Source organism: Mixophyes fleayi, chromosome 11 (assembly GCF_038048845.1).
Source record: "Mixophyes fleayi isolate aMixFle1 chromosome 11, aMixFle1.hap1, whole genome shotgun sequence".
Taxonomy (NCBI): domain Eukaryota; kingdom Metazoa; phylum Chordata; class Amphibia; order Anura; family Limnodynastidae; genus Mixophyes; species Mixophyes fleayi.
This window is the reverse complement of record NC_134412.1, coordinates 66,170,436-66,242,524: the sequence shown is the minus strand read 5'-3', so window position 1 is coordinate 66,242,524 and position 72,089 is coordinate 66,170,436. Positions and strand designations below refer to the sequence as shown.

The 72,089-nt window shown below is 37.8% G+C and overlaps 1 protein-coding gene across 1 annotated transcript; it reads right to left on the bottom strand.

Moving 5' to 3' along the window:
- Positions 1-46,104: 46,104 nt before the first annotated feature.
- LOC142107266 (indolethylamine N-methyltransferase-like) lies at positions 46,105-66,001 on the bottom strand. Its single transcript, XM_075190582.1, has 4 exons — positions 65,914-66,001; positions 64,744-64,904; positions 51,277-51,484; positions 46,105-46,763 (listed from the first exon to the last, which is right to left on the bottom strand). Exons 1-4 carry the CDS (start codon positions 65,931-65,933, stop codon positions 46,334-46,336), a joined length of 819 nt encoding a protein of 272 aa, XP_075046683.1. The 5' UTR covers positions 65,934-66,001; the 3' UTR covers positions 46,105-46,333.
- Positions 66,002-72,089: the final 6,088 nt, after the last annotated feature.

Sequence of the window (72,089 nt, the reverse complement as noted above, 5' to 3'; positions counted from 1 at the left end):
AATGCTGCCTTTGTGAATGAAACAAAGGGACTCGTCACTTGTATATATTTGTAAGAACATAAATATGTCATGCATATCAATATGGAATGTACTGTATATAAAAATATTTTTAGATATTTGCAAAGCTTTAAAAGGAAGAAACCGCTAAGCTAGGTAATATATAAACCAGGCAGTTCAGATTGGGCAATAACTGGCCTTCTCACGCAAGTATAACTCGCATTAATGCAAATTTGATTGTCAAACATCTGTCTTGACAAGACAATGCAATTGAATTTGAAAGTCCACATTCTGAGAAATTCAGAGACAGAATTTGGCATATTGGTCATCCAACCAGCAGTCAGTTGGCAGTTGGCAGCACTAGAAACATGCTGAAAACAGTTAGGCATTGCAATGAGTTTCAAAAAGCTCCCCAAAGGCTTCAGAAGAATCTTAGAGAAAAATGGAGGAGCCAAAATCGTACAGGATGACATTGTCCTTGTGGCCACCCACCCACATGTTGAAAACGACATGCACAAAGGTTAACAAACCAAGCAATCTAGAGACAGTTACTGTCCCTTTTGTGACTTAAGTGCTTAGTTTGTTTGGGTCCCCACAAAACTCAACATTTTTGGTTGTTGGTTGTTCAACTGGATATTAGATAGCGATGTTAACAAATGAATCCTGGCCATTTGATAACAGTGGTCTCTTCCTCAATGGTAACCAATCATCACTAACATTGAGATGTCTCATCAATTACATTTTCTTTGAATATAGAAGATACACAGAGTAGATATCCGTTAAGCAGCATGTGCAACACTTTGGAGATGGTCAGCAGCAATACATTGGAGAGGATCAGGAACAATATATTGGAAAGGGTCAGCAGCAAATACATTGGAGAGAGTCAGCACTGCAGCAAATACATTGGAGAGAGTCAGCATTGCAGCAAATACATTGGAGAGAGTCAGCACTGCAGCAAATACATTGGAGATAGTCAGCACTGCAGCAAATACATTGGAGAGGGTCAACACTGTAGCAAATACATTGGAGATAGTCAGCACTGCAGCAAGTACATTGGAGAGAGTCAGCACTGCAGCAAACACATTGGGGAGGGTCAGCAGCAAATACAATGGAGAGAGTCAGCACTGCAGCAAATACATTGGAGAGGATCAGCACTGTAGAAAATGTATCAGAGAGGGTCAGCAGCAATACATTGAAGATGGACAGCATCGGCATCAGTAGACATTATTTAACAGATGATGAGACAACACCCAGGTGTAATATATACATGTGTTCGACAGCTACATATGACATAATATGATTGGTGGGCAGCAGAATAGGCAGGGGTATAAGTCAACAATATAATGACATCCACAGTATTATTAGGATAACAATTGGAATGTAGACAGTATTTATTAGGTTGACACTTTGAATGTAGACAATATTATGCCTAACTCTATCCCTGTCCCTATCCCTTTCCCTATCCCTGTCCCTAGACTTGTCCCTATACTTAACCCTGTCCTTAGACCTGTCCCAAACCATATCCTTAGCTCTATCCATAACCCTATAATAATACTGTCAACATCTGAATTGTCTACCTAATCATACTGTCCACTATGTGAATTGACGACCTAATAATACTGCTGACACCTGAATTGTCGACTGTTACAGAAACTGACAGAACAAGGCCAAAATGTAAAATAGTGCAAGATGGAATTTTCTTTGGGCCCATCCACCCACCTTTATGTTAAAAAGGACATGCACATAGTTTAACAAACCAAGCCCTTCAGTGACAGGGGCTGCCACTTTTATGGTTGAAGTGCTTAATTTGTTTGGGCCCTCACAAAAGAGAACAATTTGGTTGTTGGTTGATGAACTAGACAGAATAGATAGCAGTTTAATTTGTTTCTCTTTTTACAAATTACTAATTACATTTGGCTAATAGTGGTCATCTTTCTATATGTTGATGGCAATGTCATCTTCCTTATCATCATCCCCATCACTATTGTCATGATCATCATTATCAAATAAAATTAAATCATCCCCGTTGGAAAATATTTATTCTGTTCATAATTGTTGTCAAGAACGGTATTCTTCATACAGGATGCTGACTGTCATATTTGTTTCCTCTTGCAAATGCTTGCTTTACAGACAATTGTGTGAAATTATGCTTAGTCATCTTGCTTCCCTTCTGTGTCGATGTATCACCCCCAGCAGCTGTAGTGTTCAAGGATGTTTCTTCGGAACCATGGATTGCATTAGGGGAGTCACTTGGAATTTGAAAATGGGATGCAGGACTACATACCAATAATGAGGAGGTTGATGATGAAGGTGTTGATGCCAGAGAGGATTGCAACTATTAATACATTTGGCTGCTAGCTGATGCTTTGCTGCTTGCTACTATACACAATTTGCCACTTTTGAAACAATGACTTGAATGGACTTGCGGAAAATGACGTATGAGGGAGGAGGTGCATAGATAATCAATATTCCTATGTCTGCTTATTTTGAAATGACAAAGGGTACAGATGGCTTAAGAAATGTTGTCTGGGTTTAGATAAAAATATTTCCAAACAAAAAATGTAGTTTTTCTCGTCTTATGTCCTGGCATTATAATGTACTTATCATGGGCATCTGCAGGAGGTAACACTGGTGGCTGCCTTACTTCAAGACAATCATCATCATACTCCTCATTATCTCATCAATGTACAAAATAAATGGCTTGGTCAACAGCCCAAATAGCTCTAAGAGGAGCAGCCAGCTGAGAGCAAACCCAACTGCAGGTGAGCTATAAGACCGGCTCCAGCCAAATCACAAAGTGTGTACTTGTAGAATATGTGATCAGCTTCGAACGAAGTGGGGAGGAAAAATGCCTGTATATTATATACATGGCACATACAACAAAACTTTGAGCACTATCATATTCTCATGTATCATATGGCTCATCAATTAGGTATGGAACACATTCTCTAAACATGTCTATGGATGAAGCTGAGTACAAAAGACATCTGTACCCAGGGGCATAACATTCATTTTCTGAGCATCATAACAAAAGTTGGGAGAGGGCCAAGCTATTTGCTCTATTGCCCCCCAGATATGCTTATCTGAGCATGTGGAGGGGCAGCACAGGGGCAGTGATGCACTTGGGCTTTCAGTTCTGAAATTGACAGACCTAACAGGGCTTAACTTTGCATCCATCTCTAGACTGGATGGACCAGCATCACCCGGCCCCATAACAGCCCTATGATCTAATCCACTGTCTGGAACTGGTGCAGAAAGTTGTATCTTGTCCCATACTTTACCAACAAAACAAAATGCTCTGTGGTGTCCAAAAAAGATTATTAGGCAGCATATTTCTCTTCTTGCCAGTTGTGCCATCTTTTATAATCTTGTATAATAATTGCATTTTTGCATATTTGTACAATGCCTCATTCTGAACCTGGTCGAGCTAAATCAAAGGCCAGGGTGTAATTTTTACTCCCACAAAACCCATGCTGTAGCTGCCACCACCTCCTCTGTTTAAAATTTGCATAGCATTTTTCTCAGGTCTTGAAACTGCTATCAGCCTTGGTATTATTGGTTGATAGCAGTTCAGTATCCTCTCCTACACAGAACTGTAGCAGTGCAGTTCAATGCAGAACAGGAAACTGAAAGATATTGCCCTCAATTATTGGCTGATAGCTTCTGGGTTTCTGTCCTGCACTGAAATTTGATTGGCTGCCAGAGCTTATTGCAGAAGATGAAATGGAGCTTCTATCAGCTAATACTCCCAAAGACTGGTAGCAGCTCAGTAGCATCACATCTAACTTTATATCCCTATTGACTGTTTTAGGAAAGAAAAAAAGAAGGTCATCTATGGATTTTGGAGTATAATAACAAAGTAAATGGTGAAGTTGTAGAAGCTATTTTAATTAAAAGGCTTTTTTAATGTACATTCTAATCTATAATAGCACCTAATAGAAAAGACACATATCTTAGAAAAAATGAAAACTAACCTAACCATCTTATTTACCTTTTTATTATACTCCTTAGTTTATCACTCTATCTAAGCCACATTGAAGATGGAGAAAAGTGGCTGCGTGCACCAATTGCTTTCTATACTGCATGCTCAGCACCTGCTTTTGCCTAAGTTGTGCTCAATGCCTGGGGCAGTTTAAACGGTCACGGACACCAAGGTTGCAGCCTGGGGGGATTCAGGGCCCAAGATAACTCTTGGCAGCCCAGCTTGTGAGGTAATTCTACCTGTGATATAAGCACTGATTTAGGGGAGCTGGCTCAGGGCTATGTGCAGGGCTGGTTCTGGGAATATTTGTGATCAGTGTAGAGTCTGACTAAGGTAAATTATTAAGTTGGCTGTTGCTATTGTTCAAAGATAGTATGGGCAATTTTATCTTTGTTACTCTTTGCATTGATGAGGAATGTACTGTAAAGATACTTAGTAATTATCAAAATAATATAATATTAGATGACTAGTGATGCTAGATGTCAGATCTTGAGTACGAGAGGGATGGCTTTTACATTTGTTTATACAAGTATTCACACCACTCATGTATTACACAATAATCACGTAAAGATGTCTGAAGATGTGCCATCTGGAATGACTGACAAGATCCAGACTAATAATGTACAGCTGACTCTCTCTGAAATATGTATTTTTGAATAGGAAGCAACAACCGTTATTGCTTGTGACATGTGCATTATTGGCTTGTGAGACTGTCATGATTAATATATCATTACCCTATACTTTGTTACATTCTTCTAACCCAGTCTATGAGAACATTCCATATACATCATTCCTTTCCATTTGTCCATAGCCAGTAAAATAATGTGCCTTATTTTCAGTGTTTAATGCATACACAATTTTAAAGCACTGGGGTTTTACATTCACTAATTGAATCTGAAATGGCTTGAACAGCAGGGGCAGAGATTCAGTGCTTCCATTTAATTAACTTTTCCCTTTTTTAGGTGGGAATGATTGCATTTTAAGTTAGAAATAAATTATCCAAGTTCCTGCCATTGTGATATTCAATTATAGTTGTGTAAATGCTGTATTCAAACTGACCTGGAACCCATCTCTTGCTATAATGAATATTCCGATTTTGGTGTAGAATGCTGTAAAACAAGCTGCTGTACTCAATTTATATTGAGCTCTGTCTTTTTTAATAGTTTGAATGTACAATGATATTGTTTAGCTGGTTATTGTTTTATTAATTTACATTGGTTCGTTATACTCCACAGAATTGGAGTTATTGGATATTAGCTATATATACTTGATGAGCAGACAAGGCAAATAATTATATATCTATGGGTATGTCAGTTACATTAATATATTTATGAAGCTTAAACAAAGTTTTCAGGTAGTAAGAGAACAGAATATTATGAGAGTGTGTTTGTTTCCGTATGCTGTATATAACTTCAGTATGTTTGTGATATATGATCATTAATGCTTTGGACATTATAGTTTTCAAGACAATTTTTTTCTGCAATTTGGAGCATTATGTCTAAATTTTTAAGAGTTGCCCCTGTATTACCACTCACTGCCCCTTGCATTCCATTCCACATTAAATTGTTTAGCAGAGCTCCTCACCCTGCCCAGGCGGGTGTGTTAGGCTTTCTCGGCACTGACAATGCCAACACAGCTTAGAACAACTAAAAAATAGTGATGACTATCAGAGCGACAACCTAAAAAAAATATGGACTTACCATATTACAGAAAGGAACTGTTTACAGCACATTTAATTACCTCCACAGCTACAATACAACTTTTACAAATATCTACAGTAAGAAATGACGTCACAACAGCAATGGCCAGACCCACCGCCTGTACAATGTAATGCAGGCGATGGGTCTGGCCATTGCCACTTTAAAAGCGCCGTTTTCATTAGAGCCATTGCAAGCGACATCATTTCTTACTGTAGATATTTGTAAAAATCTCATTGTAACTGTGGAGGTAATTAAACGTGCCAGAAGAAATGTCTATCTGTGATATGGTAAGTGGATATTTTCAGGTTGTCGCTCTGATAGTCATTGGTATTTTTTAGTTGTTCTAAACTTTGTTTGGCATTGTCAGTGCTGATAAAATTACTACCACCACCTCAGGCTCCCTTTTACTCTCTTCTGAGCATGTGTTGGTGCAGCACACACGTTTGCCATTGCACTGGTCTGGTACAAGCGCAGTGAAGCCTCCAAATGGGGCTTCATTGCACAAGTGCTAAACCCGTGTATGCTCAGAAGAGGCCCTGTGCTCTTCTATGCATGTGTGGGGTCAGAGTATGCTCAGAAGATGTCCTCTGCTCTGCTCTTCAAAAAGCAGATTGGGGGCTTTGGGGGCCAGTATTCCTAAGCCTACCAAAAATATGGGCCATGTAGCTGCCACACCCCCTGCAGTGGCTATAGTTCCACCACTCTGTGTGTATGACACAGCAGCAATTTTTGTTCTGGTCTTTGCAGCTGTATGGATAGCGGGTCTCTCAATAAAATATTTCATACCAGTATGAAATAAACAAATAACATATAAACAATTATTTATTTATAATTAATTATAAACATATAAACATATAAACAACTATTTCTATTATAAATGAGGACTCCAATGGGGACGAATGCTGTTAAGCAATGCACTTGCATTCTCACCAGAGCACTTACCTGCAAGGGTTAAACTTTTCCTCAGGCGTTTGAAGTATCCAAAAGGATCCCAGGGGTGAGGTTTCAGGATGTCTTTATAAGCTTATCTGACATTCACCCTCTTTTCTTTAAGATTTTCTTGAAGAAGCACCTGCAGTCAGATAAAGATTTTTTTTTTATCACTTACTGTTTTTCCCCTTTTTCTGCTTTATTCCTTTACAATTACTTTCCTCTACCTGCTGTATCCCTTTATTTCCACTTTTTCTCTTATTTTTACCCCAAATTTCTATCATTTTCTATTCCCCCTATTTTCCCCTCATTACTTTCACATTTCCTTTCCCCCTTTCAACATGCCCCGTAGTTGTATTATCACCAGACATACCAGTTTGAGGGACCCCAGCCCCTCACCCATAACCCTGGATGTGGTGGCAGAGGGTTGTGGTTTCCCTCTCGCAGCTTTCCTTCCCCCAGTAAACCCACTACCGGGTTCATTTTACAGTTTTCAGGTTTATATTTACAATGGACAGTCATTATTGCCCCATAGCATGCTAGCATTTACATCCCAACCAGGTTTTTGCAGTTACCCTCCTGGTTTCTCACCTTATTCACTAGGGTCTAGTTTGCTGCCATTTGCCCATACACAAAGTACGCAGAACCTGATGCCGGTCCAACCAGCTTCTCAGGCCTCCCTACCGAGACTATGAGATTCACTCTCACAACTCTGGTGTGTCATTACCCCAAGGGTAGAACTCTCAGAACTCAGGCAAATGGGGAAAAACGGGGGACCTATCTGTTAGTTTAGCCCCGGAGGTTTTAAGAGGTAGTCAGGCTGCGTTTGGGGTGCTAGCAGAAACTGTGGTATCTAACGTTTCTTTGTCTTCAGATGTGCAGTTAATTGGTGTGGATTCAGATTCAGAGCTCTCGCAGGGATAAAGAGGGTCATTCCATGGCTATAGAGGCATGTGAAGAGGTGGCCGGGACGTCGAGAGTTCAGGGACATGGTGAGTATGACCATTTGGCATATGTAGATAGGCCAGGATCTGACTCTGAGTTGTTAAGCACTGATGAGGATTCCTCTGACTCTGATCACGAGCACTGCAAATTCATGTGCATTATGCACACATACCTCAGATGGGATAGAAGACGCACTAAGGAATGTAAGAATTGCATATCACATAAAATACCACCCCGGGAGGAGATATGGTTAGGTGTTTTAACACGGCTATTTTAAAAGGTCTTCGCGCAAGCTCACAACACAAAATTGACCAAGGCATTTATGTTGATGTTTTAGTATCACAGAACAGGGGAAGCTGAAGCTTGCTCAATGAAAAGCAAGGAAGGGGTAAGGGAAGGAGGCAATTAGGTCATATGAAAATTAAATGGCACATTTTCTTGTCTTTGCCTCTGCATATTTGCTTACAAGCAAATATGCAGAGGTTGAGCTTGAGGCATCCCTGTTGTGCAAGCTCCACAAATCAAAAACAGATCAATTGAGTAGGGAACTTCGATCAGACAGTTTGCCCAGTGGCCGTGGCCAGGGCTTTTTTCAAAAGTTAGGCCCTCTGGCGGATCAGTGTGGTTCTTCATATTGATGGAACGCCCCTTACAAAATATCAGTTCCAATTTATATGTAAGAAATGTGTGTCTAAACTAGGTTTGTAACACGCCGTTTTTTGTACACATTGTTTTAGAATTGTTGCAGCTACTTATGCGGCAGTAGAAGAGTCCTCAGTGGAGTGTATCAAGAAGCTGGGTGGTTGAAAATCCTCAGCTTAGAAAAAATATATTAGACCCATTAAATTGTAATTCTCTCCCTCCTTGGCAACCCAGGATTCATCGCTCATCACTGTTGGCTGTGGGTATATGAAAGGATTTCCTTAATTTCTCCTCTAATGAAGGACCTCATTGCATGGAGCACCTTCAAGGTTTTTTACGTTTTTTTTCCCTTGTAACACTTTATCCATCATGCTCGGTTTGTCTTACCAGAGCTGACGTTCGTTAACAGGGATGCTTCTCAATCTGTTGAAGATGTCAGTGACTTTTGTTTTTCTATATAAGGTGTGATATTATGTTTATTTACCTGGTATACTATCTTGTTTCACAGATCGCCTCGTGAAGTCCCGTCAAATTTGGGTTGTTGGCCACTCCTTTGTTTATTGGGCGGCCAGACATCCGGAGTCTCAAGACCCGCCTTTACATAATGCCCACATATATGTCCAATGGTTTGGTAGGAGGGGAATGTACTGGCATGACTTTAAAGAAATAGTTTTGCATTTGATAGACAAAAAGCAGGCCCATGAGATCCTCTATATACATTTGGGAGGTAATGATTTAGGTAGGGGTAAGACTATAGATCTCATATGGAGGATTACTGATGATCTAAGGCAGGGTTGTCCAACCCGCGGCCCAGCATGCCTGTAAATGTGGCCCAGAAGGAGTTTTGGTTGTGGCAAGGGGGCAGCACTGTTAATGGAAAAAAAAATCCTGCAAAAAAAAGAAAAGAAAATACTTACCACGTCAGCTGGTACTCCGGCTCCCTCCCTTGTTTCCTCCTCCGTGCGGTGCTCGCAGTGAATGTCAGGCGTGATGTCATCACGCACAACATCCATTGCGGAGCGCAGCACAGAGGAGTCACCCGCGCGAGAAGAACAATCAGCAGCACAGAATTGGAGAAAAGAAGAGAAGAGGACAGGAGAACAAGCCGATTAAAAGGGGAGTTAAGGGGGATTTTTTTTATTATTTCAAGGGATGCTGACCAGTGAATAAAAGTCACCTGGTCCTGGAGCATCATGTACCTTATCTCCCTGCTACATACTTCTACTTGTAATACTAATGGGGCATTATATATTATTCTCTTTGGCCCATTATAAGTTGTTATCCCTTAACTAACATAGTGGTGTAATTAGCAAAACAGGTCACAATTTGGGGTCACAGTGATGTATATGTCAGGTACCGCAGGCCTGGTCAGGGCACCCTTATAGACAATGCCTGGCTTAAATGCTCTTTATTGATATTGCATCGAAACAATACAAAAAGTGATTATAGTATAATAACTAGAGAGGATTTTTTGAACAGGGTGATTGAAAGGTAAGTATAGGGGGGATTTGAAAAAAAAGTGATATATATATATATATATATATATATAATCACTTTTTTTCTCATATATATATATATATATATATATATATATATATATATATACTATGTTTTCTATGTTTTTTTGGATGATCAGCTATCGTTCTTGTTAGTGTATCTTATGTGCGGCCCAAACCAACTCGTCGTCTTCCAATGTGGCCCAGGGAAGCTAAAAGGTTGGACACCCCTGATCTAAGGGTTTTGGCTTTGAGATGGCCTGACATGAAAGTTTGTTGGTCAGACATTATTTCAAGGTTAAATTAGAGAGGAGATCATGGCGGTTTGATCATGGATAAATTAAGAAGGCAGGTCAATCGTTCTGTGAGAAAATTTCTGAAGGCTTCTGGAGGTTTTTGATTCAACATCCTGATATTAAATTTACTTATCCATATCTTTATAGAGCCAATGGGGTACAACTCACGGATTTAGATTTGGATTTGTTTATCGGCAGGATATTTGATTTCTTGGCGGATTTCTAGGGGTCTTATGGTGACGGGCTGTTGGTTCTTTAGAGGTTGCCAGCTTTGGCGGGAAAGCAGTGCAGCCAGCGGATAAATACAAGGGCACAAGTGTATGTTCAGCCGCAGTTGTCTTCCCCTTTTGCTCTAGTCTCTTCAGAGTCACTTGTTTAGGTGTTCGGGGTATCGTTTGTGGAAATGTGCCTCTGAGGCCAGAAGGTGTGGAGTCTTTTTTGCCGCCTTTAAAGTAGCGTTGGGGTTTCAGAGCTGGCTGGCCACCCCAATTTATTGTAGGTATTGACTGGTAGCTGTTTTACTACATCTGCTTTCATTGTCACCATTTTGGTTAATAATTAAAACTGTTCTTTCAGGTTGGTTTATGGTCCTTAAATAAGCTCGGGGGGAAGGATGGTGGTGCTGTGGTGAAGGTGTCAGCCCTTAGCGCTTATATAAAAATATATGTATGCCAAATATATGCAGCATCAATATCACAAACGTGTGAAAATGAAATACTCTACTTGTTTTGTTCAATGATCTCATCATTTTTATAAAGCACGTACATAATGGAGAAACCATCATTGGAGATAAAGTAAGAGATAAATTACACTGTAAAGCTTTATCAATTCACCAGTTCTGTTTAATGATAATGAAAATGAAATTTTTATTGCAGTAGTGTGTTATAAAACCTGGGAAGTGTAAAGCCAGGTTCAAAAGGCGACATCATTTGGAAAATTGGACTTGTTGCTTTATAAACTCTTAGCAATGAAAATATGTATACAATTGGTGTGCATGAGAAGGATTACAGTGAAAGAAGTGTTTTAATTTTCCAACCAATTGAAGCAGTTCAAATAGTTCCTTTTCAAAAAGTTTGACTGTCGTAATAAAAGATCAACAAGCAATGGAGAAATATTACCATCCGACAATATTTTCTTTTGTTCTTTTAAATGGAAAAAATACTTGGTAGTTTTGTTTATTTACTAAAATATATACACATTTTTGGTTTCTTGTATACAATATATATTTGAAAATATACAAGAAATTAGCAAAATTGCAAGTCGCATTAACCGTTCCATTGGACTTGTGCAAAGCAGAAAGCTACTTATAGCATTTTAATATTTATAAAATTTCAGCAGATTATTATTACCATTTATTTATATAGCGCCACTAATTCCGCAGCGCTTTACAGAGAACTCACTCACATCAGTCCCTGCCCCATTGGAGCTTACAGTCTAAATTCCCGAACACACACACTGACAGACAGAGATGGACAGACAGACACGGACAGACTAGAGTCAATTTGTTAGCAGCCAATTAACCTACCAGTATGTTTTTGTGGGAGTGTGGGAGGAAACCGGAACATCCAGATTAAACCCACGCAAACACGGAGAGAACATACAAACTCCACACAGATAAGGCCATGGTCGGGAATTGAACTCATGACCCCAGTGCTGTGAGGCAGAAGTGCTAACTACTTAGCCAGATTAGTGATATCAATTGTTAAGGAATCCAATTTAAGGGGGCTTTTCAAGCGTTTGACACTGCAATGTCTGTCTCCTCACCTAAAAAGGTAATTTAAATGTACGGAACACAGGAAGCCATGGTTGAGTAATAGATAGTAAGCCCCAAACCATTACTCTGGGATGTTGTTAATGTTTAGAATTTAGACTGGCTACATGTTGTTATAGTCACTATAACATCAAATATGCCCACACATGGACACTCAGGAGCTGCATGTACTGGGATACTTTGTTCTGCTGTTAGCATTCTAGTGCTCTAAAAATTTGTTTAAGTTGTTCTAGAAATGCTACTTCATCTACTGCCTGCCTGCATGTATCCAGCTTTGAGGAATAACATGATAAATGCTCAGACCCTAGTCTAAAACACCTAAAAATAAATTGTGCTTTTAAAATAGCGCAAACATTGGAGTGTATCTGAAGAAGTCACATTAATGTTTAGTTTTCATCTTGTTTTTTCGTCAATATTGGTTGGTAGGTTCCTATAAACCAAGTAGATGTTTACAAAACAAACTACTTGACATCTTTTTATATAAGTGAAAAATGGGAAAACAGTATGACCTAAAGCTGCTATTGGATACCAAAACTTAATTTAAGTCAACCCAAATTACAGCAAATTCTTTAAAGGGATATAAACCTCATCTTTTATTACTGTTTTATTGCTGTAATTTATATAATGTGGATGGTTCACTTTAGTCCACTTCACATCAATCTAAATAGTTATTCAAAATATGTAAGGTCCCATTTTTTGCAGTTACCATCTATCATAATAATATGATCGAGTCTCGAAAATATATTTCTTGTTTCAATGTAAAAAATGCAAGTTATTATTGCAGAGGACAATCCTGTCACTGGCATAATATCATACTTGCCTACTTTCAGTAGGTGACGTCCGGGAGAGGGGCGCGACTAGAGCATCGGAGGGGGCGGGATGCCTTGAATTGCGTCATCTTGGCCCCGCCCCCACGAGTAAGATGACAGTTTTACGGGGGGCGGGGCCAAAACGATGCGATTCTTGGAGAATCACGTCATTATATCAAGGGAATTGCGGGATGCAGGAGAAATGCCAGCTTCCCCGGGAGTCCGGGAGACCGACCCGAATTTCGGAGGAGTCTCCCGGACTTTCCGGGAGAGTTGGCAAGTATGCATAATATCCCTTTATTACATGTACTTATTTTTTAAAGAAACATGGAAAATCACTTGAGAAACAGTATACCCAAGTACATTTAGGAGTACCCTGCAATTGTACCCCAAATACAGAAGGCAAAGAAATCTACATTGCATGCAGATTTCACATACATGCACATTTCTTTCGTTCTGCAATTTGAGGAACTTTGGAAAGATGATTTGTAATATTTTCTTCAACACAAAAAGGCTATATTCTATTTTCATTTTCACATAGCAATTCAGTTTGCAAAAGCAGACATGTGAGCTTTACCACCAGGGGTTAAAAAGTATAGCATTACTGCACATCAAATGTGTTTGCATATATAAATCCAGTCTAACAGTTCTTAAAACTTATAAATATGTTTTAAGAAAACTAAATGTTTTCATAAAACAGTTGTATGCATATAAAGCTGAACTGTTTTTAAACATACATCTTTTTTATTGTTTTTCCATAATAAACACATTTACATACATGTTGGCTACGTATAAGAAAAATGACAGCGTTTTTAATCAGATAATTTGACATGCTTTATATTTAGTGTATCATATGTTATAAATGAGAAGGCACAAAACTAGCTATACAATTTGTAATTATTTGAGTAATAAAATCAAGCCTGTTTGGCTGACTGTCTATTAAGTAAGCAGACTGATTGGACTAACTCATTTGCACTGATGGCGCCTTGTAAACAGTCTGTTTTCATACTACTTTTTTTTCTCCTTCAAGTGTATTATGGTGGATCACAAGGAGGCACAATTGAGATATTTATAAATTAAGGGGACACAATTGAATTATTAAGGAATCAAGGGGGCAGCACTTCTGCCTCACAGCACTGGGGTTATGAGTTCGATTCCCAACCATGGCCTTATCCAGGTGGAGTTTGTATGTTCTCCCTGTGTCTGCGTGGGTTTCCTCTGGGTGCTCCGGTTTCTTCCCACACTCCAAAAACATACTGGTAGGTTAATTGGCTGCTATCAAAATTGACCCTCGTCTCTCTCTCTCTCTCTGTCTGTGTATATATGTTAGGGAATTTAGACTGTAAGCGCCAATGGGGCAGGGACTGATGTGAATGTGTTCTCTGTACAGCACTGCGGAATTAGTGGCGCTATATAAATAACTGATGATGATGAAGGGGACACAATTAAATTATTTAGGAATCAAGGTGGCACAGTTTATGTATTTGAAAATAACAGGTGCATAGTTAATTTATATATTATTAATGCAGCAATGTTCATTGTGCAATTAATATAGGGGGCAAATGGACAAAAATAGAAAAATATTAGACTTACATAATTCTTTTTGCTTTAAAAGGTTCAGAGATGATACGCATTTTTTCTATTATTTGTTACATCTAATTCCTGTATAACCATTCATTCCATACGTAGCCTCATAGTAATATTTCTGTTCCTTGGATTAACACATGTACATTATCTGTTCTTTATATATTTTAGTTTATTGTGCACAAAACTGTTATTGTTAAGTATCTATACTCCCAGGTAAGACTGCAATTTGGGCTGAGACACGGATGCACAACCCCTAGAGATGGAGTGACAGCACCATTAACCAATTACCATAAGGGAGAAATTAAGATCAGCCTATATATTAAGGTCCCGCTTGGCGCACAATTGAATAGATTATCCCTGATGAAGCCGTTTATATGGCGAAACGCGTAGAAAATGAACTAATACTATTGAGGTACCTCAACAACAGGAATATGAAAAACTGGAGATACTCTTTTGCTTCCAGAGTGGGAGCGCTGATCGCAAGGACCTTGATAGACTTGTGCGCATGTGCAGTCTCCACACACTCCCACTGCACAGTGCTAAATGGTTCTACTCAGTGGTCAAAATGGGCTCATATACGGTGGTATGTTATCTTCTCCTACTGCCTTCATTGTAAAACTATCAAGTTCCATTCACTTACATTTTCCATACCACCACTTCTAAATTTCCACTTCAACCATTGGTTTTACACTGTAATTTTGTTATGGTGTCACACTTTGGTTTGCATGATTCCAATATTAGCAGGTCTGTCAATCATTAAGGGGTTATACAACAATGGAGTATCCTGTGATGGCGTAGGCTCACTGCTCTCTATGTAAATGTAATTTAATGTTCTTAATTTTATTTGAATAGTACTTGGCAAAATTGTTGTTTATTTGTTTTAAACATATTCAACACAATTAAATGCCTACTATTAAGAAATGTCAAAAATTAATTTTGAATAGACTATTATTTGAGATATGTTTTGGTGTATTTAAAATGTCATTATTAAAAGGATATTTAATCATACCCTGTCTTTGGGAACATGCAACATAACAATTTTAGTGAACATGTTACAATATAAATGCAATGAAACCTACACAAATTAAATAATGCTTTTAATATCTAAACCTAATTGACTCTGTTGTGCCCTAGCAGGTGTCTGCCTTCATAAAAAACTACTTTGAAACACAGCTTCTAATAAGATTTCCTGCCAATCAATGATCTGCTTATAAATAGCAAAAGCAATTAAACACATACATGCTTGTTTCCTTCAAATTTAGCAGTTGTTTATCAAATAAGGTGAGGAAAGGGTCAAGGTTGAAAACCAGGTTAGCTGTTGTATTTGCAATGATGATTGAACTGATAATTAAACTAACATCTGTTTAAGAAAGGGTTCCTTGAAATTGAATTTTCAGATAAAATGAGGGCATGTCGTTAAATGAACTGGAAAATATACATCTTGGAGGTTTAAGGTCTCTGTACTTTGGAATTCCAGATTGAAGTAAGGCATGGTATATTTAGTATCTTGCAAAAGCACACTTTTTGTAGTGTAAACAAAAAGTGGCATAATGTTATATATATATATATATATATATATAAGAGAGAGATATATATATATTAGAGATGAGCGGGCTCGGATTCCGCTAAACCGAGCCCACCCGAACAGTGCGTATCCGAACGGGATCCGAGCACTGTTCGGATATTTCCGGTGGGCAAAAAATTGAAAACGAGGCTCTGTCGTCCAAGTCTCGCATCGAATCTCGCGAGGGGTGGGAGGGAGGGCCCAGAACAATTCCATCTTGTACCTCTTTTTTTGGCATTTTGTGCTCAAGCTACCTCGGTGCAACCTTTTGGCCTAAAAACAATATTGTGAGGTGTTCAGAATAGACTGGAAATTAGTGGAAATGATTGTTATTGAATGTTATTGAGGTTAATAATACCGTAGGAGTGAAAAAAAAAACACAAAACTGTTTTTTAGCACTTTTTATGCTTTTTTAAAAATAAATCAGAACCAAAACCTTTCGTCGGATGTTTTGGCAAAACAAATCAGAACCCAAAACCTCAAGCTAATCAGAACCCAAAACCCAAAACACTAAAAGTGGCCGGTGCACACCCTTAATATATATATATATATATATATATACACACACATTTTTATTCTATATGCATAGAAAGAAGTCTTACTATCTCTTTTTTATTCCATGTAAGTGTGATTTTGCAGTGCTTACTCTACATATCGGTAGCTGTTTAGTACCACATCAGCCAATTAAGGTGTGTACACATGACTTATGCAAGGGTGTGACAAGTGAATGGGTTGAAGTTTGAGGCACTAAATATGTGCCATTAGTCAAAAAAATAGAAGAAGAATAAGAATAAGAATTAAAAGAATAAGAAGAAGATAATTAAAATAATTTCCTTGAAAATGTTTGATTAACTTAACCATTACCGGCAATATTAGCTATCGAATTAAGAAACTATTAATAATTAAATATATATATATATATATATATATATATATATATATATATATATATATATATATATATAAAATTCGGTAGTTGCGCACAATAAATTGTATTGTCGGGGTACCAAGGCTTGGTGCCCCTCTGATAATCCTCTGATAACCTGATTTCCCAATAACAGCAATCTTGCAGTCGACCTGAGAGTATGAAATGAGACTCAGACATGTGGTTAAGTTTCAGAGTCAGCTCTGACTGTTTTCTGGCCCTGCTAATTTATATATACACAGAATTAGGCTGTTGTCCAATAAATGTAAAGCATAGCTTAGTAGCTGCTAAAGTCCATATATGGTAATAAAGGTGAGTTTTCTTTATCTAGCTTAGCAGATGACTGATCTAGCCGTTGGCTTCTTGCAGTCTTCAGATTGTAGGGTAATGAAGGTGGGTTTCCAAATCTTAACAGCTCGATGACTGATCTAGACGTTGACTTTAGATTCCAGTACGGAAACAGAACTATATCTGGTCTTTATTATTTAAAGTTATAACAACATTTTATAATTCACTTATCAATAAAGTAAATATTATTTTCACCCTCACAGTATTAGTATTATAAATCCGGCGTTAACAGTGTACTCTCTGGTAGAAACCAAAACTATCATAGTTTATAGTGTATACTTCTTACCTTGTGTTAACTGTGTGGTCCTTACATAATTTGTCCTAATCTTATCATGACCCTTTCCCCAAATCTAATGTTTCTACTAGTATGCATTTTTCCATTGATTAACAAACTGTCCTTGTCACCATTAAATCTATAGTTGATTCTACAATTTCCCTTTTTTAAAATTTATTTCATAGAATATTTTACTACTTATTAAAAATATTGTTTCATATATCTATACATATATCACTATCAGATCAATTAGAACTACTAATAAAAGTCTACCCAATGCAGACATTTAAATTCTCTTTGATCAATTTCTTATATTGTTCATCTGTTCAATATAGTATCCCAAATCTAATCTCTAAAGTAATGAATCTCTTCTAAATGTATGGATTGAACAAAAAATGTGCTGGACTTCACTTGTTACCTTTTTAATCCCTTAACAGTATTTTCAGTATCACTTTTCAAAAATCCCTTCTTTAGTTGAAAATAAATCATGCTGGAATTTATAGAAATCAATGAGGAGATAAAACACACACTTGGTGGACACCATGTACAGCTCCTTCTTTGCTGATTCGCCTTTCTTGCACCAATCAATCTTTCACTTCCTGGAACACATTCTCAAGCTGTGAAAGTACTTCTCCCTCTTCTGTTTGGTCTTTTGATTGTTTGGTGTTCCTCTTACAAATGGTATAATGGATCCAAGTGTCTCTTCAGTAACGTGGTAGTGTTCATCAACACCTGGTAATATCTTTACTCTCAAATATTTGACAATCACTTCATTGTTACAGTTCAAATGTCATTACATGTGGCTGTTTCCTCATAAAATGTTTTAAAAAAATGAAAAGTTACATAGAAGTTTGAAAGTGATTCTGATGCTGTTATTCATTAAACTAATATGCATGCTTTCTTAAAACAATGAAATCAATAAACTATTTTAAGGTAATAAAACAAGAAACTAATTTTAACCATGCTAAACAATCTTCTATCCCTCCACTGATTTACACTGTTTACAATATACATATCTCTCCTGTACTATATTATATAATAACCTGTATAAATCCAGATGTAATCTATCATAATGATAACCTTCTAAACTGAATTGTAATAGAACATTGAATAATATGACAACCTACTTAACATTTGCTTTAAATCTAGTATACAGCACACACTATAATTATATATACATATACACACACATATTTACACACACATATTTACACACACATATTTACACACACATATTTACATACATACATACATACATACATACACATATACATACATATACATATGTACATATACACACATATATACATATATACATATACACACATATACACACACACACACACCATTGGACTTTAAAATTCACAGTACTATACCCATACATTATCACAAATCCCACACCTTACTTAAATGGTGACAAATTCTAAAAGACAATAATCTGTGCATATCAATATCACAAGTAACAAAAATGCAATCAGATGTCATCTTAGTTGTTTCTAATTCAAATATGGATTATGTAGAATGTGTCCGTGTGCATTTTGTTGATCATTGTTAAATCAAACATATTTACAGTATATAATACAATTTTGAAATTAGCTGTGGCACTACAGATACACTTTTACAATTCACAGTAATCTTTGACTATAGGAGAAGAGACAAATGTCTTCAATCCCATTCCACTATGCAGAGATAAAAGAAACACAGATTTGAAGAACTCCTAATTAAGCTGTCAGGATTCCTAGCATGAACTCCAAAGAGATTGATAATATTCACAGGCAGTAAATGATAATGGAAACACAGTTCCAGGCAGCAGATAAGCCAGCAGAATTAGCAATATGGTTGAACAACTCAGGAAATCACGAATGGTAAACAGTTTGTAGAGGCAGTACAAAGAAGCCAGATACTAGACCTAGCTTGCAGGATGAAGAAGCAGAGAAGATTGGAGACACAGGAAGTACCACATTGTCAGGATACCTGGTATACTCAGGAGGCACGAGGTGCTGGATATAGCACGGTAGACAGGGTTTAAGGTCTTGCCAGGAAGCACAAGTCACTGGATCAATCCATGGGTATCAGAATAGAAGAGGGTCAAACAAGCCAAAGGGTCAAAGCCAGTGGAGCAACAAAGGTACCAGAGAATGAGATAGAGAGTAGTCATAAATGAATCCTGGGTTTGGGTCTGTAGGTAAACAGTGAAGTCGAGGAACAAGCAGGGGTCAATACCATGAAATCAGACTGGAACAGGTCTCTGGAGAATCAGCAGCAGGCAAAGGCAACAATGAACTGCCACAGTTTACTGGGAGGGGCAGACTTAAAAGGCAGCGAGCAGGTGCGGGTGCTGGTTGAGAAATAAGATAACTCCTGCTAGTGAAGTGATGTGTAATGGTGGGAGAGCAGCAGCTCTGGTGGTAGAGCGGTACTGCAGGCCAGATTCACATAATGGCAAAGTTCAAAACATAGTTCTAGCAGACAGGAGCTGCAAGAGGCAAACAGCATTCCCATGGAAGATGCTGCAGTGCAGCGGGAGGCAGACCGTGAAATAACCTATATCTTATCCCTGAGAAAAATTCTAAGATAATATTTTCTGTCTGTGTTGTGACATCATGATGTCGATATTTGGCAAGTTAAGATGGAGTCTTGCTTGCCATTCATCCAAAAATATTGCAGACTTTAGCATCTTCTTGTCATCACAACTTATCAATACCCCCCCATCCGTTCTCTTTCTAAACATCTATGGGGAGGAGAAAGAACACAAACAATCCACAAGAGAATGAGAATTCATAAAACACTTAATTCCATTACACATCACATATAATATTTTCCCAGGACACATATGCTATATTTATGTAGGGATTTTTCATTTAGAACATTTAATAATGACAGATCACCTACAATCCGTTTTATAAATAGTTTAAAATTAAGCATTTTCCAAATAACTTATAAATTATCCTTACACACTAAACGCTGGCGCAACTATATTTTGCTTTCAATTTTATCATATAGCCATATTTCCAAACATTATTTTTTTCTAAGTTACAACTTGCATGAGTTAATTCTACATATTTTAGCATGTACAATTTTGGAATAAATGGTTCTACTATTGTAATTACTGTTATCACATCATTACTTGTGGCCATTTTTTGTGTACTTAACCCAGATGTACTAACATTTTGATGGTTAACCATAGTTTTGGGATTGAGCCGTGCACTGCTCCTCACACCTATTCTGGTTGACCACTTTGGCTTTGAAGCATATTGATAAACGGCGGCAACGAGTGATGGATCCTTATATTCACCCTCAACTCTTTTATTTATAGATTTTAGCTTTCAGATTGTGAAATTTGTTTACCAAAAGGTACCAATAGCAGAAAACGGTTTCAATCTTTCATCATTTTTCCAACATCATCATTTTTCAAATATCATTTCATCATTGTACGTGCGTCCATATTTAGAACCCATAATATCTATTTTGATGCTCCCAGTAGCCTTATATTATTGTGGCCAACATTCTAGCTTCTCCACTTCAACCAGGGGTGGCCAATACAATGATAAACACATGCATTGGACCACAAATAAATTTAGTGGTATCCTAAAAGTTGCCCCATAATATGTTAGACTGACTCCCATTGCCTGATCTCTCTGGGCTCTTCCCCAGAAGATACAGCTACAACAGGTAGGCAGGATTTATGGACTTCATCACATTATATCCTTAAACTATCGACCAATACAGTTCTAACTTATGTCAAGTTTTGGGTGAACAATAATCTTTTTTTTACATACTAATCAGCTCAAGTTTGTTTTCACTTTTGTATATGTGAAGACAAACTGGTTTTAACACATTTAATATGCCACATGTTCAATATTTTAAATGAAGAAAAAACTGTTTTTTCAATTGCCAATTTACATGTTAACTGAACTAAACAGATAAGCTCACATACCTTCCAACAGACGAAATATAATTATATATTGTAGTTTAAAAAAACATTTTTCTGTTTTTTTCAAAATTCTAGGCTCTCTCTGCAAAGTTCTCTTCTAAGCCTGGTAACAATGAGACTAGAAATAACCTATTAGTATGAATCTATCATCATCATCATCACCATTTATTTATATAGCGCCACTGATTCCGCAGCACTGTACAGAGAACTCATTCACATCAGTCCCTGCCCCATTGGAGCTTACTGTATAAATTCACTAACATACACACACAGACAGACAGACAGAGACTAGGGACAATTTTTGATAGCAGCCAAATAACCTACTAGTATGTTTTTGGAGTGGGGGAGGAAACCGGAGCACCTGGAGGAAACCCACGCAAACACGGGGAGAACATGCAAACTCCACACAGATAAGGCCATGGTCGGGATTTGAACTCATGACCCCAGCGCTGTGAGGCAGAAGTGCTAACCACTTAGCCACCATGCTGCCACAACTGCCCCACAATTATCAGACTTCTTTGAAACTACACAAAAAATTCAACTTTAGAACTGTTTTAAATTAAAGTTTCTTAATCTATTAGAAATTCTCCTAATTAAACATCATTTTGAATTTACCATGATGTCATATCTATAAAATACTTTACAATATAACTTTGTCAAACACACCAACAAAAAGAAATGTGTCTCATATAATATACCATATCATTGCATCTACACTCTGCTTGTCCTAAAAACATGGCTGATCCATGTGACTCTTTTAGCAGTAGCTTAATTGGGATTTCTTAAAACTCCTAACTTAAACCTTATAGTCCTTATATAACCTAATAACTTATTTTAAAAAATACTATTAGTATGATGCAACAATACACATTTCATACATTACTTTCAAATTTACACATTTCACAGGCCCGAATATATATATTTCACAATGAATACAGTTTTCTTGATTGGCATGTTTAAAGCAGATACTTCGAATTGCTATATTTATATAACCAACGTAATATTAGATTTGTGACAGCATGAAAAATTCACATATCAAACATTAAACTTACATTTTAACAACAACCTCCAAAATTGGACAACAATTTTTTAACAAGATTTTACCTTGAATGTCCCAGAATTCTATCAGCAACTTCCAGCAATGGCCAGTTTTCGGCCTTCCAACAAAAATTGCTGCCATAAATTTGTTTGTTTGTAGGCCCAAAACTGTAAATCCATTTGCAGATAGTTGAGAAAATATCTGACATAGTCCCCATCTGTTGTACATTGTCCAACTGGTAGCTGTTAGATCACAGCAACACACAAAGAGAATGGATTAAAAATCCAAGTAGCATGTACTTAAAAAGATGTGAAAGTGACTGATGGAACATTTGGTAAAACCGTAAATGTGCATTGTGGGGAGATAAGCAGTCCAACCCCACCACCTTGTAGACCTCTAGGTCTGGAGATGTGGGTGAAATGGAGGCCACCTTGTGAAAGGGCTGCAGGTGAGGCAGTGTCTGATTGTGTGAGTCATCTTGCTAGAAGGTTGTGGTTTTTTGAGAGGTCATGTATCGAGCTAAGTTTGTTACAAACAGAGTGCATTCCAAAAGACACATTAAAAGAACTTTGGAAGAAAGGGGAGACAGGTGATGTGTTTGAGGTTTGCTGGATTTCAGTACTGTTCAGAAATGTGCGTATGGGAGAAGTGAGGGGATCTGGGGGAGGGGAGGGGAGGGGGGAGAGAGAGAAATTGGCTACAGGATGAGGCTAGTTAGAAAATATAAATAGGAAAAGTGTTCATGAGTGTTAAATAGAGGTGAGTGGAGTAAGTGGAGGCGCAATGTGAACTAATGTGTATGTTGAAGGAAGGGTGAAGGATGATACAGACCTAAAGATAATTCCATGATGGGAGAATATGAAAGTTAATTTGTTAAATATTTACCTAGTTACTTTGTCCACTGTAATTAGAGATGAAGTGCAGATTCAGGTTGAAGCAGATGAAGCTTATGGCTGGATGTCCTCAAATGTTGTTCAATGTTTGTTTAACTGTGTTGTTTTACTGTATTTTCTAAACACTTTCAAAAGGGCCTGATTCATTAAGGAAAGTAAAGCAAAGAAAAAAAAAGGAGTGACTTTGCACCTTGGCAAAACCATGTTGCATTGCAGGGAATATAAATTTAAAATGTGGGGACAGATTTATAGTTGAGATACGGCATGTCCTAGATCAGTGTTGGTTAACCTGTGACACTCCGGGTGTTGTGGAACTACAAGTCCCAGCATACACCTACAGCAATAAGCTTCTATATATTGGCAAAGCATGCTGGGACTTGCAGTTTCACAACACCTGTGAGTGTCACAGGTTAGCCAACACTGTCCTAGATCAACTCCAAATCTCAGTGTAAAAATAAAACAGTGTTACATGAAAAAACAGTCTGTATTTAACTTATGTGTAAAATAAACTAATTTGCACCCCTTGCATTGTAACATGGTTTGTCCAGGAGAATTTTTACTCCTTCCTGTGCCTTACTTTCTTTAACGAATTAGGCCCTTTCTGACAAAACACTTAGAGCAGAAAACACTTGTCTGTCCCCCTAGACTGAATGCTAAGATATAGTGAGGCTGATTTCAGGATAAGCTACATCTTTGCTAATTGATAAGCTGATCAGACGGGGAAAAAAAACAACAGCTATTTGACTTATTGGCCAGAACCCTGTCACAAATTAGGCCAGCACAGGTTAAAACAATATATAAAACCTTCCTGTTACATAATTTTTAGAACACAGACATAGTTGCACAGATGACATTAGGAGAGGATGAGATGATGAGAAATTCAGTACTTCATGGACATACCTGGAATGGAAGAGATGAGATGAAACATGGTTAGCAGTTGTGTTGTTTAACTGTATTGTCTAAACACTTTGTGACAAAACATTTAGTGCAGAAACTTCGACATTTTACTCCAGATAGTACTTATTCTACATTAATGCATCTACCAGAATTTTTGGGGGAAGTGCAAAGTATTGGTATGTCCAGTCTGAAATATTGTTTAGGGATGATAGAACATGTAAGCCTTAAGGAGAGATGTATTGATATTTGTGGTTGGGACGACTCACTGTTGGGAACATGTTGCAAGTAGCCCAGATATAAGTTCAGCCGAGAACTTTCCATGAATTAATGCAGGAGAGAGCTGGAAGACTGTTGGAGAAGGATCCCAAGATCCCTCTCCTTGCAATGTTCTCATCATAGGATTGAATTGCTAATCTCATCTTCTCATGGCCTTATACATCGGGGTCAAGCTCGGAAAAGCTTGTGTGTTCACATGGTGGTGACTTTACTGTTTTCATATATTATTAAATTAGTTAATCAGCTGGTAGATTAGATTGCAAACTAAAAGCACAGAACGTGGTTCTGGTCTTCACTAAAGTGTCTACAGCTAATGTCTTACAATTGCACCACACTAGTAACAGTTCATGCTGTTGATAAATAGTGAATGTCATAATTGTAGAAGAACAGTTGATACTGTAGTGAAGATAACAGAGTTATGGGTTTGAATGATAAGGCTTAAGAGACAAGAGACATATAGATTGACAGAAGACACCTCCTCATAGTTATTACATACATAGATGAGTGAAACAATTATTTATGGTTCCACATTTGTTAGATTTTGATTATTTTGTGGTTTTTAAATAATCACAATAACTGTTTGTAGAAAATGTTTCAGTATATTAATTTGATAGTTTGATTTGAAATTTAGAGTAGATTTATCAAACCACCTAAACTGGAAATGTAGAGGTGTTGCTCACAGCAACCAATCAGATTCTAACTATTATTTCTAGACAGTGCTAGATAATTGCTAGAATCTTATTGGTTACTACAGGCAATGCCTCCACTTTTCCTTGTTAGAAGGCTTGATAAATCAACCCCTTAATTTGTTAACAAAAAATAAAAATCAGTAAAAAGAAGAAAATCTGCAAATTTAGATGATAAACAAAGTTTATGATCTGGTTTATTAAAAATTAATAATAAACTGTTTAAATGCAATTAGTGCATTTTGGTACTTTTTAGCTCGTCATATTTAATAGATAAACATTTATGGAATATTACACAGACTTTAGTGACATGAGCAGGTCAATTAGTTACTGGGGACAAAACTTAAGCTTGAAAAAAAGATGCAAATTGAAATTCAGTTACAAATATATTTTAACAGATCTACTAAAAATCCTTATTTGAAGTTCCCCAAACATGACAAGAGTTCCAAAAAAATGGAACTAATACTATATTAATGGCTAAACATTTTTTTATATATCTATTGTTACTATATGTTTACACTTCTCCATTTTCCTTTAATTATTTTAAAAATAATGTACAATATTTAATTTACAGATAAAGGTATAGTAATAAAAGTAAAGTAGATAATAAAATTAAAAAATTTTGTACCCCAGCAAAAAGTTAAAAACAATGGCCCTTGCAAACTCTTCCACTTTTCAGTTAGAGACAAATGTACAAGGGAAGTAGATTTAAATGGGATGGATACCTCCAACTGAATTGCATTTGTATGTAATATAAACATCCTTTTCCAGATTTCTAGAAATTTACCTAATTTTCCTGAAAAACAGGTAAAACTGGGGAAAATGGTGAAAAACCGGGAGAAAAGACTTGTAAGTGGAAATACTGCAGGAAAACTGAAAAAAACATGGAAAAACCTGTAAGTGGAAACACTGGATAAGCCCCAATGTTTCCTCCTGACTGTTTTGCTATATAAAGTGATTCCGCTAGGGATATCCAGTTTCTTTAACTAAAACTAATGGCACAACTGTTGTGCTCCCAGCTCTATTCCCATCATTCTCACATAGGAGTACAGTGGAGTAGCACGGCATGATCCAACAAATCTTCCTCATTTTGGGAAGTACTGGATTGCACCACTTTGTGACAATTTACCTTTAATACGGTTAAATTGTACCTATTGTTTAAAGCTACGGAGAAGCTGCTTTGCTTTTAGTATTGTAGAACATTGTTTCCAGTTTTGATTTGAACAGTTATGGTTCACTACCATTGTATTTATTTTTGTTTAAAACAAATCAATATATAGAGATTATATATTTTGTATCACAAGAAAGATGATTAGATTTTCCCTTTTGTTTTCCTACAACAATCCAGAATTACAGACTAGAAAAAATAAAGAAAAAAGTATAGTGACATTGAACAGATTTATTGCAAGACTTAAATGCAAATCTCATTGCATGAACCAAAACTTGTTGGCAGCATCATAATCAGACATTAAGGTCTAGACTAAATTATCAGCCCTATTACAAAAGACCCATTGCAGAGATACTTCGGTCTTCCAAATTCCACAAACTCCATAACATAGTCATATGTTATGGCGTTTAGTCCATAACATATGTTTGTTAGCCATATAATCAGACTCCATGGTGCAAATCCCAATATATGTTGGTTCCAAGTGAAACCAAGAAATAAAAATGCCTTTTGTGACCTACCCAAAAGAGTTCATGCGTTGCATTGAGCAGCCATGGTGTCTGGAGACAAAACGTACTTAGATACCCCCCGATCCCTGCTGGTACAAACGCATGTGTGCCACTGCAGAACATTGGTGAATAACTAATGCAGCTTTCTGAGAGGTTTAGAATTATTTGACCTCCTCAAGCCACCTCCCACTCCAAACTGCGTGGGAATTTTATAAAACAGAATGGGGGAGGTGAGATTAGTTACATTGATATACAGTTCATACCAAACTAGCACTGCCAAACAGTTCTATAACAATACATTTATTTTATAATAAATGTATTATTTCACCAGGGTATGCAAATGTATTTGTTTATTTTATTTTCAACTGTTTGGCAGTGTTAGTTTACATACTGTATATTACTGTAACTCATTTTCCCCCATAGCCCCATCACCCTTCTCTGCAGTATTCATCCCCTCCACCATTAGCTTTTTTTCAATGCCCCAGTCCTATCCACCAATAAGGAAGTATATCGTGTATCACTAGAATATGCAGCAGATGCTCAGTGCCGAGATGAAAACACTGAGCCCCACTGTCATATCTACTCAGCTGTGAGTTGCATGTTGCATCCCCAAGTTGCTGCTTGGAACGCCCCTGCATTTTGTCAGATCTGTAAGTCATACTTAATTGTCAAGTTATAGAGGCCACTTTGCACTAAGCCCATTGCCAAAGTTACTTTGCTCATATTGAAATGATAGCCACTGTGCCCAATTATAGATGAGCAACCTGGTTGATATTTGATTTGCCATTCAGCATGGTTCATGTATATTTGCATTTTGCAAAATTTACCATTTATAAATAGAGCTGGTACAATTATTATTATCGTCGATTTGTAAAGTGCCACAGTGCTCCGCCGTAGGGTAGGGAAAAAAAGGACATACAGAAAACAATAAAACAAGGCATTCAAAATGAATTAAGACATGAAAACAAAGGGTATGGAGGACCCTGCTCATTAGATAGCTTACATTCTAAAGGGAAGAGGGCACAGCTGAAACAAGAGGAGCAAGTGTGGTTCAGAGTGAAGATTGGGATAGTTGTGAGGGTGCATTAGTGTGAATAGTATTATCGAGGATAAGGTCACCTCTAAAAAAAAGATGGGTTTTCAAAGAGCATCTAAGATTTGAAAGCTTTGGGAAAGTCTGATTAAGCGTGGTAGGGAATTCCATAAGTGGGGAGCACCACGGGAGAAGTCTTGTAGGTGGGAGTGAGAGGTGATTATCAGAGACGAGACAAGGCGCAGGCCAGAGGTAAATCTAAGAGGGCAGGAGGGAGAGTATTTTGATATGAGATTTGAGATATATGCAGGGGTGTTGTTGTTGAGGGCTTTGTAGGCAAGGGTGAATAATTTGAATTTGATTTTGGAGGACAAAATGGAGCCAGTATTGGGATTTGCAAAGTGGTGCAACAGATGCGAAGTGGTGAGGGAGGAAGATCGGTCTTGCAGCAGCATTTAGGATGGATTGAAGTGTGGATATATGGGTGTTAGGAATGCCAGATAGCAGGAGGTTGCAATATTCAAGATGGGAGATGATGAGAGAATGGATAACAGTTTTGTTAGCATGTCGAGTAAGAAAATGGTGTATTCTGGCAATGTTTTTAAGATGGAGCCAACAGGAGTGGGAGAGAGTCTGGATGTGAGGAATAAAGCAGAGGGTGGAGTCAAGTGTGACACCAAGGCAGCGGGCTTGGGAGACTGAGGAAATTGTGGTGTTATTTACAGTGAGGGAGATTTGAGGGCAGGTGGTGACTCTGGCCGGAGGGAAGCTAATTTCTGTTTTGAACATGTGTAGCTTTAGATAGCATTGCGAAATCCATGTGGAGATGGCAGAAAGACAGTTGGTTAAACGAGATAGTACAGAAGGAGAAAGGTCAGGGCAAGAGATATAGATTTGGGTGTCATCAGTGTAGAGATGGTATTGGAGGCCGAATGAGCGAATTAGTGCCCCAAGAGAAGAGGTGCACAATGAAAAATGGGCCAAGAACAGAGCCTTGTGGGACCCCAACAGATAGTGGGAGTAGAGGGGAGGATGTGCCAGAGGTAGAAACACTAAAGGAGCGGTTTGATAGGTAGGAAGTGAACCAGGAAAGGAATGTGTCACGAAGGCCAATGGAGTGAAGGTGTGTAGGAGAAGAGGGCGATCAACAGTATCAAAAGCAGCAGAGAGATCTAGGAGAATGAGTATGGAGAAATTACCATTAGATTTTGCAGTAAGTAGATCATTGGTCACTTTTGTGAAAGCAGTTTCAGTGGAATGTTGAAAGCGGAAGCTTGATTGCAGAGAGTCGAGAATGGAATGAGAGGAAAGTGAGACAGGCGATTGTACACTACTCACTGAAGTAGTTTGGAGGCAAAGGGGAGGACAGAAAAAGAGCAGTAGCTGAACATATGTTGAAACAGCAATTATAGTTGAGCTCTGTGGGTCCCACAGCTGGACAGAGATGGTAGTTCTGTAGATCCTAAAACATCCTTGTTTTTCGGTATGAAGTCAAACCTCAGCACTGCTGTGACGTTTCCAACAGTATTCAGAAATATCCAAAGAGTTATATTTGTGAGAATAAGAGAAAGTGGGAGCTTGGGCTAAGAGTTGAGCCAGTGTACAGCTTACTATTATGGTCACTTATGTCTGCGTTGTGTTGTATGTTTGGGGTATGAGTGCAAACGTGCAAGCCCAATTTCCACTGACAAAACATGTGAAAGCCAAATAAGGAATGATGAGCATAATTCGGAAACCATTTAGAACAATTCATTAATTTCTTGTACAAACCCCATTGGACAACATGCATATCACATATTACACAAACTTTGTTGCCAAACACCCTGCACAAATTTCAATACTAAACAGTGGTCGAAGCACAAATTTAGAAGTGGCGGTATCAAAGAGTAGGAAAAGTGGCTTTATGGCATACCACCATATACTGGCCTAGTTTGACTACTCATACCAACCAATGAGGGACACTAGAGCTTATTAAAATGCATTCGAAAGAAATCCCACCACAAACATACACACAGGAGAAGTCAGAGCTTAGCAAGATCTCCTTAAGTGGAGGAGAGTAGTGCTGACACCTCCTAAAATAACAGCTGTCTGGTGTATACAGAAGGATGGGGGATTGGTAGAGATAGGGATTAGTGGGGATAAATTGTGATAGGAAGTAAAAGAAGAGGTTCTCAGCAGGAGCACAGAGGGGAGGGGTACAATAGCATTTGGTGGCCCCAAAGAAGTGGCCGACCCGAGGCCCAAAATGCCTCTTGGTGACTCTGGGTTTGAGTGGCAATGTTTCTGTAAGCGAGTAATTGAGCAGCAAGAGTTTCTTGTTAAAGAGAGGACAGAGTATCAGAAAACAGAGAGGATTGCTGTCTTTAAATGTCTCCTTGTGGAATGAAAGTTATAGCATACTGGTGTGACTAGACATGGAGGGTGCGGAATCATTAGTGGCTAGTTGTGTGGAAGTAGCATTGTGGTTCAGTTGCTGTCTGGCAGTTGAGATTGAGAAGCAATTCCCCATCTACGATAAATGTAATACAATGTTTCATTATCCATTTAAGTTTGTCCACTACTCTGATTGTTTCATCTGGGTACAAGTTTCAAAAACAGAAACATAAATTAATAACAAAGCACTTATGTCTACCTGGTTCTTTTTATACAGTTTTATAATTGCTAACTTAACCTGGGTGGTGCTAGCATCTAGGAAACACATAGTAAAAGGTATCCCTTTGTATCTTACCAGCTCAGTTTATATTGAAAGACAACATTTCCCTCAAACAATTGAGTCAAATGTGTAAAATCCATTCTATTTAGTACTGACACAACTCCAGGCTTGTCCGTTTCAATAAAGTATAGTATTTGTTCATCTCTGCCAGCACTCATTCAGGAACCCTCTATCTGGCTTTTAAGAAAGCTGTCCAACATGCAAGTACACCTTTCACAGCCAAACTATTTATTTGATAGGGTTTATATTCTTGAACATGCTTTTGCAATCAATCACTTGAGCTTTCAACAGTCAATTGGAGAAATGTATCCTGTTACTCCATATAACCAATATATATTTGACTTTCCATGGGGCATCAAATTTATGAACCAGAATACAGATTGAATCCTAGCTAACATGTGCTGACTGTTGAGTGACCTGCAAATGCTAAGGTGTAAAAGAGACCGTGTATTTTGTTCTAATGTGGCTAATATGGTATTGGAGTTAACCATCTGTAATGTCACAATGATGGTGTTGAGCCACAGTGGAAAATAAAATGCACAATTTCTGCATCCATTACAGACATAAATATTGTATTTAATGTTGCGTTTTAGTTGTAGGACGCCCGAGAACCAAATGAAAGGGTTATCAATAGTCCAGTTAAAGTGTCAATACAGGATTGATAGACTGCATTTAGTGCTGAGTAGTTGAGATACATCAAGACTATTATCACATTTAATGTTCATGACATTTCTGGGACTGTAGTATCATATATGCCTCCTTAAAGTCACTGCTCAATATTTCTGAGACAGTATTTTTTTTAATATACTGTATAACAATTGTCAAAGCAAAGCAAGCAAAAATAAATATGTCTATCCTTACAAGCAGCTTAATTTTCATACCAAATTTATTTTCCCGAAATAATATATATGAGCTCTGTCACACACAGATGGCAGGTATACCAGTGTGTGAAAAGCAATTTTCAAATCAGTTATACTAATAAATAACAGAAAACACACAAACAAATGAAAGCACAGCTTTCTAACAAATTACTTACAAAATGTACAATACATTGTCACAGATGTTTTGAGGAACTAAGTGCAGGTTACATCAATCTCTACATTTGGACAGATTTTTTTGCACATGTGCAGTGCAAAACACCTATTTTTTTGGCGCAGCAAATGGACTTACGTTGAATCAGGTCCTTTATCTCCTACTTCAGACTCTGAGGCTGATGCAGAGTAGAACTGATGCCTGTTTCTACAGTGTAAAATGTATACTACGTATGCTAAAAAAGAAAAAGTTACACATATGCACCCATGCTGGCATCTGACACTACCACCTCATTACTCTTAGATATGCATAAGAGGGGAGGGGCGGTCTACTGTAGGCGGTACATGTAATGGCGTGTTTGACTTCTTATCTTTCAGGTGCCTCTTGAAATCCCGCCACCTGTTAACAAATGAGAAATATTTTAGAAATAAATATAGCTAATGTATCGAATTGAATTTGTTTATATGCAATATTATTATTATTAGTTATTACTTATTCATATAGCTCCATTCATATGATGCAGCATCTTACAGAGAATGTGTTATTATTCACAGCCCCTGCCCCATTGGAGCTTACAACCTAAATTCCATACCATATACACACAAACACATTAGGGTCCCTTTGTATCAGAAGCCAATTAACTTACCAGTACGTTTTATATATGTATGTGTACAAAGATAGCTATGCACATTTTTGAAAATGTAGTTATATTTTGTATATGAACATGTAAATACATCGCTATATATATATATGATAGATCTCTCTCTAAATATATACCTTGGGCATAAGTGTGCAACAGCTGAAACAAAAAGAAATTATTTGATTCTCTGTTTCACAGTACAATGATGCAGAAACCAGGTTGGCCACACAGAAATCCCAGATTCTTGAGGAAGGGGGTCGCTTGAGGTGGAGGGATGACGGGTGCAAGTGGTGGTGAAGGAGAGGTTAGAGGAGGAGATGGAGTAAGAGGTGAAGGAGGATGCAATGGCCTTGGAAATGGCTGGCCCATCATGGATAAACCTGGATGAAAATAAATAAAATGTAGCATCTTATCCTATTTGTTGTTTATATAGACATAATTCTGTAGGCCTTATATGGTCAATGTAAATAAATGGTGATGATGATGTTGGCCAAACGAAATGATTGCATCATCGTAACTTCAGTGAGTGTGCAGGTATGCTCATTAATAAAACTTTCTTACCTTATGCTTTCACCTCTTTGCATTCTGTAAGAGACATGTAGAATAAATTTGTGCATGCAGTGTAATCAATAGAGGTTTCCACATATTCCGGTTGAGGAAACAGATTTGATGCCTTCTGCTCTATAAAATAGTCCAAAATAAGACAAATAAAAAATTTCCATAAAATATAAAAAATAACCCCAGTTCTCAAAAAAGTATATATGCAATGTGTATTTAGGGAAAATTTAAATCAGTGAAAATAAATGAAAATTGCGACACAATTTTTTTAGTTTTTACTCGTCCATAGAGGCCGCCGATGAGAACTAGAGTTGACCCAGGTATACCTGTATGGCTTCCGTCATCAAATAGGGGTCATAGAGGATTGCCTAGGCCATATGCTTCAGTATATAGATTTGTTTGAGCAAAACATTTAGGGCCTGATTCATCAAGGACTGCAAAACAAACGTAACAGGCTCGATTCATTAAGGAAAGTAAAGCAAAAAAAAAAAACTTTGTAACTTTGCACCTTGGCAAAATGCATTGGAGGGGGTAGCTAAATTTAAAATGTGGGAACAGATTTATAGTCGCGGTAGAGCATGTCCTAGATCAACTTTAAGTATTTGTGTGCTACATGAAAAAATAGTTAATATTTAACTTCTGTGCAAAACAATAAACTAATATGCACCCCTTGCATTGTAACATGGTTTAGTCCAGGAGAAAGCTTACACATTTTTTTTGCCTTACTTTCCCTAAGGAATCAGGCCCACAAGAGTGAAATCACTTCATCACCCTCAGTCACCTTTTTACTCCAAAACACAGGGCCACTGCTTGCATGTCTGGTGCCCCCTTGCCAAAAATAAATCTGCACCCCTCTCTTTTATAAATTATTTGTTCATTCAGTAATGCTTTTCTTCTTTTAATACAAATCTTATCATAAACTTTCATAAAGAGAATAATACAAGTACATTAAACAGTGTACATTTATTGTTCTATGAATAATCTAATTGAATAATATGTATTCTTTAAATAAAATGTAACCTTTTTATCAAATTAATTTGGTGAGAAGTATAGAAGAGAAAAAAATGCCCTCTTCATCACCCTGTGCCCTCCAAACATCAACCCCCCCACTGTTTCACCCCTGCAGCATCCCCCCCACACACATACTGCTTCACCCCTCCAGCATCCCCCCCTCCCCCCACACACACTGTTTCACATCTGCAGCATCACCCCCTCCTCAAAGTTTCTCCCCTGCAGCATCCCCTCTCCTCACTGTTCCTCCCCTGCAGCATCCCCCCCACAATGTCAGACCCAAGCTCTATGTTATAAATAGAGCTGGGGTAAATGTATCAAGCTGCGATTTTGAATTTCCAGCAATTTTCTCAGGCGAGTTTAAAATTGCAGATTAATTAACCATCGGTTTGATGCAAAAATCGCCGGAGATGTGTTTCTTTCAAAATCACCATTTTCAAAATCACTCCAAATTACCGTCCTGATATTTTCCCACTCTAGCTATACAAATCGCCAAATGTATGAAGCTGCAATTTTGAAAACTCGCCCAAGTTTGAATTCAAAATCACCAGATACAACACGCTGCTTTCTATAGGTGAGATTGGCAAATACATCACTGTTACACTCAGGGCCCTCTTAAGACCATCTTGGGCCCCCGGGCACAGCAGTGCACCGGGGCCCCTATATATACAAAAAAAAAAATAATGATTATATATATGGGCACGTCTTAGAAAGCCCAAAAAAAAAAAAAAACCTGGAAAAAGAAAAGAAGAAAATACTTACCGTGCTGTCAGCTGGCGATCCAGCTCCCTCCGTGGTCTCCTCCTCTGACGCGCTCCGCAATGGATGTCGGGCGGGCATGATGACGTCATGCCCAACATGCACTGCCAGCGCGACGGAGGAGGAGACCAGGGAGGGAGCCGGATCGCCAGCTGACAGCACGGTAAGTATTTTCGTCTTTTCTTTTTCCAGGTTTTTTTTTTTTTTGGCTTCCTCCGACGGGCCCCCCTGGGCTGCAGGGCCCCCGGGCACCTGCCCATTGTGCCCTATGGGAAAGACGGCCCTGGTTACACTGCAGGGCAATGTTCATATCACAGGAGGCACAATGGAAGTTTCAGTAAGCCATCTTTTTTGTTGTAGAGGGGCGAAAATGAATATGGATTTCCTTTTGGAGGACAATTTATTTTAATAAATTAGTGAACCAAATGTAATTATAGAATACATGTAAGGTTTTTGTGTTTTTTTATAACAGCGGCTTACTATTTCATCAGCAGTGGGGCAATGTGTATATTTCGATGATATATAAACACTTCACATTTCCTGATGGGGACAGACATGGAAAGAAACAAACATTATTATTCTCACAAATGAACTAATCTGACTGGTTGCAGAAACTGTACTCTGCCATGTTATCAATAATATCTAAATATGATTTCCCCGTCCATGAGCTAGTATATTATTTTACCGCTAAACATGTATTCAGTTTTCTAAAAGTAAAAAGATTTAGAAAGAAAATTAAATAATTTTATAGATAGATTTATTTTTGTTTAAGAAATACAAATATCAACAAGATAACATTCTACAAAAATTACAGTGATTCTGCCTGGGATTACACAGTGGACTTCTGCACACAGGACCTGGTCCTTAGCTTCTAGGGTATTTGCGCAGGTGTTGTAATAAGTCTGTCTCTGTGTATTCTTGCTGTGTATATTGGCTCTCAATTCTGTGCATGTCTTCCTTACACTTATTTTCCCAGTTGTAGTAAATTCCCAGAAACCTCTAGGAGGATTTAAGGCCTATTAGTACATTGGAGGGTACTGAAGTATTGTGTTCTCTATCTCAAGTTCCACATAGTAACTTTTGATCTGAATTTTCTTTGTTGTTTGTCTTTCCTGTGGCCTTGTGCTTTCCATATTTTTGTATGTCTTGTGTAAACTGTTTTCCCTGTACCTTTGTTTAGCCGATGTCTGCCTTGTTCTCTTATTGTTGCTACCTACCCTTGTTTTTCTGTCTTGGTCATGACAACCTGGCTTCCAGTGCTGTAGTTCTAAAGTTCCTTGTGATATCCAAGGTCTGAGGACATCCTTGTACCTGAGGGTAATCTAGAGGAGAAAATCAGCTGCCATAGGCCTAGGAACAGGCTGAGACTTGGAAATCAGCTCCAGTAGTGGTTTGGGTACCTTTTCCATTCACATTCTTGTGTCATTCCTGCCTAAGTCTTGTATGATAAACTATGCAGTGTCTGTGTCCTGTTTACATTTTCATTCACTCCTTGCACAGTCCCAGGGCCGGATTTACCGCTAGGCAACCTAGGTAACTGCCTAGGGCCTAGTGGTCCCCAGAGGGCTCCCCCAGAGCCGATGGTGAGCGGGGTAGGCAAGGAGGAGGGGCGCTCCCCTCTGCCTGTCATCCCCCTCTGTCCGCTGGCATAGAAAAAAAAAAATCACGGCCGATTTAATAAATAAAAAACAAAAAACAGTCACCTGATCGCGCGGCAGCTCTCAGCAGTCTCCTCTCCTCCTCACTCCCACTGAATGTCTGGCGTGACGTCATCACGTCCGACGTCATTTTCAGTGAGGATTTGGCAAGGAGCACTGCTGGAGCAGACAGGAGCAGCGGCAGTGCAACATAGAAGAAAGAAGGAAACAGAATGGAAAAGAAGAGAAAAAGGCAATAGAAAGGTAAGTAAAATTGTTATATTGTGTACATATTCTGTGTGTGGGCAGGCATTGTATTTATAGTGTGTGTGTGTGTGTGTGAGGGGCCAGCATATTTGTATAGTGTGTGTCCAGCATATTTGTATTGTGTGTGTGTGTGTGTGAGGAGCCAGCATATTTGTATAGAGTGTGTGAGGGGCTAGCGTATTTGCATAGTGTGTGTGTGTGTGTGTGTGTGTGTGTGTGTGTGGGGCCAGCATATTTGTATAGTGTGTGTCCAGCATATTTGTATTGTGTGTGTGTGTGTGTGTGAGAAGCCAGCATATTTGTATAGAGTGTGTGAGGGGCTAGTGTATTTGCATAGTGTGTGTGTGTGTGTGTGTGTGTGTGTGTGTGTGAGGGGCCAGCATATTTGTATAGTGTGTGTGTGTGTCCAGCATATTTGTATTGTGTGTGTCCAGCATATTTGTATTGTGTGTGTGTGTGTGTATGGATTTTTTCAGGGAGGGGGGCCCAAACCAGTTTCTTGCCTAGGGCCCCATGAGGTCTAAATCCGGCTCTGCACAGTCCCCCCTGCCTAATTGACAATACATTTTGTGTTTTCACCATATTTCACCGTATCCATCTCACTAAGTTACTGATCAGTGATCCCCTGCTTATCTTAACACCAGGCATGCCAATCTTTGAAAGATGCCTATAGTTGCAGATTAAAGAGCCCACTTAATCGAACACTGTGCCTGGCAAGTATAGATTTTGTTAAGCTCTATGGATTTAATAGAATGATATTGATATGATTTTGTAATTATTGGGGTATTGCAGGATATATAGTTTACCAGATGCTGAGCTTAGACACCTACACATTTGTATTTTTGGCTAAGGGGTATATTCTTTTTTCGAGTTTATCGGTAATCCAAAAAAATGTACCTGTTGGTATTTAAAGTAATTCAATAACTGTATTGTAAAGTAATATGTAAATCAAAAAAATCAAAGCTGCACCTATTGTATTCCTCTAGCTTGATATCATGATATAATTCAGTCAGTCATGGAAAAATAAAATTAAAAAAATTATAAAAAGCTCTTCCCTACAGTAGTGCAGCTTTGTGCTATATGATTAAATACCAAGCTCATTAATGCAAGTTCTACTGCAGTAGATTCTTTCATTTGTTTTTATTATAATCTGAAACAATAGAAGGGGTATTTCATACTACAGGAAACCTCCTTAAATATTAGATGCAACTATAATAGCTTTGAAAAAATAAATTTACAAAAGTAGAGAAGAAAAATGTATCAATATGTTGAGAAAGTAATTTCCCATGAAAATCACTTCAGTCCTACTTTCTTTAATAAAATAATAATAATAATAATAATAATAATAATAATAATAATAATCTCCAACTTGCTTAGATTTATTCAACCCTGATGTTTTTTTTCTAGGTGCATAAAAAGTGAATGGGTACATATAGAAGTATGAAAAGCTGTGTGTGCACAATTTGTCATGTTCCTTCACACTTAATCACTACTATCACATTAACAAAACACAGTGTGGACAAAACTTTATAAAATGTTGTTTCCTGTTTGGGATTGTCTTTACTCTACACGTAGATGGCAGATAAATAGTTTTTATTATATTAATTTCCTTGTAATTCTAACTGCACATCTTTCCCTGAAAGCTCTACAGCTTCAGCCCCTCCTGCACAGCAAAGTGCAGGAGGGGCTATCTTGAGGTTAACAGACAAACAATACCTTTTCTTGTTGGCACAGGGACTGCATTTTCTCTCATGTCTATTATTTCAACTCTTCCTGTGTCTTCTGAAACTGTGAATGCAGTTGGTGTGCCTGGAAGAGTTGTACAGTTGAATAAATCTGAACTTGTGAATGTCACACTGGGTCCACCCGAAGAACACCACTCTTTTCTCCTATCTGCTGATGCTCCTGTCAGTTTAATAGGAAGAGATTTTCTGTGTAAACTAGGATGAATAATTCAATCTTCTAAACCAGGACTTTTTCTTGTCATTCCTGACAAACATCAGACATTTGTACAGAATTTGTTATGGACACATGAAACCAAATTGTGCATGTACAAACGTAGATTGATAAATACTCCTCTCATCAGTTCCTCCCACACGGAGGACAGAGGGCACCAGATGATTTAGGATTGATTGCCACAGTCACTCCAGTACAAATTTTATTAAGAATCCATGCACCCCCATCTAAGTTTCCTCAATACTCTTTGAAGTCTGAAGCTGAAATGGGCATTAAATACAAGACTGTTAAATCAAGGGGTGCTTATGAAAACAAGCAGCAGTGCCAACACTCCAATTTTACCCAGATGGTGGTCATGGCTACAGGCTGGTTCAAGATGTAACAGCTATTAACGCTGTGATGCAACATCTTTTTTCTGCTTTACCCAATCCCACTACAATTTTGTTACAGATACCAAAAAATAGCAGTCATTTTTCTGTGATAGATTTATGTTCTGCTTTCTACAGTATACAGTTACAGCTTTCTACAGTATATAATTACATCCAGAAAGTCAATATTTGTCTACATTTACCTATAAGGGGCAACAATATACAGGGACCGGATTTCCCATGGGATTCATTGACAGCTCCACAATTTTCAGTCAAGCTTTATCCCAAAATGACCTCATTATTCACCACCAGGTGGCTTCACACTCATACAATATGTGGATGACTTTTTTGCTGAGCTCACAAGGCTTAGAGATTTCTTAACAAGATACAATGGCATTCCTCTGTTTTTTGGCTGAGAAAGGACACAAGGGGGTTTATTTACTAAACTGTGGTTTGAAAAAGTGGAGATGTTGCCTATAACAACCAAATTCTAGCTGTCATTTAGTAGAAGATACTAAATAAATGAACTAGAAGCTTATTGGTTGCTATAGGCAACATCACCACTTTTTCAAACCCGCAGTTTGTCTATAGAAACCTTGCGGTATATTTACTAAAGTGCAGTTGTGCCAGCAAAAAGTTCAAATCATTGCTCACTGTCTATCACCAGGTTACAGACACCTTACTACCAAGAGAGTAGAAGATGTGCAAGCAGTACAACTTCTCAGAAACAAGAAACAGGTGAGATCCTTCCTAGGGATAACATGATATTGTCGACAATATATCCCAAATTTTTCACAGATAACAGTCCCGTTGTATGAGCTCACAAGGAGTAAGGCATCTGACCCAGCCATGCACACTATAGAAACAAAGGAATGTTTTGCTGCACTCAAATAGGTACTACGCAGTTCACCTGCACAAGGTATTCCAACATATGACAAATCATTTTCTCTTTTTACATATGAGCAGTTAGGACATGTAGCCTACCACAATGCCCCCCCTAGATCCTGTTGCTAGGGTTCTACAAGTATGTTTCAAAGCGGTCGCAGCAGCTGCATTGCTGATTGAAAAATCTGCAGACATTGTCATGGGACAGAAATTGTTTTTGTATGTTCCACATGCAGTAGAAGCAGAGCTGACAGCATTAGATTTCCTCATGTACGAGAGCTTCAGCTACATTAACATGACAAGTTCCCGAAAAAAATGTTTTTTCGGGACTTGTTAGATTGCGGCCAGGAGCAGTCACCATTCTGTTGAATGGTGACTGCTCCCAAAAACGAAGAGGAGTGCAAAGCAGCAGATATCCATGATATCTGCTGCGATGCCCCCTTAATAAATTTGCGGAGGACACTGTGGGATCTTAATTATCCGTTAAAAGCACTATCGTGCTTTATTAAATATGCCCCTTAATTGACTAAGATTAAGACGAAAACTGGTCTTGCCTGGTCTGAAGCATTGTCTTTTGCATATTTCGCCTTGCGAAATTCTTTTTGGGGAAGTCCCCATTTAGAAATGGACCCTTTACCAGACTCAGCTACAGGAAATTACTTTACAGTTACAATACTTGGCTCAAATGAGCAGACAAATAAGGCAGAACCATGACACACTGCTTTCTACTCATTTGTCTGATATTGATAAATTCCATGATCAAATTACAGGTGACTGTGTGATGCTATAGTTTACCAGAAGTATTTAAGGTACAGAAAAGAGGGGTGTCATGCAAAAACAAAAAATGAACTGTTCTGGTATTCATCCTTTATCTGACAGTATGCAAACCCTACTTGAGACTTCAACAATATTCATGAATTTTATATAAGCTGATAAATGAACCTAAATAATCACTTACCATCATAAATTAAGAAATGGCTCAAATAAGGAAAGTGTCATAACAGAACCAAGAAACCCTTGATGTGTTGTTAGCAGAGAGAGGAGAAGGATGTAAATTAGAAAGCCAAGAGTGCTATACTTTTATTTTAGATCAACATGACGTGGTGGAGGGCCATTTAACAAAAATTAGTGAATTACAGGAACAGGCAAGGGAAAACAGCAGACAGACATGGGATTCTCTCTCATGGCTAGGTGCATGTTTATCCCAATGGTTTTCAGGTACAGTACAATATATAGTAATATGTTTTGTGTTCCTAATGATCATTTATATAATTATGAGATGCTTCCTATACTACTTAGTGTCTTATGCAGGTAAGGATAGAAAAAGATTAAAATCCAGGTGTGAAAAAATATGCCTGAATATCTAGCAGTTTATGACAATTTTGGAAGAGGTGACATAGTAGGGCTGGCAAATCAGGTGATATCAAAGGTATCAGAGGGCGGATTGATGTAGAATTGTTCAAAAAAACAGTCGATTACAAAAAAGAGTCTAGCAGCCAATATTGTAACTATATGCTATAGCTTTAATTAAACTAATTTTTGCAAGAAATATTTATGACTTTCATGCTTCATGGAAATGTACCCTTTGCACAAGGCCGTACTGTTTTGTCCTAGTGATTATTTAGAAACATTGATAAGAAAATCAGTGTCTTCAAAACCTCGGACAAGGACTCATATTTTAATACATAGTGGTTGAGGAAACACATTTTTTGGCTGCCTATTAATTATTTGCACCTCTACTCAATCAGTGTTAATGCGAAGCTAAACACCCCACTGCTTAAGAGTGCCAAGATAATTACTCATAAAAGGTATGTAGAAATGTATTATTGTTACCTTCTACACTAACCAGTCTAGAGGGTCCATTATTCTGAAACTATTTAAATAACAATTAAAAGTATTTTGGTGAGATAAGTATAAATTTACATTTTATTTATTTCTTAGAATTTATTTATAGCGATAGAATATATTGTTACAGTTATTAGCATAAAATCCCCTACGTTACAATGGGCATGAAGATTTAAGTACACATAAGCACTGTTAGTAAGAGAAAACCAAAGCACAGTTTGCAAATTAGGATAAAACTGGATCAGTATAAGGCCTGACAATGAATAGTTTCCATGTTGGTTATTGATGAATATAAAATAGATAATTATATCCAGTGCTAACACATTCTAGTCCAGGTGGGTGCTGATGGAGGATTGGATTGGTAGAATGAAACGTTCTAATAATTGATAACTGATGTCAAATAGATAATTATGTGAAGGTGTAAATCAAAAGCTGCTTTTGCCAATGTCATAATGAATAATTATTGGATATTTATTTAAACATATAACAAAGACAATGATTAGGTGAATCAATAAAATACATGAAAGATAAAACCATACTAAAACAAATATTAACTGCACGTTGGATCCAAACTTGTGCGGATTGAGGAGGCAAATGTATCAAATCAGTCTCTATCAATATGGCAAAAGAAATCAAGTATAAAATTGCAGTCCATAAAATCAATATTGTCAGAAACAACGTTCTGGAGGAAAATTATTAAATCCTCTATACTTGTTGTTCTTTAGTGCTTCTTGAAGCGAAGTGCAGTTGAACGTTAGCCACTTTTCTTACAGCAATAGGCAAACGGTTCTGGAGGCTGGTGAAATGAGCCCGCATGCATTCCACAATGGAAAGCACATGCTAAATCCTGTTTCCTGGATGATAGGGGGACTGTTCAAATGCCTTTCTTCACACCAGTGACTTTCTCAACAGGAGATGTGTCAGTTTCTAATGGGGCTTGCAATATTATCCAGGACTTAAATGATGGCAAGCATATGGCTGGTATGTAGTCATATTAAGGATGTCCCCCACTTGGGTACTCTCAATATAGCAAATATATCAGACTATTGCTGGGACATCTAGAGGATGTAGGGATTTTAACTAAAGATGAATTTGAATTTTTACAAATCAAAAATCCTAGAATACCCATTTTTAATAACTCCCTGAGATTCATAAGGAGTTGAAAAACCCTCCAGGTCGCCTAATAATATCGGGCATACAGTCCATCACTGCGAATCTCTCCCATTACATTAATATATTTCTAAAAAAGGTTGTGGTAATGCAAAAGAGTTACCTAAGAGACACTACACAAATGCTGCATATTCTTCAAGGGATACAATGGAATTGTACATTTTATGTATGTGTTATGTCAGATCACTATACATGTGTATCAACCATGTACATGGATGTAGCCATACATATCAAATGCTATGTTGTATCACAGATCTTGAAAACCAACAAATACAGTTTATTATAGACAGCATTGAATTTATACTTACTTAATTTTGGCATGAGGGAATATTCTACCGTCAAGAAAAGGGGACCGCTATGGGTAGCCGTTTTGCCCCTAGTTATGCAAACCTCTTTATGTCACAATGGGAAGAGAATTCTATATAGTCTAATGAGGAATACCAAAATCATCTTATTTGTTGGCATAGATATATAGACAATATTTTCTTTATCTGGAATGGAGAACAAGCAATGTTGGACAACTTCCTTAGTCAGATAAATAAGAATGAGGTAAATTTGGAGTTTACAGTGAGTACGAGCAGACAAGAAGTCCAATTTTTAGATTTAGAAGTCTAAATAGAAGAAGGTACAATTATGACACGTACTTTTGTGAAGCCAGTGGATTGTAATAATTTTCTACCAGCTAATAGCAACGATCATCCCCATTCGATAGAGAACATACCCAAAGTCCAATTTAGGCGGATAAGAAGAAACTGTTCCAACCCAAAAGAATATGTTCGCCAGGGAGAAATTTGGTGGAGAAGTTATACAAAGAAATTATGACAAACATCAAGTGCAGGAAGCAGTCAAAAGTCTTAAAGAAATGGATAGGAGTGAACTTATAATGTATAAAGGCGAAGAAAAACAAAAAGGATTTGAAACTGTATTTTTCACCAAATTCAGTAGTAATTATAGCACGGTCAAGAACATAATTGAAAAATATTGGCATGTATTGTTACATGATGAAGATTTGAAGCTAATTATTCCATACAAGCCAAAAAAAGTATTTAGAAAAGCAGACAATTTAAAGAATATGCTGACTCATAGCTTTCTACCCATACATGAACATAGTAGTAATGACACCTGTCAAGGATTTTATTATTGCAATGAATGTGCATGCTGTAGAAATTCCAAGATAGAGTCAACTATTCCGACTTTGACAAATACTTCAAAGGCTACTAAACAGCAATATAAGATTAAAGAAAGAATAAATTGAAATTCTGAAGGCATTATATATCATGTGGCCTCCAATATGTGGGCCGCACAGAAAGGAAATTTAATGTTGCGGATATGCTCCATAATCCTGATTTTTCAGAGAGGTGTAACTACACATAGTGTATCTAATCATTTCCTCACCAAACATAATAGAGACCCTAAGGGTCTGAAGTTTTTAGGCATCAAACATGTACCAAAGAATTGTTGGGGTGGAGACTATATCCCTGCTATGTCCAAATTGGAAACTGAACACATCTATAGACTGAAAACATTGTCACCATCAGGACTAAATTTACAATTTCATTTATGGCCACTCCTGAGCTAAACACTAATTGTTTTTATATACTTCTATTTATAATACTACATTTCAATTTCTAAGGATTAGAAGTTTTTTATGCACACAGATTAAACATAACAATGAAGTAATTATAAAAAAAAGATATTTTATTTATTTAATAATGCAATTTTAATATTTTAACATTGTCATTGTTAATAAAGTTGTTCAGAAGTTTTATACTATATAAGGAAGCAAAAAGCAGACAAGATTTATCCGTGACAAAGTCTGAATAGGATGAAATGAATTGGTAGAGGCTTTAGAGGCTACATTGGAGGTAATTTGGTCTACTCAGGCTTTCGTATCTACAGGAATCAGTGTACCATTCACTGCCTTCCTGGAACCTCCGGGACAAGGAGATCATATCGAGTGGATAACAAAGAAATTCATTCTTGAGAGGAGCTCCATTCATGGGTAGAACAGCTGTGAAACATGAGAAGGACTGAACGCTACGTACACTTAGGAAAAGAGCAAGTAAGAAATTCATTCTACCATCTTTACTGCGAGTATATTCACTAAAGGAGCATAAACATTACCTCTATATGCATCCCATTGGTTCTATATATGTGTGCATAGAAAAGTATCCTGTGAGCAGAATTTAATTAATATTTTCCTTTTTCTTAGCAGCAAGGATTCTTTAAGAAGAAGCGCTGGTAATTTCATGTTATTAATACAAGAAATATCGCCCACATAATGATATACATGCACAGGTTTATAGTCCATATCCCATATTAATTCCTAAATATGTCTATTTTACATATTCTATCTAATAAGATACAAGCTTTCATTTATGGCACACAAACAGTTGATACAACCTCATTAGATAACAAGCAATTCCATCCTCAGAGGGGAAGACAAGGCTCTAATTGCTTATTAAAAACTTTATTTAAGTGGATATGTTCCTTTATTATGATATGAGGTTTCATGTTAATAAAGAAATATATCAAATCGACCACAGTGTGAAATTAGTATTTATTCAAAGTTAAATGGTTACTTAAAGCCAAAAATTGGCTTAAAAGGTACACTGACTACACCATAGATTTTGTGGCTCATTGTTATGCTTTGTAGCTTGAGGATAATACTATAGAGGAGGAGAATCTTCATAGACAGAGGCATAACATAGGGCTGATACAGTGTTTAGATCAATATGTATTTGAAAATGGGCTACATAATTACTAAACATTGGCGGATTTCTAGTTGAAGTATTTTCCATAATCTTGTTTGCAAAGACCATATGTTCTGATTGAAAGAGGGGGAGGGATTAGAAATTCAGTGAGAATGTATATGGGGTGTCCATGTCTGTCTGCTCCTGTGGCTGTCTCCTGGCAGTTTACAGCACTCGGTGTTCCTGAAGTCATCCAGCTCGGGTACTTACCTTGCCCAACCTGGATTGCCTCCTCAATCTGCGCAAGTTTGGATCCAATGTGCAGTTAATATTTGTTTTAATATGGCTTTATCCTTCATGCATATTATTGATTCGCCTAATCCTTGACTTGGTTATATGTTTAAATAAATATCCATTAATTATTCCTTACGACATTGGCAAAAGCAGCTTTTGATTACACCTTCACATAATTTGACAACAGTTATCAAGTATTAGAACGCTGCATTCTATCAATTCAATCCTCCATCTGCACCCACCTGGACTAGAATGTGTTAACGCTGGATCTAATTGTCAACTTTATAGTTTTATCTCCAGCAGGTCAGGGCTACCTGTATGATTTTCAGCAGCTTTCAATCTAGTCAGCCTAATACACCATATTGCGCTATCTGAGCGCACAGTACTATATGGTGTTTGGTTATTGAACAATACTTATATATATGCTGACAGTGATTTATCTACTGTTTCTTTCAGAGCTCTGGACTGTGTATTTTTTTCACATACACAGTGGTCGTAATTCTCCTGGTAGCACTTTCTCAAATGATTTGATTCACTTATATATATTTCAGTAATTTAAAGGAGAGCACCTTGGTTTCACTGTGTATATATTATTAGCTACTACCATTTTTGTTTACTAAATTGTTGGGGGAAAAAAAAAGGAGGGGTGACCGGCTTGTCTTTTATGACAGTGGATCTCAACATTTCTGATAATAGCTTTACCTAGAAGAGTTGAATAACAAAGGCCATGAAATCAAACTATTTACATTTTGAGCCACAGGTACCATTGATAATGTTTTGGAGATCTGATTTGTGACCATTTTATAGTTACTTTGGTTTGCGAGCACGGACATAATAGTGACTGTCATGGCCACAGAGATCCAACCTCGATTTATTGTTACGTGGAGTAAATGACATTTTTTCAATTTCATAACCAGCCTCTTTAAAAGCCATCTCCAGGTGCTTTTTTGTTAATGGAAGGGCAAAAAAACGCTTTTTACCAACATAGTAAAAGGTAGAATTTAGTACACCTAAAACCAATAAGTGACCTCCAGGTTTAATTAAGTTTTTGAAATTTTTCAGGACATCACAATATGATTCTAGGTCTTTACAAGTGGCTTCAAGACAGAGACAAATAAGGAAACAATCAGCGGGTGGCAGAACAAGAGGCTCATAAGGGTTACTTTTCAGCGCATCACATTTCAGGACCCGTTTCACCTTACTACGGAGCTTCTCAGCTTTTTCCTCACAGTTCTTCCTATAAAAGAAACACATAACACACTGTTGTTAGTTGTCATGTATTCTTAGGTGTAGCTTTGGTGCACTAACACACAAAAATTTGCAGCACAAATATCAAGCAGTTGCATGAAAGTAGACTGCAACCCTCCACACCAACTACAATTATTAATTAAAGCAAAAATTCAACGCTTAAGAAGATTGTCTGTGCAAAAAAATATTAATAACATTTTTACAATATTAATAAAATCTCCCACCAATTCTATCAGTTTGATTAAACAAAACATATTAATGAGCATATATCTCTAAAATAACACATCAAATCTATTTGCTGTACATATGCTCAAACATAATTGCATATAGAAACAAAATGATTGCTATTCATTTTAATGGACGGCCTCCTTGATAGACCAGTGACAGTAAGGTGCTTGACAATCCACATTTTAAATGTTAGCGCCAACTCCATATCCATGTCACAATAAAGCAAATATAGATGTGTATACATTATTATGCAGCTTTAACGCGCATTATGTATCGCTATTGCAGCGATAAATAATGCAGCACCACTGCAATTTACTATGCCGGGGCTCTTCAAGGAATGTCTTCTGTGCAAACTGTTTTTAAGATTTTCTGGCAGCCTAGAGCTGCTGGCGAATGCAGACAGTGAAATGCGCGGCTGAAGTTCGTGCATGCACTATTATGATTTCTAGTATGAGCTCAGGGTGAGGCAGAAGTAGGTTCATTAAAGCAGATACACATAGAAAGTCAATTGGTGGAGAGAACCTGTGAACAACAACTCAGTGCAAGCAATGATGTGTTTCAGACATATGAAATAGCAAGGTTAGTCCATAGCAACAGCAGTTCCGGGATATGAAGGACTAAACGCAGTACAAGGTAGCAGGTCAACCAGGTTTGAACCACATATGCAGGGAATGATTAATAGTTCATTCTAGAGCAACACAGATTCAAGGTTGGGTGTAATGCCAGTTGTCAACTGTATGGAGATTGCACTAGAGAGTAACAGTACAAGGAATGGTGCAGAGGCCAGATCAAGCTGTAAATCTGGATGGTGAAACACAATGAGCACAGGTAAGTCCAATGGGGCAGACAGTGGTCACTACGAACCTGAGGCTAGGAAATGGTATCACAGATGAATAGGCAGAGTCAAATACCAGGCAAAGGGTTGGTCAAGCCAGTGATATATGTGGTAGGGCTCACAAGCAATAGGTCAATCCAGGCAGCAATCAGGGATGGTCAGGTCACAGACAGATGTCATAGCCAAGTATCAAACTATAACAGAATATTCACAGGGTATACAGACATCAGCAGCAGCAGCAAGGATGAACAATGAACTGCAAGGCACAATTACTGAGGCAGGTATATAAAGCAGTGGAACAGGCGCAGGCACTAATCATGGAAGGAGGTTAACTCCTGCAGGCAAGGTGGAATGTTCAAAGGTAAAACAGAAGCACCTCTTGTGGAAAAGAGGTACTGCAAGCTAATTACAAACTAATGGCAGTGTCCTAATATGCACATAGTTTTTGACCTGGCAGGGGATCAAACAAATCCTTTCCAGCTTCACAGGGCCACATAGGAAAAGATAGGCTAAAGCCATCCTGAGATGGCATTAGTTTGCAGTGAAAAGCATAGCTTTTCAATATATGCTCGTATGAAGAGGCTTCTCTGTATGTCTTTTCCTACCTAAGGAAAGTGGGTGGTCCTAGGATTTAATAGTTCAAACACATGATAAAAAAAAATTCTCTTAAAAAAAAGTCAACAAGGATGGACATAGCATTTAAGTAGTCTTAACAAATGAAATGCCCTAATTATCTTCAACCATTGCTTAGATACTCTGCAGTAGAATAACTGAAATTAACTAAAAATTCTTTTTTTGGCTCCTTTGGTGGTCTGACACTGCGTGGGGATGAAGGATATAAAGGCCTCCCCTACAGTCACATTGGGATTAATTTGAAGAATACTACCCTATGTTTATTTTTTTAAGAAAAATGCCCATTATGTCTTCAGAAACTGAATATACTGACAGCTGGAAATAGTGCAAAACAAAAAGCTTTACTATAACCATTGTACACAATGGTAGCAGACAGTGATTATGAAGGCCCAGTGGCAAACGAACAAAGGCTTGAAAACGGCTAAAGCAAACAATGAATAAAAAAAAAAAAAAAAACACAGTTGAAATCCTGGAGGCATGGTAACAGCAAACAAATAATAATAATAAATAATAATAATAATGAGAGCGACAAAAAATAATCCTAGGTCACGGCACAGGAACAGACTGGTGGTATAGATAAAGAGTCATAGTCAGGTTGACTCGAAATATTAGTGTAAACACAAAAAAGTAAAAAAAAGGTATTTAGCTTGAAGTGAGGGACTGGCTATAGAAATAAAAATTTCAAATGGTATAGTCCAGGTACCTAGCTTGAAGTACAGCAGGAAACAGGCAGAATCATCACTGACATAGCTAAGAAACATTTAATTACCAGCATTATGAGCTAGGAGTTGCAGGTATCAGTAGGCATGCAACATATGTGGCAATTAGTTGTCATAGGAAAAATGGTTGTCTGAAAAGCAGATAAAAAAGCTGCAGCAATCCTGGAGTAAGAGTGAAAACCGCCCTAAGATATCAGACTTCAGATCCTCAATCCTAACACTGTCCATATAATTTTTAAACATTCCAGGCTAGACTGTTCTAGTATAATAATATATATGAATACCTGGGATTTAGTTTTAACTAAAAAGTTGCAAAATCCAAAATAAAAAGTTAACTTACTAAAATGTATTTTTAAAGCAAAGCAAATTATAGAAATTCAGGGCCCGACTTGAATTTACGTCAATTTGCATTATAAAAATGTGCACTACACATGCCCACAAAGAGTGTGCACACATATGCACATGAAGAGTTCCTTGCACCTGACACTTGCCCCTCCTTACAACTGGAGAGGCAAACTGGGAAGGTACGAGACTGAGTCGCAAATGTGACTGAGGCAGACCAGCACATAGATGCATATACATGTGTCAGGGGTCATTTCTTTGGCACATGCTAGGGTCAGATACAAATTCACACTTATGGTGATGACGTATTTTAAAGATATTTTTTTGCTACTTTCGTTTGTACACGAGAAGGAGCATTATATCAAGTCTACCAGCAAACGTGTTTGCGCCACCAAAGCAAACGTTAACAAACTTTTCCTGTGCTTATGATCTGGTTGTGTGTATGTCTAATGGAAATGTGGCACATATACTACAGGTGCAAAGGAGGACGGATTTAGCTCACATATGGGTGTAAATATGCTACTTCTACATTGAAATTTTTTAGGCGTAAATTATGCGCACAACTCAACATCAGGCCAAAATGTATACAATGTTTTTAAAATCCAAAGATCACAAAAACCTAAATTATTATCTCTTGTCAGACATATGATCACATATCTCAGTATAACAAATGCCTGATTTCCAAGATATTTAAGTTCATCTATATGCATTTGTCTATGTGATGTCTGCGGCAGTGTAAAAGTAATAACAATCTGTGTGGTAGCCACTATATATAAGCGCCTATGCATTTACTAGACCTTAACGGGAAGAGAAGGACCAAGAAAAGCTTTGTAAAAAATACTTGATTATTTCACCACAGAGCTGGGTTTGCAGCCTAGGTAGCACAGCTTAATTTAACAAATTTTGTGGCTATAATTTGGTAATTCCGAGTATGGGAATTCCAGGTCTTTTGCAGCAGTAGTATCAATAACCCTACTTACTATCCCAATCCAAGGTTCCAAGAGAAGTGTATTAATTTAAATGTTTATGGTCAAGTCTATTATATAAGCTGCACACATACCCGGTATAGATAAACTTGAAAAATAGCTCAGGATTGATAAAAAAAAAATATATGCTCTGTCACCTAAATGATCTGATATAGGGTATTCAGAACTGTATTAAAAAATTATGTAACTTTATGAGTACTCACTGCAAACAAATTCCTTAAGGCTACATTAATCCTAAACCATACAAAGAGGGAAACTGGTTTTATGAGCTTAGAAAACAAAAGCAAACTCCACAGGGAAGTTCTGTTTTGAGATTTTAGCAATAACTGAACAAAATTGTCTAATATTGTTAGTCGGGCACAATACTTTACAAGGGTTTTATTTATGTGCTGTGGCTCACGGATCTTGAGAATTCAATTCATAGTTCTTCAGTAGAACCGTACTGATGAGCGATGAATTAATTTTGGCACCTTTGTTCACATGCTGAAAAATTGAGCAGGCTGTATTACGATACAGCACCAAAGCTTCAGGTGAGGGGTGTGGAAGCTTTATTGAGCAGGACTTGTCCAAGAGTGAACAACCCCTTTTAAGTGAATCTTGGTGATGTCACTTGTACCTATTTACGTCCTATTTGATGTATTAGGAGTTATTCAAGTAACTTGTAATACCAAGTATAAGGTTTGTAGTTAGACAAAAAAACAAACAAACACATTTTAATCAATTTTGAGTGATGAGCTCAGTACAAGACATTACCCATACCTGTTACCTTCCAGTTCACAGACATATTTGATAAATGGTGTCCAGTCTAAAGCATTGGGATCCTTCCTCAGCCATTTCTGCAGTTCAACACGGCTTTTTTCAAGAAAATCAGAAGTGATTATATTGTTAAATACTTCACAAGCAGAAAGAAGCTGATAGATGCTGGGACCCGCACCAAAATCAATCAATGTGTCTCCTTCAACACCACCTAAATATATAGAAAATGATAACTTTCTCATTTAGAGTAATTCCAGACAGGATTGCTTTTATGTACATGGCATGTTTGACCACTTGTATTTCCCACTCCCTAAGCCCTCTATATTTTAAGCATAATGTTGGGCACGTGGACCAACATATTTCTTCATGGAAAAACAAATTAGGATAGATTATATAAATCTATAATATATTTTACATATACAGTATATGGCAATGAAATAAAGTAAATTAGGTCTTTACCAATTTTGTATTCAATAAGATATTTAAAATAATTGCCTATCCACATTTATAATCTACATCGGCTGGTACAAAGGAAACTCCAAAAAGGAATTAATGATTACCCTTATAATCTCTAAAAAATTAATTCTGGTTCTGCATGCAGTCTAAGTACCACTGTAGATTGCATCGTGATTTGTGCTCTGTGTGTCGTTTCTCAAGATTATATATTTTCAGATATTTGACAATATATTAACAGCTTCTATGTAGCCAAGTAAAAACTATTGTTATAGTTACCAGATATTTCAGCCAGAGAGAGACCCACTATCTGCATCTTTCAGTACATTTAAAGACAGATGTCTGATATGTAAAAGAAATAAAAATTCATCCCCTATAAGGGCTCATATACACAGACATAGGAAAACAACTAGCGGGATAATAGAGTAGTCAAGACCATGCATTTGCTTTTAAGTGATGTGCATTAATATCAGGTATTGGTAAACTCACTTTAATTCTGATAGTCAAAAAAAATGGAACTGAATGAATCTGTTCACACAAATGCTACCCAGGGACTAGATGACTGAACCGTTCCACCTGCGCAGCTCCTCTGGCTACGTTTGCAGCACCCCCTTTATTGGCAAGGGGAGTGGAGGAGGAAGGCAGATGGAAGATAAAGGATGATGAAGGAGCAGAACTATGAAGGAGGAGGAAGAAGTGAAAGATAAAGGATGAGGATGAAGAAAGAGGTGGACTGAAGGGGGAGAGAGAAGGAAAGAGGTGGAGGATGAAGGCAGAAGAGGAGAAAGGAAAGAGGAAGAAGAAGAAAGAGGAGGAGGGTAACTGGGCCTCAATGAGCACATTTCACTGTATGGTTTGTGGGGCCTACAGACTTATCCAATTGTAGTGAAGAAAAAAAGGGAGGCGACAACATGCGGTTGAAGCAGAGAAAAGGCAGTTGAGTTCAGGCATCTTAGGCAGGTGAATAGCTGTATGGATATGTAAACACTCCAAGGTGTGTTTTCTGTGGGTCCCTCCCAGGGTGAGAGAAATCTCTGTAAAGTGCAGCCTGAGTGTAGACTGCAGAGTAGAGGCTGTGATATGACTGTGCACTGCTCTTTGCATTATATGGTCATCACTGGGATGTTCTTTGCTTTTGTGACAAGACCGGGTATCACAGTGAGAATATCATGGCAGCCTTGTATGTCAGTCAGTGGGCTAATTGAACAACCGTGGCCCACTCTGTTATTAAATGCAGCCCGGTGGCCAGATCTGTTATTGCCGTGGTGCCCAGTGAGGAAGGGGGGAGGCAACTCACAGGAAGTGTGAAACAGCTGTGGTCCTTTTGACATAAAAAAAAAAAAATAGTGGAAGGGGTTAAAATCAGGAGGTGGACTCTGCCTGTTCTAGGAAATTGGTGATCCTACATTGGTAGGGAGACTAATGCCCAGGGTGCCACCAAGCTGGAAGAGAGTTGGCCGAGCAGCTGGAATCAGGAAGATATACAGACCCACCTTACAGATCAGAACCCCTGACCCACTTGGATTGTCAATTGTGGACTTTATTACCAGGAGTTTGTGCCTGCTAGGACTCTGTGCTGAGAGGTAACCTGCTGGGGACTTTGTTGAAGAGTTTATACTGACACTGGTGATTTTCTGACCCTTGTTATATTAGGTGAGGGAACACATTTCTCCTTAGGGTGCACTGTTGTATTTTACTTAATGTGTATACTTTGTTAACTAAAGGGGTTAGCTCTTTCTTGCCTCCTTGTCTGTGTGACCTGTGAACCTAGAGGGCCGATTATCTAGAGAGCTATGGTTCCAACCCAGTTGTTCTCACAGACTGTCACTAGATTGCTTTCTATATTGTATGGAGGTAACTAGGATGCTCTGTACATTGTATAATGGTCACATGGGTGCTCTCTGTATTGTGTATCGGTGACTAGAAATATCTTTGTATTGCAACTACTAAGATTAGCCCTGTATTGTATACTGGTCACTAGCATGCTCTCTGTGCTGTACATAGACCTCTAGGTTGCTCTTAGTATTTTATATCAATTACTAGGATGCTATAATTATTGTATGTCATTCATTAGGATGCTCTCTGTTGTATATTAGTCAATAGGATGCTCTATTGTATGTCACTCGGATGTTGTCTGCATTGTATATCTAACACTAGTACTGAGTAAATTAATATACATTAATGTATAATACCTGTTTCTCTCTCTTTCAATGCATCCCTATTATTTTTCCTTGACAATGGAATGTGAAGCCTAATATTTATATTGACATACTTTACTTCTAACTAATTTGATTGATACCATTTATATGCAGTTTCTATTTTGTTATCATTCCTGGTCAGTGAGATAACATAGCTTTAACTCTCAATTGTCCCGATTCCATCAGGATAGTACCAATTTTGGGTGACTTTTCTGTCCAGCCACAAACTCGAGGAATAGTTGAAAGGTATCTGCCACTCTTCACTTTAATCAAGTTCAAACCAGTTAGTGGTGCGTGCATCATGTAAATGAAGAGGAAAAGGAGGTGGAGGTGGTTGGGGGGGTGGGAAGCGCTACCCATTCCCTCATTGATGTTGTCCACACCCCCTCCGGTGACACAACGTGGCTCACAAAACACCCATAATAGTTTTCAGCTCCAAGTTCTTGTGGCTATTAATTTATCCGAATTTTTTCAAAGCTCTTGTTTACAAATCCTAACAAAGCTTTAGAAGCCATCCATTAATGTGTCTCAACGCTTCCCTGCAACATAGTGTTACGATTAGTAGCTACAGTACTTGAAATACGTGAGCAGCTTGAGGCATGTGACACTAAGCTTATGTGAGTGTCTGATGCATGGTGACTATAGGTATCTTCATTGTTGTAGTTGCCATTGGTAAATTAATTTAAACCCTTGCCACTTTTAAAATAACATCCTTGTAAATGAAGCTTAATACTAAAGCAAAACTATATTTTTTATTTGCATGTAATTTAATGCATGGTTATATTTTTATTCTGAATTGGCTCATTTTCAAATGTTTGTAAGCATTATACTTTTTATTATACATTTGAATTATAATCAATTAAAAAAATGTTTTATAAAAGGTATTTTTTCTGATGCTTTTACATGTGGTAAACGCAAAAACAATAATAAATGTCATTTGAGAAACTGCGACGCAGCACAAAAATGCACCAATGGCCACAGTAACACTAGTGACAATAGTTAATAGCAGGGGTTGGCAACCCTTGGCACGCTTGCTGCTAGGTGACACTTGAGTCCATTTACTGCGGCACCCATGACCAGTCTTCCTACTCCTCTTCTCCTCCTACTTCTATAATGTTCTACCTCATTCCTTGGATCCTACATGTTGTAGTTAGCTAGCTCAGATAACTGTACATACACGGGCTGCAAGGACATTGTCATACTTATTATTTAATTCAATATGTTTCCCTGCCTCTGCTCTCATCTGGGCTTGGATAACGCAAGCCTCAGCCATGGAGAGTCAGTGCTGTCAGTGGGGAAAATTGACAAAGTGCTTCCAAAGTTTGTGAGAATTATATAAGAATTTGTAAGTGTAAATACTGCAACCTAAACTGGAAAATATATACCAGTACCTCATCAGCAATATATCTGAATTATTTGAGAATTTGTACATGTTTAAGTGGTATCTTGCTGCTACATATATTGTGGTCTATGCTCTTGCACCTCCAAACAGTCAAACCTAGAAATTAAGAGCAATTACCCATCTGTGACTGGATCACTTATAAATAACTTATGGTATAAAATTTATTTAAAGGAAATAGCGCAGGGCACTTATTTATATAGTTGCCAATGCACTTATTTTTGATTTTGTGTATATTTTGATATAGGAAAACTTTATTTATGAGACCAGGGGAGAAAATTTGCTTTTTTCTGTGTTAACCTTGCCAAAGGAATGCCTTATTTCTGATGTATTTATCTGATACAATGAGCCTTTGTTTAGAAAGTCTATTGTGTATTGTGATGTGGGAAAATGACTTGTCTGAGGTTTGTACTTTCTTTGGGAATGTGCATTCTGCGACTGTCTGCAGAAAGTATTCATGTCAATTAGACCCTTTTGACTCGCTAGTAAATCTGCTGCCTCTGAAATAAGATGCAGAAATCACAGCAAGGTTTTAAAGATATCATAGATAAGCGTAAATATTGTTAGCTTTGCAATGCATGTAAATCTATGTTTTGGTAAACAGGTTACATCCTGATTCTAAAAATAGCCTATGTCTAAATCTGTATAAAAATCTCTATCCTGTTAAGGATGAGCGCAGTCGGATTCCTGGAATCCGAGCCCCCCCCCGAACATTGCGGATCCGAGTCAGATCCGAGCACTGTCCGGGTATTCCCGCCGATTCCGAAACTTAAAATGAGGCTCTGAGTAATAATCCCGCGGTCGGATCTCGCGATACTCGAAACCTTTAAATTCCCTGCTTGCCGCCGCCATCTTCACGCGGGCATTGATCAGGGAAGAGGGAGGGTGTGTTAGGTGGTCCTCTGTCCTGCTATTTCTCGTGCTGTGCTGTGCTCTGTCCTGCTGAGTCCAGTGGTGCTTTTGGCAGTGCTCTGTCCTGCTGAGTCCAGTGGTGCATCAGTCCAGTGCTCTGTCCTGTGCTTTGTTTTGCTAAGTGCATCTTTATTTTAAAAGTATTAAAAAAATCTTCCCAAAAAATTATAATTCAACAAAAATCCTTTTAAAAAAATATTCTAAAAAGTCTAAAAAAAATTATTGCAGTCCATTAACATTAATACTGCAATCTATTAAAAATTGTTCACTGTTCTTGCAGTACTTAAAAAATAGTACTGTAATACAACGTGTGCTGCATATAATGGAGTACCAAAATTTGGGGGATAAAGTAGGGAAAGACCAAGACCCACTTCCCCCTAATGCTGAAGCTGCTGCCACTAGTCATGACATAGACGATGAAATGCCATCAACGTCATCTGCCAAGGCCGATGCCCAATCTCCTAGTAGAGGGCATGTAAAATCCAAAAAGCAAAAGTTCACTACAATTAGTAAAAAAAGAAAATTGAAAACATCTGAGGAGAAATGTAAACTTGCCAATATGCCCTTTACGACACGGAGTGGTAAGGAACGGCTTAGGCCCTGGCCCATGTTCAGCACTAGTGGTTCAGCTTCACCCAACGATCTAAGCCCTCCTCCTCCCCCCCTCTCAAAAAAATTGAAGAGAGTTATGCTGTCAGCAACAACAAAACAGCAAACAACTCTGTCTTCTAAACAGACAACATCACAAATCCCCAAGGCGAGTCCAAGGGTGTTGGTGGTTGATAAGCCTGACATTCCCATCACTGTACGGGAAGAGGTGACTCCATCCACCATTTGCAGCACACCCTCTGCATATGCTGGAAGGATCACCCACAGTGTAGATCCAGATTTGGATAATCAAGGTGTCAATGTTGTACACCGGGAGGAGGCTATTGATGTAGCTGGCGCTGTGGAGGAACTTGATGATGAGGATGCTGATGTGGTTATTGTAAATGAGGCACCAGGGGGGGAAACAGCTGTTGTCCATGGGATGAAAAAGCCCATCGTCATGCCTGGTCAGAAGACCAAAAAATGCACCTCTTCGGTCTGGAGTAATTTTTATCCAAATCCTGACAACAAATGTATGGCCATATGTAGCTTATGTAACGCTCAAATAAGCAGGGGTAAGGATCTTGGCCACCTAGGGACATCCTCCCTTATACGTCACCTGAATAACCTTCATAGTTCAGTGGTTAGTTCAGGAACTGGGGCTAGGACAGTCATCAGTCCAGGGACACCTAAATCCCTTGGTCCTGTTGGATACACACCACCAACACCCTCCTCGTCAACTTCCTCCACGATCTCCATCAGATTTAGTCCTGCAGGCCATGTCACCAGCCAAACTGAGTCCTCTTCAATACGGGATTCATCCGAGGAATCCTGCAGCGGTACGCCTACTACTGCTGTTGCTGCTGGTAATCGGTCATCTTCCCAGAGGGGAAGTCGTAAGACCGCTACGTCTTTCACCAAACAATGGACCGTCCAACAGTCGTTTGCCATGAGCAAAGTAAAACAAAATTAAAACAAATTAAACAAATTAAACCAAAAGTATAATATAACTTATAAACACTACACTTGAAAGCTTGAGCCTTTAAATGAAAAAGTCACTCTTCATTGCACGAAGATTTGCAACAGGGACAGTTTTTTTGTTTCTAAAGTCAACAAATAACACTTCAACCCTGTCTGTCTTTAACATACTTGAAGAGATCTCAATGATGAATGGTCTGTACCATGGTTGGAGGAGGTATTGTGGCCCTGGTACCAAATTGGGTACCGGGGCCACTCCACTACGCAGTCCAGAAAGCTACCTCGGTGCAACGTTTTGGACTAAAAACAATATTGTGAGGTGTGAGGTGTTCAGAATAGACTGGAAATTAGTGGAAATGAATGTTATTGAGGTTAATAATAGCGTAGGAGTGAAAAACAAACAAAAAACTAGATTTTAGCACTTTTTATGCTTTTTTAAAAATAAATCAGAACCCAAAACCCTAAATCAGAACCAAAACCTTTCGTCAGGTGTTTTGGCAAAACAAATCAGAACCCAAAACCTCAAGCTAATCAGAACCCAAAACACTAAAAGTGCCGGGTGCACACCCTTATATCCTGTACACTGAAATGCATCATTATGATGTTCCATCAGACTTGACCACTGATACCTTTAATCAGTGGAACTGTCCTTGTCAGGGCACCTGAGCTAAATAAAACATCACTCTTAGCTTCAAGACCCTGCTTGACTACTTCTTCAATATTGCTGTAATCCTGTGAACTGCATATTAGGCCCTAAATCTAATCAGTTCTCCAGCTGTTTCTGAGGTTGGACCCAGCTCTCCAGTACCACTGCTCTACCGCTACCCAGCAGCTGGCCAGTGTGATAGGCCAGGTGGTTCCATTCACAGCATCCTGATCCATAGTAAGTGGTCAGGGGTACCAGCCCAAGTGTACCAGCACAGGAGTACACTAGCAGTGACAGTTACCCAGAAGGAACGTGGTTCTGGGCGACATTAAAGGAGCACAATGGTGGCATAAGGCTCCTCCTACTGCGGCAGGAGGAGCGTATTCGGAATAACAAAAGGGGACGGTGGCAAAGTAAGCCAAGCCGGTTCCTGGCAACAATAGACAGGGTGGCATAGGCGGTCCATCCTGTCACACCATCTCAATGTCAAGTGCAAATACGACAGCCTGAACCGAAAATTATATAGAGCTCACATTAAGTAAAAACTATACCTGTACCTCATCTGCAGTATATCAGAACTATTACAAAATTTATATACTTGTCAGTGTGGGACTTTGCTGCCACAAGTATTGTACTTGGCGTTCTGGCACACAAAAAAAATGGACAAACATTGTGACCATTTTGCATATAACAGCATAATAAACTGTCTCCCTGCTGAACTTTCCTCAAGTAAGCCTACTATCAATGTAACTATTGCCAGCACAACACTACTTTGTGTCTATTTGAGAATGACTTTAATTAAAAAATCATGGCCTTCAAAAAAGACTTCCCCTAGTTTCAGAGCATATGTCAACTGATTTTTGACTTAAGTAACCATTGTTTCTTATAGATAAAACAAGATTGTGCCTTACCAGTTTACCAAGTCAAAAGTTAGAGTATCTGAAAGTGAACCATATAACAATCACAGTGAGTGAAGAAGTGTTAAGGTCAATATGGCATGTGATCCTCAACTGAAGAACCGCTTTGCGAGATGTTCACCTTTAGCAGCCCCATTCCGATGTACTATATACACAGTACTCAGTCACCCCAGCACTTAAGCTCGGGTAGCAGTAGTTGTTAGTCTAACTGTTGCCCATTGGAGTGGGCAGAACACGGTAGGAGGTAGTGAGCAACCTAGATGGTAACAACAGAGTACACTGAGAATTAGACTGGCAAGGGTTAATGCAGAGTGATATACGAGCCAAGGTCAGGAGCAGGAGAAGACAGCGGTTTCTTTAAACAATTCTGATCAAACACAGAGAACAGAACAAATCAGGATGCAAGGCACACTAGGTCAAGCAGGAACTATCAGCAGCATAGGTATGGTAACAAGAAGGGTTTAGAGAGCCTGCAGAACCAATGAGATATTGCAGGATGATTAACTGCATGAAATCATGAAGTGATCGACAGCCGCTGCTGACATACTTAAGCGATGCTGGTTGCTATTTACATAGGAACTAGCTAAATCAGTAAGGTGCTGACTATGTGGGAGGAGAACACACTACTCTTGTTGTTCGGCAACTAGTGCAAACCATAATGGCGTACCTCCAGCACATACACGAGATAGTACTATACACTGCCACTTAATAAGGAGAAAAGCTGTTAACAGTTCAGATATGCGATGGGTTTACTGCATAACTAAACACATCAGGGCACAATCTACCACTGGCTGACAGGGAAAGGATTCTGGTTATAGATCTGACATGTGGAGGTGATCATCAATTTTTTTAAACACATGAGAGCACAATCTACTTTCATCTGACAGGAAAGGGACACTGATAACAGATCTGGTATGCGGTGATGATCACCATACACTTGGTACATCAGGGTGTAATCCGCTGTTGCCTGACAGAGAAAAGATGCCAATTTATGTTGCTAGGCAAATAATCTGTGGTGCTGCAGTGATCACCATATTTCTTAACAAGAAGTTCATTTTTTTTTATTTATTTCATTAGTCCCATTCATAAAAATGTCACACGTAAAAATAGCAAGAATGGCAAGACAAATATGGACAAATATGGTTTTGTGCTAAAAGGTGAGTCTATTGTTTACTCTCTGTTGCAAATCTATTGTTGTCCAATCTTCAAAGACATAAAGCAAAACATAAAAGCTCTTTATCACATACTAGAGAGAGTAGAAGAAAGACGAATATTTTAAAAAGTATGTTGTGTCTTATGAAAAACAAACCAGCAATGCACATACATTTATAAAACATCATGAAATATCTACAAAAGTAAGATTTACCGCAGCTATGTGTTTTGCACAAAAAGGAAAACCTTTTGCTGATGGAGATTTTTTTTTTGAAAGACAACTTCTTACAATGTTCTGAAGATCTCTTTGTAAATTTTACAAACAAAAAAAGATAATATTGCTCAAATTCAAGATGTACCGGTCTTGGCTCGAACTGTTCAACGCTGTACAAGTGACATGACTGAAGATATTAGTGAACAATTGCAAACTGATCTAGAAATTGTTAAGTCTTTAGTCTCACTATTGACAATAGCACAGATATAAATGCTGTAGCCTGTTTAACAGTAGTTGTACAATTTTATTCACAGAAATACACCTCTGTTATAAAAGTAGTATGGATACAAGAAAAGAAATGGATCCTCACCAGATGAAAGTTGTTTCAATGAATGGACCTTCAAAATGGGTAGATACCATCAAGACAGTCATTAAAAAGTAAAGTTTAAAAAACAAATTTATTTCTGTATGTACTAATAGGGCAATAACAGTGATGGAAAAATATTAGCTTTGACCAATTCTGGTATTTCAATGTGTCATCCATCAGGAAAATTTGTGCTCTAAAATATCTGCAAATACATATATTGCCATGTTTGGATGAGCAGAGGGAAATTGCCAGCATAATTTGTCAATTGTTTGGACAAAATTAAACATGTTTCTTAGACAAATCTACAAATTTTATCCAGAATTGGAAAGCAAGGAAAGGCATCTGAACCTTATGTTTCTGACAGATATCACCACATATTTAAATACCCTGAATTTACAACTTCAAGGTAAAAGCCAAATTTATATGAAAATTGGGCTTCACTTACAAAGAAACTTCAGATTTTCTATGATGAGATACTTTCCAACAGTTATAATATTTATGGATAAGCACCCAGAAATAAGCATTCAACCGTTAATGTCATACAAGTGTCATTTGCAAGAGGATTTTTCACAAAGATTTCAAGGTCTCCAAATTCATGGCCCAATGTTAATATACATACTGAACCCTGCGAAAGCAGCTGAAAATACCCTGAGAGTTATTTATTTCAAGTTCCTTCAAACAGAATCTCTGGAAATGGAATCAATAGATTTTCAGAGACATTCCAGAAACATTTTAATAGATGAAAATTGATTTTTGGGCATAAATACTTTTGCCAAACTACCATCCAAATTTTCAGCAATGAGGACATTTGCATTCTCTGTTATCTGCTCCTGTACAAGTTATTATTGCAGCCAAAATTTTTCCAAGACTAAAAGACACAGTTATTCCTGGTTGAAATCGATTAACAGTACAAAATTCTGAAGCATGTCCTCATCTCTAGACTAAAAATGATCAACTTAACCTGAGCAAACTAGTTTCAAAAAAGGAAGGACAGGGTAGCCAATAACATTTGTAGTACCCTTATATTACTTTTGTAAAAATTAATATACTGTATGTTTTAATATAATACATACATGTTTTAAACCTTTATTGCATAAAGACTCCACCCCCAATCCTCTGCCATCATATGGCATTGAGAAGCTTGGTGACTGACTGGTCAGATGTACATCAGGTTACCCTCTCCTGGTGCCAGAGGCAGGCTGGGCTGTGGGGCATCTGCCCACCGGGCCACTCCCGTATTGAGCTACTTTGGACTGGGTCACCTGCATTTTTTTCCATTGAAAATAGGCTGCTGAGTCAAGTCTTGCCACCCCTGTATGGTACCAAGCAGAAATTAAATATTTCCGGGAGAGACATGCTTACTTTATGAAGTGGCAGTCAACTAGAGTGAACACTGATGAAAAAAAGCTTTAAACATTGAGAAGTGTTATTCATAAGAGAACTGTCCCCTCTAGTTATTTTTAAATATCTGTTTGGGAGGACTTGGCAGTGTCTTAGTTATAGACCACTGGGGAAACCATTTTTCAAATTTTGCTGATTCTGATGGAAGTTTGGTGGAACAGGTCATTCCTTATTATATGCAGCTAAGCACATTCATGTATCTTGTATTTGGTTGGGGAATTGGCAATGATATTAAGTGTGAATCGGCTCCATTTGACCATCTTAAACTGCGAGTTTTTGCTCGATTTTCACAAAAAAAATCTTTGAGTTCACTTTCATTATCTGATTTCCATTCATCCTCATTAGAAAGATTTTAAACCATCTATGAGCATATGATCTACTCCTCCTGAGAAGCAGTTGTTTCTCTGTCCTAATTCCATATTCTGTTGAGATGCTTAGACACCAAGGGGTAAATGTATCAAGCTGAGAGTTTTCCGGCGGGTTTGAAAAGTGTAGATGTTGCCTATAGCAACCAATCAGATTCTAGCTATCATTTTGTAGAATGTACTAAATAAATGATAGCTAGAATCTGATTGGTTTTTCAAACCCGCTGAAAAACTCTCAGCTTCATACATTTACCCCCAAGTGTAGCATTTATTTTTCTATTTACCTTATTTTTAGCAATAAACAATTGGCAGTCTGCTAAATTTTAATTGTGATGTGCATAGTGATAATTATAGTGATAAGGAGCAAGCACAGGATTTTGGAGGGGGGAATCCAAATGGATAATTTCTAAAAAAAAAAAAAAGGTTCCAAACATACAGGATTTGATGAATATCATTCCATTTTTACTTTTCATCACATTTATACATGCATTGTATACAAACAATATGCATAGAAGTACAGATGAAAAAAATATTAATTTGTCGCCCTGTACATCCCAATAATATTGCATTGCACCATTCCATAGTTAAACTTTTGAATTGCAATACTATAATGTAACTGTACAAATCAACATGTATGTTTTGTATGTAGTTTCAGTAGTGACCAGTTGGGGAACTCTTGCCACACATTAAAAAATCCTATTTTAATTACAGTGATTCAGCATGATCTATAAATGCTGGTGATTGTTTTTATTCATGGGGATGTCTTTTTAATTATTTATTTATTTTTACACAGCTTTATAATCAAGTTGAGTATTGAGTGCATCTTGATGCAGCCATATTCTGCTAAAATACTGTTTTGGTACTATGGAAACCAAAGAATCCTCCTCTCTTCCAAAACTATTACCCTGTTTGGGATGTTTTTGGTCTTCATAAGGCTCTTATCCTTACATTGCAAATTACTCGTTACTGCCAAATACATGGTCGGGGGATAACGTATTTCATGCGCATTCCCTTTCCAGTATTTCCTGTTCAGTATTTGCTCATACAAACACTAATAAATTACTGCCCATAGTAACCAAATTACCGATGGACAAATTATCAGATTTTCCAAGCAATAACCTTTGAATAAAGCATTGCTCAAATGTGTTGCGTAAACTGCTAACAAGACAATAACTTCATATATAACTAAAATAAATCATGTTCTAGTAGTTCAAAATATCTGGGTTATAATATATATTATGACATGTCAGAGCACTAGTTAAATGACCATTTCTATGTATGTGTAAGACTTGTTAAGCAACAATAGTGCTGTTCATAAACAGCTTAACGAACGCTTAATGTTTAAGGAAAATATGTTACATGGAGCAGCTAATTTGCAAAGGGTATAGCTACTTGCATAAACTTTTTTAATATCTGTTTTATAATGTAGATTATTGCATGTTCGTTGTAGTGTCAGTTTAAAACCTTAAAGTAACAACTCATAAAATATCTATTTAAGAATAATGAGATGTTAGTTAGTGCATTCGGCTATACTAGTTCTTTTTCTTCTCTTTCTTTGCTCTTATGTTATTTCCAACAGGCGGGTGGCAGCTTACTACCATGTAAAGTTATGCTGAATACATTTTACATCAATATGATAGCATAATATCTAATATACATGGTTTCAGGTTATTATCTTTCAAATAATAACACTTGTGCGACAATACAAATTCATTTAAGATGTTAATAATTAACAAACAGCCTAATAAAATTATCTTTTTGGGAGCGGGAGAGAGATTGTTTTCTTCTTTAAATACACATAACCAAGATCACACTCATTTAATAATGATTATGTTATAAATGCAACACTTGATCTAGTTATTCATTGTTCAATACTCTACCTGGAGCAAATGTTTCATGAAGGTTCCGTAATGCAAAGTTTGTCCAATCTCCAACAAGAGCTCCTTGCCCCGGAGCATAGTATGTCTGGAAATAATCTATGGGGCTAAATTCATCAATGTAAGATTGTGGTGTGGAGAAAGTGGTCTCCATATTCTCTTCTCTGTGTAAGACAAGATACACCTGCTTAGGCGCGGATAGATTGTTATTAAATGGAGTTTAAAGTAAAAAAAAAAAAAATGCATGTGATTACATGTAGAATGGGCTATAATTAATATGGTCAGATATGCTTCCCAGTTTCACAAATTGAAATTATCAAAAGAAAGCCAGAAATGAGATCATGCAAATTTATTTGTAACCAATACAGTTTGGTTACACTTTTTGGCAGACATTCTAGACACATAGACAGGAGAAGGTAAATGACTTTGCAGGCATGGAAAGAAACATTAAAGATTATTATTCTTACATATGAACTCATCTAACTGGTTGCAATAACTGCTCTCTCCCATGTTATCAATAATATGGAAGCCCCCTCCTGCAACTAGTTTATTATTTTCCCCTAGAAATGTACTCACTTCTCCTGAAATAATATGTTTTAGAACGAACAAATAATTTTATAGACAGATGATTCATGTTTTTGTTTATATTTTTAAGAAATACAAATATTAAAAAGAAAATAAGGTTACAGTTATTCACTGTATATAGTTCTTTCTTGGTTTGTAAACAGGGATTTTAGTGCCTGTTCCTTAAATTCTCAATTATGTGTCTGTGTTCCTCACACTAATAAAGCCAGTGGTACTAAGTTCACAGCAATCTCTAGGAGTATTTAAGACCTGTTAGTACTCTGGAGGTTGTAGTAGCATTTTGTGGTCTGCCTCAAGCTTCACTTTGTATCGTTTGATCGAAGTTTGCTGTGTTGTTTTTAGTCCATATCTTGTGTATCCATCTTTCCTTGTAACATTGTTTAGTCTATGGAGTATATTTACTAAACTGCGGCTTTGAAAAAAATGGAGATGTTGCCTACAGCAACCAATCAGATTTTGTAGAACATACTAAATAAATGCTAACTAGAATCTGTTTGGTTGCTATAGACAACATCTACACTTTTCAAACTTGCAGTTTAGTAAATATACCCCTATTTCTGCCTTATTCTCTTATTATTGTTTCCTTACCTTCCTTGTCTTTCTGTCATGGACACGTCACCCCAGCTTTCACTGCTGTAGATGTAAAGCTCCTTGTGCTATCCAAGTTCTGAGGATATTTATACATGAGGGTGCTCTCCAGGATAAACATTATGAAGCAGTATGCCAAACCACAGGCTGAAACTGCAATTTGCTCTCCACTAGTGGTTTGGGTGTGGCAGGTCTTTTTCCTTATTGCTCCTTTTGTTATAACTGCTTCAGTCTTCTCTGATTAACTATGCAGTGTCTGTTCCCTGTTTCTATTTTCAATGACTTCTGGCCTAGACCCCTGCCTAACTGTCTACACATTTTGTGGTTTCACCACATAGTTCTCCCCCAGTTACTGAACATGAGCCGGCCAATCTTTGAAAGATGACTATAGTTACAGTATAAATAGACCACTTGTAATTTGAACACTGCACCTGACAAGTTTTTAACAATATAATCAGTCGTGACCTATTTTAAAGATGTTACAAAGCTACCTGGATTTAATTGAATGATATCAACATGATTTTGTCATTTATGAGGTTATTGCAAAATATATTGTTTACCATATCCTAAGCTTAGACAAACAGACATTTGTATTTTTTGAATATGAGATTATGCAAGTTTTGTTAAATTAGTTTTTAGAGCTTTTTTGGGGGGACTCAAATAACTATCTTGTGAAACTTTTTATTTAACACAATTTAACCAGTTAAAATTGTGAACTCATTGAAAGATTTTTGCATATGGCTGACATATCACTTTACACCAGGAGAAGAGGAACAGGGGTGGGTTAGCATAGGACGAGTACAGTAAGGGCATTTTCATGCATTTGCGGCATTATTAGACATGACCGCATTTTCAGATATTCCGTTTCTGTACAATGGCTTCTGATTAGCTTATTGTACATTGATCCCTCTAGATGCTTAAATCATTAGCGTCATAGCCATATTATATACACGTTGCAGCCATCTATTCTCATTAAATAATTTACATTGGGACAATTGCAGGAAAGAAGACACCCATTTGCTGTTTAAAGGGCTAAACCACAAATATTTGTATTTATGTATATATTTTATTACAAGTTAACCCGTGCATGATACTCATGCATTCTAGTCAAATCAAGCTACTTAAGGTGTTAAAAAGGTTCTTGTCATGCATTTGGGCCTAGCCCAGGCCTCCTCAGGAGAAGAGCGTTACTTCCCGACGCAAGCGCCCATTTTTAACGTGGTTTTGTCCACATGTCACCACCTCATCATTTTTCTCCATCACCTCATCCTTCATCTTCATCGCCACATCCTTCATCAAGCTACTTAAGGTGTTAAAAACTCCCCACTGTCACCCCCGGCAACCACCAACCATTCCCAACTGTCACTTCTCCTTCAAGAAATATATAGGTCAGTGTATAACTCTGCCCAGCAGGTGGCGCTGCAGCTTGTTTTTTTTTTTTTTTTCACACACGCCACTAGGCATTTATATAGTAGATTGTCAAGAAACTGTTCTCTCTTGCATATATGATATTTCAGTACATTAATATAGTGTGTAGAAATAGGGTAGATGTAAAGATATATATATAAATATATTTATAGCTATAAATAGACATTACTGCTAACACAATCAACACACATTATGCAATTGTACACAAATGCATGTAAATATGCTTTTTTAATGTGCTTAGTGAGCTCAGGCTCAAACTAGTCTACTTCTAAATGAGTCACTTTATTGTAATTGTCCCTGATTTCTTACTCACTGCACAGAGGTGCTTGATGAGCCTTAATGTTAATCAGCATGCGGTTGTTTTACAAACACTTATTTGTTTGCGCTTCTCATTAATTTAGAATCTTCTGTCCAACCTGATTGAGCTGGGGTTGGTTTTACATTATGACAGGGGGGACCCCATGCTGCTGTTCTCCTTGATACAGTTTGCCAACCAAGTCTGGCATTGCCTGGTGCTGATTGTCAGTTTTGCAAGTGGTCTTCATGCTCTTTGAACTCCTGCACCAGCAGTAAACAGCTCAGACTATAGCATTGGCACTGGTTAACCACTGTGGGTACATGTTGTACGTTTAATTTATTTATTTCACAAAGTTTCATTGAAGATCCAGCAATATGACATCTGTAACTTGTTTGTAACATGATCCTCTAATGTACAGCACTGTATAAATACAATGTTAGCACTTTATAAATAAAGCATAATAATAATAAAATTATACTTTGGTAAAATATATTTTAAACGTTTAGGCTATTCTCTGTAAAACTGAAAAAAAAATGTTAATGGATATAGAAGATTTAACTCTATAATGGAGGAGACCGGCGGCATAACACTCAATTGCCAGGTCTCATAGCAATATTTAGGAAGGAAGAGAATTTGTATTTGCTTTTACATATAAATTCTGCATAATCATTCAACAACAAAAGAGTTTTTGACTAGGGATGTGCACCGGCCACTTTTGGTGTCTCGTGTTTTGTGTTTTGGATTCGGATTTGCTTGAGGTTTTGGGTTCGGATTTGTTTCGCAAAACACCTGACGAAAGGTTTTGGTTCGGATTTAAGGTTTTGGATTCGAATTTATTTTGAAAAAAACATAAAAAGTGCTAAAAACCAGTTTTGTGGGTTTTTTTTCACTCCTACGCTATTATTAACCTCAATAACATTCAATAACAATCATTTCCACTAATTTCCAGTCTATTCTGAACACCTCACAATATTGTTTTTAGGCCAAAAGGTTGCACTGAGGTAGCTTGAGCACATAATGCCAAAAAAAGAGGTACAAGATGGAATTGTTCTGGGCCCTCCCTCCCACCCCTCGCGAGATTCGACGCGATATTTGGACGACAGAGCCTCGTTTTCATTTTTTTGCCCGCCGGAAATATCCAAACAGTGCTCGGATCCCGTTCCGATCCGCACTGTTCGGGTGGGCTCGGATTAGCGGAATCCGAGCCCGCTCATCTCTATTTTTGACTAAGTTGGTGAAAAATGTTTCACAATGAGTTCATTTAAGGAAAGAGGTATTGTTTAGTTTGGAGACAATTACTGTACTTTGCTTCAACAAACTGTGTTGTGCAATATTAACAGTCATAAAGCTGATTTAGATTTTTGTGGCAATAAAAAATGAATCTCCTACATTAACCTCTGCAGTTAACTCTGGCTGCATCTATGTCAAATAGTTTAATGAACAGGTAGAGAGAAATGTGTCCTCCATCAAAACACAAGATATAGGAAGACAGCTGGATGAACAGAGAGCAAACATATATTCCACTGCACAATCACCTGGAAATCGAATTTACTGGAACTTCGTCAGAAAAGTTGTAGTTGGTAATAAATTTAAAAGAGCCACTAGTCAATTGGATCCAGCAGAGAGATGTCACAGAGAGAATTATTTAAACCCAGGAGTCATATATTGTCACCAAGCTTCAAAAGTTAAAAACAGATAACACATTTGGCCTGATTCGCTAATGCAAGTATTAACTAATGATCAAAAATGTTGGTATATGTATGTACGCCCTATTTAGAGTTGAAGATGCGTCCAGGTCTGAATGAGTAGCAGATGTGCCCACCTGACAACGGACATTACATCCAACTTGCAAAAAAAGCACAAAAACCTTTTATTTTATATGTTATTGACACAATTGTTGTGAAGCATAATTTAAACTTCAATATTCTACCTAATGCAGCAGGAACATTATCCTGACATACATAAAAAAAAAGTATGTTTTTTATCTTTACTACAACATGCTCTGCAAATCCTCATCCATGGCTGGGTGGATACTAAACTGCTATTACAAAAAAATAGTAAAAAAATGTTCTAGTAGATGATTGAGGGGCTTGTTTGGATTTATATATTTCTGAATGTTATTGATAATATTGAAGTATCCAAATGTTTTATTTTTTTATTCATTTTTATTTTTATTATATTGAGTGTCATACAAGCAATCTAAAAGGTAAACAATGAATTGACTTATTGAAATATTATAGCAGAATTTCCATATTTGTACGGACAAAAATATTTTCCAAGTTAATAAATGTTCAGGCTTTACAATATAGAAATGTAAAAATGTAAGACATCCTTCATGTCACCTCCTAGGGACAAGCTCAGGGAAAGCAGTTCCTGTGGTCTACCGCTCCAGTGACGGTCCTGCTCTATCCTATTGAGATGCTGTGGAGAAATCTTAAGAGAGCTGTGCAAAAATTAGTAAACCTCAAACACCGATGCATTGAAGCAGTGTTGTAAGAAGGGCCACATTTCCTGAAAAATATCATGTAAGAGACTGATACTCATACATAAAACAATCAGATCAGGTTATTGCCGCAAAAAGTGGTTTTCCATAATACAGAATTGTGTTGTATACCTACATCTTCTCACATAGATTCTTAACGTTGGCTTATTTTTTGTTGACTAAATAATGACAACACAAAATCCATTGTGTCACACGGCACATGAGATAAATAAAACATTTTAGGACTTGGTGAGGACTAGATTATTGGTAATTATGTCCTGATTTATAAAAACACAGATTTGAAAGAGGGTGTATTTTTTTTCCAAGAGATAGATAGATGCTGCCACCCAGTTTGCATCTTATGCTATAGAACAACCTGTTGAGGTCTACAATACTCTTGTGCAGCATATGAGTAAATTGTTCATATGGAAGACTAGACTCTGGCAATACTGAGCTACACTGACAACATGAAAAAGAGTTAACTGCTCACTGAGGAGTCACTGGTTGGAGTCAGTGTAGAAGGCAGTGCGAGGGGTGAAGACTATGGAAATCATGGTCTCGTCATTGGTAGCTGGGCTACAGTTAAGAGACGGTGCAGCAGAACGGGGGTCAAGAAGGTTATATCTAATCTGACACAACTCAATAGATATGACAACCGCTGTAGCATGATACACTCGCAACCAGGAGATATAGATATATATATATATATATATATATATATATATGTGAGACTGTTAGCTAGTGAGATTCTTCTATGTGGGGATGTTTACAAGTGTGTTAAGAAATTTAGTTCGTATGGTAAGTGATATACAAGAGATGAACAAAAGGAGAACAGGAGGGGAACCTTCAACCTGCATACACTGCTACATGAGGACAGCATTCCACAATCAGCCGTGAGCTCTGATATCCTCCACCACCTGCATTGTCAACTGTTTGGACACTCTCTGCTGATCCGTTTCTCACACTTATTTTTGGTTAGTGCAGTTTTAATATGACTTGTTGATTCCACTTATGCTGCTTGTATTTCCACCTTTAAACCTCACTGCTGCGCCACTTAGTTTGAATCATTAACTGGCTCCCTCTTGTTCTGTGGACTTACATAACCAGCTAAGTGCACCTTGTATTATGTTTTTATATATATATATATATATATATATATATATATATATATATGGTTTTACATAATACAATTGTAATCTGACCTTCCCTCCCTCATCTTGGGGGACATTAATATCCCTATAGAGAATCCTTCAGACCCTGCTGCCTCCAAACTTCTCTCCCTCTACTCCTCCCTTGGTCTCTCTCAATGGACCTCCTCTCCCTCTCACCGCTGTGGCCAATACCTTGATCTGGTATTTTCACACCTTGGTACAGTCTCCAATCTCATTAATTCACTTTTTCCTTTCCTTTTCCTCGAACCACCATCTCCTCTCTTTTAGCATCTCTCCACCCCTCTCACCATTCCCATTCCCCAAGGTTACCCTCACCAGGTGTAATCTTGACACAGTTGATTCTACCACATTCTCCTCCTCCCTGGGCTCGCTCCCTCTCTAATCATTCCTTCTTTAAGGCTGTCATTTCTTCCCAATCGTCCAACCCAAGTCGGCTTTTTGCCACTTCCTCCTTTCCTCTTCCCCTCTCCCACTCCCCCCCTCGCTCTCTGCTGCTATCCACTTCACCTCCAAGATTGAGTCAATACATCGTGACATCTCCCAGCAATCCCTTCTTACCCCACCTTCTCCCCCCTCCCTGCCCACTCTATCCCCCTTCCCACCCTCCTCTGTGGCTGCTATCTCCTTTCTCCCCTCCACACTTGCTAGCTCGCCCTCCTTCATTTCCTTCATTCCGGTATCTGCAGATGAAGTCCATACCCTTATCTCTTCCTCACCCTGCTCCACTTGCCCACAGGACTCAATCCACTTCCACCTCCTCCGCTCCCTCTCTCTTGAGGCCTGCTCCCACCTTGCC

Bases quoted from the DNA above. Each gene is read 5' to 3' on its own strand.
- LOC142107266 (XM_075190582.1), bottom strand. From the start codon at position 65,933: ATGACAGAAAGACAAGGAAG. The intron at 51,485-64,743 runs GTAGAGTATTGA...CTATATATTTAG, and splicing joins TCATGAAACATTTGCTCCAG to GTGGTGTTGAAGGAGACACA. The intron at 46,764-51,276 runs GTATGGGTAATG...TTTCTTTTATAG, and splicing joins TGTGAACTGGAAGGTAACAG to GAAGAACTGTGAGGAAAAAG.